Source organism: Neovison vison, chromosome 4, assembly GCF_020171115.1.
Source record: "Neovison vison isolate M4711 chromosome 4, ASM_NN_V1, whole genome shotgun sequence".
In the NCBI taxonomy this organism is placed as follows: domain Eukaryota; kingdom Metazoa; phylum Chordata; class Mammalia; order Carnivora; family Mustelidae; genus Neogale; species Neogale vison.
This window is the reverse complement of record NC_058094.1, coordinates 13,592,530-13,664,618: the sequence shown is the minus strand read 5'-3', so window position 1 is coordinate 13,664,618 and position 72,089 is coordinate 13,592,530. Positions and strand designations below refer to the sequence as shown.

The 72,089-nt window shown below is 41.3% G+C and overlaps 1 non-coding gene across 1 annotated transcript; it reads right to left on the bottom strand.

The window, feature by feature from the left end:
• Window positions 1-34,405: 34,405 nt before the first annotated feature.
• LOC122905734 lies at window positions 34,406-34,515 on the bottom strand. Its single transcript, XR_006384423.1, has one exon. It is a non-coding gene; the product is annotated as a U6 spliceosomal RNA (small nuclear RNA).
• Window positions 34,516-72,089: the final 37,574 nt, after the last annotated feature.

Sequence of the window (72,089 nt, the reverse complement as noted above, 5' to 3'; positions counted from 1 at the left end):
CATCTCTCCTTTTATAAAGAAGGAGAAATATGTCCTGGCTATTCAGAACACTTGCCCTTAATATTTCATTGCAAAGAACTGGGGCACATGGATGCCCAGCTGCAAATAAGCTGAGAGGCCATGAATCCGACTCTGTTCTTGCAGCCCATATAGCTAGAGGCAGGTATGGGGAAACCATCCTTGGGGTGGGTTTTGGTAGCTAGTCAAAAAACATCTGCCACGCCCAAAGTGTTTAAGTTTGTTCAACGGGCAACTTATCTTCCCTGGGAATGCTAAATAGCTCTACTTGCCTAGTCAACATCCAGGAGTTTGCAAATCTCGGCTCCTCTGGCACAAGGACACTTCCCAAAACCAAGTTAAAAGGGGGAAGCAAGAGTTTGGTCGGATTTCAGGGACACCTGCCATTCTACCACACATCACCCTCTTTCAGACCTCCACCTCCACACCTGGGGCCTCAGTGGGCGATAATAATGGAACTCTGTGATTCACTAAGCCATGGAATTCTGCCATTTATGAGGGCTCAGAAGTCTACCACCCACTGATGCTGAAATTCTACTTCAAGGAGATCTCCCTTTCGGCCATCAGCCAGGCCCTCAGAATCTTGGCATCCCCATAACTGCAGTCCACAGCACTTTATTTCTGAGAACTTGAGAGTAGGAAGAGAATTTCAAACCCCAAATTAAGAATGGCCAACTTGACACATCAATCTAGTGAATTCCAAGTAAATTGTCAGTTGCCAAACAGCCTCTCAGGATGGCTGTAATTAAAAAACTAAATTCTCAAAGCCAACTTTGGGTCCACCCATCAGTGACTATGTCCCCTCCTCCCTTGTGGAATATTCTGAGTCTGTGCTGTGCTGGGAAGCTTTTCTTCCCCTAAATGAGTAGTAACTCCTGCAAGGGGCGTGTCGGAGATGTCCTGACAGGAGATCCTGGCTTCCTGCCAGAGGAACCTCTCACTATTTTCCTCTTGCTCGCCCCCTCTCTTCCCTTTTCCTCCTAAAGGGAAAATCTGAGGGTAGTTGTTCAGTTTAGTCACCCAGGGTGAGCCGCTTTGACTTGTTGGCAGTAAATACTGCTCCCTCACGGCACGACTGACGTACAAACGTGTTGTTTCAACATTCCCCTCTGAAGCTTTCCTCCAGAAACCTCAAGGCAGTAGAGCATATTTTGGTGTTCCTATCAGCTTGGACAGGCCATTCTGGGGCAGCGAAAGTTGGTGACTCTGGAGTCATTCAAACAGAGTTAGACCTTCCACTTTCCAGCTCTGGGTGTTGGCCAAGCTCTTCAAGGAGCTCTCCATTCTCTGCGAAATGGGCATAACGATGCCTCCTTTAGCAAATCGTCCAGAGGATTAAAAAAAAAAAAAAACAGGTAAAGGACTGACACCTCTAATGATCCCTGGAACACAGTAAGGTATTTTCAAAGACAGCTCACATAGAAATGTGTGTGGGGCACATATGTGTGCATGTCTGTGCACACACATGCCTGTTCACTCATTCATTCACATGTCCATTGTCAAGTATCTCCTGCCTTCTAAATACCCAGACTTCGTACAGGTGCCAGATATATAAATACTGAACAAAACTGATCAAGTTCCACCTCCTATGTTGTAGAGTGGGGGTAGAAGATGAACAAATAAACATATTTGATGACAGGGGTCCATATGAACTATGAAGAAAAATAGGTGTGGTGAGGGATAGGCATGCTAGAGGGGCCACAGTGCTAATTTAGAGAAACTGATCACAGTAAGTCTTTTTAAGAAGGGGGCATTTGAATGCACCTCAAGGAAAGGAGGGAGGAAACCACCCAGATGTATGGGGAGGAGTCTTCCAGACAGAGGGGTAGCTGATAACTGATGCTGAGGGAAGGGAGCTACCTGGCTGCCTTCCTGTCCTCAGGCCAAAGCATCTGACAGATGCTCAGAGAGCTCCCTGAGGGTAGCTCACAATTGGACTTTTTAGGCCAGTTCAAAGGATTTGAGTTTTCTTCTTAGGAAGACGGGAAGCCACAGGTGATGTGTGGGCAGAGGCTTGTCATGCTCTGAATTAGGTTTTTGAGGAAGAGATTGGGAAACCAAGGGCAGAAGCCAGGGGACAAAGTAAGCAACAATGGCAGCTGAGGAATCATGGTTGCTTGCACTAGAGCAGCAGTAAAAGAAGTCTTGAGAGGGAGGCATTGATTTATGATAACTGCTTAAGTTAGAGCTGACAGACGTGCTGTTGGAACAGGTGTGACTCTATGCAAGAGAGAAGCCAAGGGTGACTGCTACAATGAAGTTCTCCTTCCTTGAGATTAGAAAGATGACAGGTGGAGTCTGGGGAGAAATCAAGAGTTCATTTAGCCAGTCTGTCTGTAATGGAAACTCTCTCTGTGCTAGAGATCATGCTAAGCCTGGAACGCCAGAATGATGGGACAAAACAGGTTTTTCACACATGAAACTCAGGTTGCAAAAGGAGACGTTTACTGAGTCCTCACCAGGAGTTAGTTATCATGCTAAGTATTCTTCATTTAATGACCCTTACTCTCTGGTGGGGGAGATGGCCATTAAACAAATAATTACTGCACTATTTATTTAATTATTAGTGGAAAATTATGGGGCATCTCCCTGGATATAATCTGGGAGAACTTCTCCCCAGGTTTCTTAGGAACAGTTATAATGGATGAAAGTATAGGGGAGATATTTTCGAGGGTCTGGCCATCATGGAAAGACTTCCTGTCATACTCAGATTTGAGACCACCCATTATTCTGCAGACACATTAACTACCTACTTACCCTGGGAGAGCAGAGGACTCCTCTCCCTGAGCCCAGGCATTACCTGCTCAGTCCCACTCTCACACACTTGTTGTTCCCAGAGGATAGACCATCCTTTCTCCTCTCTGCTTCTCTATCCCAATGGAACCAATCTAACAGGAAACATCTTGATGCCAGACAGTAATAAACTCTCCCTCTGACTACCACACCTCTGTAAGAACATTATTCTCAGTATGGGCTGTTTACTTCTCCAACCGCATTTGCTTGTATTCTGCTCAGCATTCAATCATGCGTTGTATAATTCTGAAATGTATGTTATTAGTGCTTGTTGCTGAGTTAATGCTTATTAGCCCAGATTTTTCCAGCAAAATTTCTTGAAGAGAAGGACAGTGCCTTGTTCTGGCCTCCAACAAGACACATCACAATGCAAGCCGCTCAGCGTTGAGGTCATTCGAGAAACTGTGAACTGAACACCTTGATATTGAAAGAAGAATGTTTAGAAAGAAAGTCGCCTTATGAATTCTCAGAGTTCAGCCTGATTCAGGCTAAACAATGTGTCCATGAGATCTAGAAGCTTACCAGAAAATCAGATTATTAATATCCAAAGGGAAAAAGAAATAGACCAAAATATTCAAGTTGGCCTGGTCTGAGTTGGTATGATTCCTTCCTTGAAGCCAAGTCACAGAAGAGCAAAGTCATGATTGGAAAGTATTTTATCTTCTTTTATTTCTATGAGAAGTCATTTCTGCAGCAACCAGAAAATAACTGAGCTCCTTACAACACAGTATAGTTTCTGTAAGAGGAATCGTGGCCAATAAATTACCATTTATAACTAATGGAGTTATTTCTCCAACCTGGGTAACCCTTTGATATTTTCCATGTATTTAATTGAGCCCAGATCTCTGCCTAGCTGGAATTGTTATACCATCCACTAGAGCTTATCAGATTAGCCTCTTCAGGCTGAAAGATGCTCCATAAGTGATGCTGAGCAGACAATGGGGCTCCCGTCGCCCTGGGCATAGCCCAAGGGGGCTAATTTAGGTTTCTCTTTTCTTCTAGGTATATTTTAGGAGAAAATCTACCACGGTGTTGAATTCTGACTCAAAAAGGAAAAAAATATTGAGGACCTGAGTGTTCTAGAAACCATCTTTGTCTAGAGATAACTATGTTTCAGACAGTTTCAGAAACTAGTGGAAATACCTTATTATCAGCATCATCAAGAAACATTAGAAGCATTTAGAAACCATGATGCTTTCAAATATGGCCACAAGAAAGCAAAGATTCAACTTGAAAAGTATGCATGGAGCACCTAGGCTGTTCAGAGTGGATCACTGTTGATTTGGCTCACGATTTTAATGTTAACACCTGTGCTCTTGCCATGACCCCATGCACTATGTGCTTCAAGCGACGGATGAAGAAACCAACGTTCAGTGAGGTTGGGTGAGTTGCCTACTGTCAGCAAGATCTAAAGGGCAGAGCCATCAAAGTGGAGCCTCCACAGCCCCCTCAGCACTGTTCTGCATCACTCGGTAAAAAATGCCGCTCGGAGATCTGGGTCTAGCTAAGCTGGTGTGGTTTCCAAACTGGCTGTGCATTAAAATCACCTGAAAACCTCTCAGATACAGATTTCCAAGCCTCACCTCACAGGCTTTGATTGCATGGGTGTGTCTCTGGCCCCAGAGGTATGTATTTTGCATCTAGCTTAGACCAGCCCCAGAGCATATCAGATTGCTGTGGATATTCCAGGTGTGTGCATTCATACAAAGTACCGTGAGATAACAGGTATGAAGTACTCTCCTTCTTGGTTCTAGTCATTGCAAATTTGGTCCAATTCAAGACAGTAGCACTTTGGGTGTTTAGCATAAGCCTGCCCCATTTGATAGTAATCCATGAAGTTGGTGGTGAGGTAGAGCCATGAAAAGCTCATTGATTCTTCATGCACCCGGCATGGACCTACGGACCTCACCTCTCTGAGATTCACTGTCTGCATCAGTAAAAGTAGGACTTAGAGTAACCACCCTCTAGGGGTATGATGAGATTCGAATGAAACCATGTAGTAATATTAATAGCCGACATTTATCAGACCCCAAGGTCTAGAGCACAGACTTGTCTATAGCCAGACACACCGGATTCGTCCCCAAACACCCTCTCACTGGCTGTCAATGAAGGGGAGATACTTACATCGCTGTGCCATACTGTCATTATCTGTAAAATAGGAAATATTATTACTAGCACCAACACAGAGGCTTTGGGAGAACCAAATGAATTAACCTATACGATGTTTAATTCAGACCCTAGTTTAATATCAATAAGGACTTAATAAATGTTAACTAGTAGGTATGCAGAGCATATACATTCCCATTTAATATTTGCCAACACTTTTGAGATAGTGACTGTTAGTCTCCCCATTTTACAGATGACAAAACTGAATCCTAGTACCTCGATCCAGACCTTGGAAAAGCTACGCAAGCTTGCCTCCCAAGACAGCCCAACTCTTGTTGTAATAGTAACTCTTAACGCACTCACAGTCCTACCTCTCCTCTTGGCTGTAGGCTTCTGAAAGGGTGGAAACAAGTCACATTGTACCCGCTGCCATTTGGGCAGAATCCAGAAAGAGCTAGAAAGATAGGGAGGAGGAATAACTCCTGCATTTGGGCAGACATTTTTGAATTTTTGGAAACCCAAAAGAGCGCTTGAGCAGTCTTGGGGCTGCCCATGCGCATTTCCTTGACGACGTTTTTCTTCTGCAGTCAGAGCTTAACTATGTTTCCACAGAGCTCTGGTAAGCAGTATTTTGCTGCGGTTTACACTCTGCTGCTAAAGCCTAGTAATAAACGCTACTGTCTCTGACAGCAAGATCTTAATCCACATGAGTGGGTCTCCAGTGCCGGAATGGTGACAAATTGGTACATCTGTGCGGGTTTTCATAGGCATGAAACATGTTCTATGCAGGAGGGAACTTTCAGCTTTTTTAGAGTCCAACCTGCTGCCGGGAAAGCAGACCTCCAGGAGATCTCAAGATGGTCCCCCAGTCAGCCAAACACTTGTACTTGTCTTTGGCTTTATGTTTCCAGGCTGCAGAATCTCAGGGAGGGTTGTTTCTCATGCTGCTTTTTCAAACCATAGCACCTTTGTTGGCTCCACCTAAAACTGGCCCTCCCACCGTCGACTTTTTAGATCCTGATGTCCCCAGTTCAGAGAGATTTCCTGGAAACAGACCCAGCCCTTCCAGTAAACGTGTATAACAGAGCAGTGATTGCAGAGACTGGGGCCTGGTGGAAACAAAACCCAGACATGTAAAATTTGACACCTGAGCCGACATGAGTGCCCATGCTCCCTCCCAATTCCCACTCCCTGCTTCACTCCCACCTTCAGTGTAGCCATAATTTTATTTGGGGGAAAACCACAACCAGCACTTAACACCAGGAGCCAAATTCCCTGGCAGCAACCATGCTTTTAAAAAGGAGAGATGAAAAAAATTGTCAAGACCTATGGGGATTTCTAACACATTAGGAGGGCCCCCAAAGACTGTGTTACACCAAGCATAATATTTTATTTTTCTTTAAGAGCTTTCTTAATTGGTTCCACGCAAAAGGCTTGCAGGTAATGAGTTTTAAATAAATAATAATTATGTTCCACCATCCTGTCTGGCCAAAAAAAAGTAAATGTCTTTTGCACGGAGTTAGTAAGTGTGGGGATAGGAAAGAGGTCTGTGTGACAAATGTGGACCTCCCTGCAAAGGCGGGACCTTGATTCTCGGGCCCAGACATAATCAACTCTGACTTACACACTAGGTTCTTTTTGTATAATTTTGTGCCAAACATAGTGCTAGGTCTTGGTGAGATGAAAACGATGGCCTGCATATCTGGATGCTGAGAATCATTAAAATATGAAATCTACGTGGGCTTCAACCCATCCGAAACAATGCAGTCCCAAGGGAGAAGTGTTCCAGGCCCTCAGACTTTCCACACACATACGCATCTCTGGTCTGAAATCCCCTCCTTCTCTTCCTACCAGGGGGATGATCCTGAGAGCTCTTTACCAGTTTTTGGATTCCTTTCCTTGTAGGCACATGGTAACATTGGACCTCTTCATCCCCTTGACCATGGAATTGCAAACATGGAACTTGATTTGGTCAATGAAATATAAGTGAGTGCAATGCTTGTCCCTTTAAGAAGCAGCTAGGAAAACCAGTGCTTACTCCTATCTTGCTCTCTCTCTTCCTCTTGCCACTTCCTGGAAGGTCAAGCTCCATCAGCCTGGGTTCTGGAGTACAGAGACACAAAGTGAAGCCTCAACTGACCAAGGACAGACACAGCATGTGAAAGAAATAAATCTTAATCTATAGTTAATTTACCTTAAATCTTCCAGGATCTAGAAGTTATTTATTACGCAGCACAGCCTAGGTGCTCCCTCTACCATTCCCATGTACCTGGCTAATTCCAGTCATCCTTTAGATCTTCGCTTTATGGTTACTCTGTGGGAGAACACTTGACTGGCCACCTCATGTCCTGGTTTTATCTAGTACTAATAAGCTATTTCCCATAATTTCCAAAGCACCCCAGCATGAGTGTTAGCATATTATCACTTTAACAAGATTGTTGTTCATTTATCCACAGCCCCCAGAAATGCTATGAACTCCTACAGAAGAGGCTATACCTCATACACCATTTGATCCCCAGGATCTAGTATGATAAGAGGTACTTATATTTACATGTTCATATATAACTATGTCCATACTACTTGCTGAATTCATTCTCTAACTACTTCTGTCAAGTCACCATGATAATACTTCTCAATTAACACTTATCAGAAGCTCTAACACACACACATTCATGCGTACATAAAATATATGCAATAGTAATGGGTTTATGCAATAGTAATGCAACTATGCAATAGTAATGATTTCAGAACAAGAAAAGAATGGTGGCTGGCCTTAAGAAAAGCATCCCCTACTCTTGGTCTTCATTTTATTTATAAATTTTGCTTCTGGAAAAGAAGATCATGGGCTTTGGAGTCAAAAGAGCCTGTGTTCAAATCCTTGTTCTGCCACTTCTCAGGTGTACACCTTGATTGCTTCAGGATTTTGCTCCCTTATCTACAAAAGAGGAAATTATACCTACCTCTTATAGCTATTCACATAGGTCAAACAAGATAATGTGTATGACGTGTGACGTGTGTATCATCTGGAACAGGGGAGACAATCAATGAAAGATAGGAATTAATAACATTGTTAACATGATGATAATTATCTGTTTAGAGATTTCACTCTTTTGTTGCTAGATGAGAGGTCCCTGAGGGCATGGAGCTGGTCTTACTTATCTGTGTTCTCAGTTTCTAGGCAGTGATGTTAAATGAATAGATAAATGAATGATATGAGACTTGGAGGAAAAATAAATGTATTTGTCCTAGATACCCTTGATTTTTCCAAGACTACAATGGAATGAATAAATAAGATTTATACTCTTCAGGCATGACTCATGAGGTATTTATTCCCTACTATAGTCATTTACCTATTTATAAAAGGGTTCAATGTGCAATGCTTAATAACCAAAGCTGTGATTATGACTGGTGAAATTAGAAATACAAATGAAGAGATATCACAATGAGCATATCATCCTGCATGCAGTAAGTACTCTGTAAGCACAAGTCAAATTAAACTAGATTAGACTGCATAAAGATAATTGGGACTGAATTGAATTGAGCTGAATTGAATTATAATAATTTCATAAATCTGATAGAATGAGGCTTTTTTTTTTAAAGGAGAGGTTTTATCTGTTTTGTTTTCTCCTATTTCCTTAGTGCCTAGCACAGAGTAGGGACCTAATGAACATTAGTGAATAATTAAATAAATTGTTTGCTGGATAATAGCCACCATATCAACATGACAGTCCAGATGCCCTGTGGAAATCAAGGGATTCAGAAAGCCTCCCAAGAAAATGATGGATTCTGTTCAATGCTTGTGCATTGATGAACATGAAAAGAAAGTCAAGAGCAAATGAAGAAATAAGGACAGTTTACTGTTCCATGATCATTGACTTCTTTGTAACAAAAAGTTGATGAGCTCTTCAAGCTATATAATTGCATATAACAAATAGTTTTATTTCTTTGAATAGTATAAAACTCCAGATTGCACAACATCTAAATGCTTTGCCAAAGGAAGAAATTAAACTCCAAGGGAATCCCAACACCTGTCACCTTGATGAGTTCTGCAGGGCCTGCTTACCTTGTATGTCCTTTCAAGGGTCTCCAGGTGGGAGGTGGCATTGCTGCTCTATACTTCACGTCATTGAACACCAATGCCAATGGCCGGTCAGTGGCTGGGATTGGTAAGGCACTCTCAAAGAAAAGAGGAAAATGCTGATTCTCACTTCAACCAAGACAGGCAGTCTCTAACCAAACCACACTGTTGGGGGAGAGCTTAAAAACAATTTCATTTCCAGCCCATCTGGAACCCCAACACCATCATGGATGAGTTATGGACTCACAGAATTTCAGGCTCAAAGGGAGCATCAGGCATAATCTAACCAAGGTCCTTCATTGTGGGGATATGGGATCTGATCTGAACCCCAACACCATCATGGATGAGTTATGGACTCACAGAATTTCAGGCTCAAAGGGAGCATCAGGCATAATCTAACCAAGGTCCTTCATTGTGGGGATATGGGAGATAAGGCTCAGCATGGTAAAGAAATGGGCTGAAGACCACGTATCTAATAAACAGCATCAGAGACGGGCCTCGTATCTCTCAACCATCAAGGCAGTGGGATATCCAGGTCTTTCCTGCCTGAGAGCCTCATAACCATTCTCAAAGTTATCCTTAAAAAGAGGGCAAATATCTGGGCAACTTGATGAGGAATTAGTTTAGTGGAGGAGAAGCAAATGCTCATAAAAATGGAAAACATAGACTTAAGTCATGTTAACATTTGATCCAGAGAAATTCCTTCGTTGTGGCTGCACTATGAGAAATTACCTCCCTAATATCGGCATTGGAAACATAATTTGGACCAAAACACAATTCTGTGAATAGATGTAAGACAGAATCAAGTATCAGAAAAAGTGTAAAGTTAGAATGTGACATCTCTGGTGTTCCAAATCAGGATCGCCTTTTATCTACCTGCCCCTATTTCTCTCTCCTGGCTCTGTCTTGACCAGATCCTGGTCTCCGACTCCTCATTCATACTAAACTATAAGTGATTGACAGCAAAGTGGCCACTTAGAGAGGCATTCAGTGTCAAAGAGACAAAACTGTGATTTTTTTGTTGAAGTATAGGTAACATAATGTGTTATATTTATTTCAGGTGATTCAACAATTTTATACATTTCTCCGTGCTCATCAAGATAACTGTCCTCTTAATTCCTTTTATCTATTTCACCCATCCTTCCATCCAACTTTCCTCTGGTAACCACCAGTTTTTCCCTTTATGTTTAAGAGTTTGTTTGTTTGGGGTTGTTTTTGTTTGTTTGTTTGTTTGTTTGTTTTGTTTTTGTTTTTTCTCTTTGTTCATTTGCCTTGTTTCTACATATGAGAGAAATCATGGCATTTGCCTTTCTCTGAATGATGTACTTCACTTAGCATAATAGTGTCTAGTCCACCCGTGTTGTTTTAAATGGCAAGATTTCAGCTTTTTTATGGCTGAGTAATATTCCTCTGTGTGTGTGTGTGTGTGTGTCTGTGCGCACGTGCGCTGTGCATGTATGCATACATATCTCACATCTTTTTTTTTAAGATTTTATTTATTTATTTGACAGACAGAGATCACAAGTAGATAGAGAGGCAGGCAGAGAGAGAGAGGAGGAAGCAGGCTCCCTGCTCAGCAAAGAGCCCGATGCAGGGCTCGATCCCAGGACCCTGAGATCATGACCCGAGCTGAAGGCAGAGGCTTTAACCCACTGAGCCACCCAGGTGTCCCTCACATCTTTTTTTATCCATTCGTCTATGGATGAAAATTGGGTTTCTTCTATATCTTGGTTATTATAAATAATGCTGCAATAAACATGGGGTGCATATATCTTTCCAAACTGGTGTGCTCATTTTGGGGGGGTAAAGGAATTACTGGGTCAAACAGCAATTCTATTTTTTGAGGAGCCTGTATATTGTTTTCTAGTGAGCTACACCAATATGCATTCTCACCAACAACACACAAGTGTTCACTTTTCTCTATATTTTCGCCAACACTTTTAATTTCTCTTGTTTTTTATTTTAGCCATTCTACCAGGTGTAAAGTGGTAGCTCATTGTGGTTTTCATTTCCCAGATAATTAGTAATGTTCAACATATTTTCATGTGTCTGAGGGGCCTCTGCATGTGTCTTCCTTGGAAAAAGATCTTTTCATGTCCCCTGCCCACTTTTTAAGATTTTATTTATTTATTTATTTGAGAAAAAGAGAGAGAGAGAGAGGGAGAGAGAGAGAATGCAAGCACAGCAGGAAGAGCAGCAGAGGAAGACAGAGAAGCAGGCTCCCTGCAGGACTCAATCTCAGGACACTGGGACATGATCTGAGCTTAAGGCAGATGTTTCACCAACTGAGCCACCCAGGTGCCCTCCTACCCTGCCCATTTTTTAATTGGAATATTCAGTTTTTAGGTGTTGAGTTGTGTAAATTCTTCATATATTTTGGATATTAAACCGCTAATCCATGAATCCATTTTAGTCCATTTTGATTTTGTGTGAATGGTGTAAGTGGTCTAGTTTCATTTTTTGCATGTAGCTGTCCAGTTATCCTGGCATGATTTGTTAAAGAAACTGTCTTAGCCCATTGTATATTCTTGCCTTTTATGTTGTAAACTAATTGACCATATAAGTATGGGTTTATTCCTAGACTCTCTATTCTGTCCCATTGATTTATGTGTCTATTTTTGTGCCAGTACCATACTGTTTTGATTACTACACCTTTGCAGCATATCTTGAAATCTGGGATGTCAATACCTCCAACTTTGTTCTTCTTTTTCAAAAATGCCTTGGCTGCTCAGGGTCTTTTGTAGTTCCATACAAATTTGAGGATTATTTGATTGAGTTCTGTGGAAAAAAAGGTTGTTGGTATTTTAATAGGGATTACATGAAATCTGTAGGTGGTTTTGGGTAGTATGGACATTTAATAAGATCAGTTCTTCTAAAGCTGTGAATATTGACCTATCACACTAAGGACAACAAGGCCAGAGAGAGACATGGAGTCAGAGATAAAGAACACCCCCCCCAAACAATTATCCAACCCAAACTATCAGTAGTGCTGAGGTTGAGAAACTCCCTCTCTGGATTTTGACAAATTCCATAAACTCCCAGCATAAATCATCAGGTGAGCAACTGACAGGAATCTGCCATCTCCATAGCTTTGCTTCTCAGCCTTTCTCCAGAAAGGAAGCATACAACCCCCTGCCTACTAAACTCACCTGCGCCATTCGTATGATAGCTTCTAGCATTTGCACAGTGCCTACTGTGACAGCTACATGCTTTCATCAAATATCTCTCATCCTCAAGATAATCCTGGGGTGGAGGCACTATTATTACTCATATTCCACAGACCAGGAAACCAGAGAGGAAAGTAATCCAGCAAGATCATTCAGAGAGAGAGGTTGAGTCAGAATTCCCACCCAGATCTGCCCCAACTCCAGAAACCAAGTTCTAGCCCTACTTCACACTGTAGACAAGAGTGCTGGCTCCAAGAGTTGGAAATTTTAAAGAAATATTCAGGGGCAGAGCAATAGTCCAAGTGCCACCCAAGGCTATTTGTGAAGACTATGAGTCCTTAGGTCACATTTCAGGACCTAAACATTTCTACCTAGGCTAGGCTAGGTGTGGTAGGTAGAATAATGTCTCCTCCAAGGTGGAGGAGACATTGACGTCTTAATTCCCAAACTTCTGAATCTGTTACCTTAGATGGCAAAGGAGACTTTACAGGTGTGATTAAGGACCTTGGGGAGACGTAGCCCGATTAACCAGGAATGCTCAATATAATCACTATATCAATTTTAAGTGTCCTTATAAGAAGGAACCAGGAAGGTCAGAGTTAGAGATGTGATGACAGATTCAAAGGTCATAGGCATGTTGGTCAAGAGCCAAGAGATGCAGGTGGCCTCTGGAAGCTCTCAAGGACAAGGGAACAAATTCTGTCTTAGATCCTCCATGGAGAATGCAATCTTGCAGACACTTTGATTTTAGCACAGTGAAACTGATTTCTGACATCAGACCTCTAGACTATAGAGATAGTAAATTCGTGTTGTTTTAAGCTAACAAGTTTGTGGTAGTTTGTGGTAGCAATAGGAGAGAAATAGACTAGAGATGCCATGTGAATACCATTCACCCAGTTAATTTTGAATTTTAGAAACATAGCAAGTGATTTATTTAGTATAAACATGTCCCATGCAGTATTTGTTTGTCCTGTACCTTTATTTGCTAAATCTGGGAACTCTGATCCACTCTGATCCTCCCTCCCACCTGATCTCTGAGTCCCCACTATCTTCCTTCTTACCCATCTGCTCAGTCACCATAATATTGTTATAACTGCCACTCCAGGGTTAGTCTATGACTCAACAGAGTGAAATTATTAAGACCTCAGACAAATAGCTCTGAGGCAAAGTTATTATTCTATATCATTGCCTATCAATTATTTATAGTTTATAATGCAGTACCATTTGTAATGGGTAATGTGTTTTCCTATTGTGTTGTAATATCATCCAACTCATCAGAACAACCATGGGGGAGATGGATTGGACTGGTGAAAACAGCAGTGCCTTTTTTTTTTTTTTAACCATCTGCATGCATTTTTGAACCTGAGAATCATGGCTATTTTAGATAAAAGAAAATTATCCTTTGAATTCAAAGGGAAAGATAGAATCCATCTTTTCTGACAAATTGATTTCCTAAGAAACAGCATAAGAACTAGGATAAGGCAAATATGGTGACTTGGGCACAAAGTTTAAGGAGGTCCTTACTTCTAGATGACAATCCTGCACTTGCACAACCTTGAGAATAAGTGCTTTTTAAAATATGACATCCTATGAGACTCCCCTCCGTCTCTCTACCCTGTCCCTGCTAAGACATCTCTCCTGGAGACATCAATAGAAGCCAGAACTGGTCTGACTTCTTCACACGGCCTATGGGAAACTGAGGCCAAGAAAGATGTAGCTAATCCAAGATCCACTAAACTGAGTGACTACAGTGGGCCTTGCTACGCCTGGATTTTCTTCACCTGTCCCTTACTGGTCTACAGCTAGAAGGTGAAATCTGTACCTCACTTTTTTTTCCAAAGATTTTACTTACTTATTTCACAGAGAGAGAAAGAGGGAGAGAGAGAGAGACCAAGAGAGGGAACACAAGCAGGGGTAGTGGGAGAGGGAGAACCAGAGGGAGGAGCCCGAGGCGGGACTTTATCCCAGGACACTGGGATCATGACCTGAGCCAAAGGCAGATGCTTAACAACTGAGCCACCCAGGTACCCCATCTGTACCTCACGTCTAGCTTCAGGAACAAGCCCTATCCTGACTAATTCAGCAAATCAGCATAATTCCATATGTCTGGCCTCAGTGATCAGGCACTTAACTTGGGCCTAAGCCAATCAACAGATGGTGTCTCCTATGGAGTATTATGCCTCCATCAGAAAGGATGAATAGGGGCGCCTGGGTGGCTCAGTGGGTTAAGCCGCTGCCTTCGGCTCAGGTCATGATCTCAGGGTCCTGGGATCGAGTCCCGCATCGGGCTCTCTACTCAGCAGGGAGCCTGCTTCCTCCTCTCTCTCTCTCTGCTTGCCTCTATGCCTACTTGTGATTTCTCTCTGTCAAATAAATAAATAAATAAATAAATAATCTTTAAAAAAAAAAAAAGAAAGGATGAATACCCAACTTTTGTAGCAACATGGACTGGACTGGAAGAGATTATGCTGAGTGAAATAAGTCAAGCAGAGAGAGTCAAGTATCATATGGTTTCACTTATTTGTGGAGCATAACAAATAGCATGGAGGACAAGGGGAGTTAGAGAGGATAAAGGAGTTGGGGGAAATTGGAAGGGGAGGTGAATCACGAGAGACTATGGACTCTGAAAAACAATCTGAGGAGTTTGAAGTGGTGGGGGGGGGTGGGAGGTTGGGGTACCAGGTGGTGGGTATTATAGAGGGCACGGCTTGCATGGAGCACTGGGTGTGGTGAAAAAATAATGAATACTGTTTTTCTGAAAATAAATTAATTGAAAAAATTAAAAAAAAAAACAGATGGTGTCTCCTCAGTCACATTGGTTAGTGCCAGCTCCAGCATGCATGCATAGGGCAGAGTGAAACCCATGCCACCCATGGATAGAGAAAAAGATTTCTCTTTCTTGATTGTATGGAATATAAATGAAAAAGCTGGAACTATTGCAGCCACTTTATTACCATGAGGAAAACCAGCATGAGAATAAAGCTGTCATGTAGGGAAGAGAATGGTCAGAGAATTATAGAAAGAAGCCAGCATCTTTATCAAATCTTACCTGAAGGATCAATTACCTCTGGACTGCTCTGTTATGTGCACCAATGAATTCTGATTGGTATTTAATCCATTTTGAGTTAGAATACTCTGTTAATTTCGAGAGTTTTTAAAATGGACAATACCTTGGAAAAACCAAACTCTATAGCAGCACTGTCCAAAAGAACTTTCTGCAATGATAGAAAAGAAATATTCTATATTGGTCTCAACTAAATGACCACTGAACACTTGAAATATGGCTAATGTGACTGAGGACCTGAATTTTAAATTTTACTCATTTTAATTAATTTACATTTAAATAGCCACATGTGACTAGTAGCTATCATAAGGAACAGCACAGCTCTAGAAGCTTTCTTTCCTTCATTTCAGTTGTTGCCTCCTCCAGAAAGCCTCTCCTGATCCTTCCTTTCCTCAAGAGCTGAGTTAGGCTCACCTCTTCTGTGATTCCACACCAATTGGGCATGCCTCTGTCATTGCAATTACCTATCTTAGAATAATAATTTCTTACTGTGCTTACTTTCCTCCTGCATTTGAGACTGCGATGGCAAGTCTATTCCTATGCGGTAATACCTAGCAGAGGCATAAGAATTATAACTGTAACTGTTGTAACCGTTGTTGTATTCTAACTATGGAATTGCATGAGTTCATTTGCAATTCAGTTATGTATCAGACAGTGAAAGGCTTTGTATCTTGTAAGACTTTAAGGCAACACAAAAGTGTTTGCCATCTTGATGCAGCTTGAATTGAGAGATATTTCTGGCTTAAAAAGGTAGGTAGAGAATTACACAAGAATCAAAATTTCAAAGATTCTTAAAGAGTGAGAGGAATCAAACAAATAATCCAATCAAGAAATGGGCAGAGGACATGAACAGACATTTCTGCAAAGAAGACATCCAGATGGCCAACAGACACATGAAAAAGTGCTCCATATCACTTGGCATCAGGGATATACAAATCAAAACCACAATGAGATATCACCTCACACCAGTCAGAATGGCTAAAATCAACAAGTCAGGAAATGACAGATGCTGGCGAGGATGCAGAGAAAGGGGAACCCTCCTACATTGTTGGTGGGAATGCAAGCTGGTGCAACCACTCTGTAAAACAGCATGGAGGTTCCTCAAAATGTTGAAAATAGAACTGCCCTATGACCCAGCAATTGCACTACTGGGTATTTACCCTAAAGATACAAACGTAGTGATCCAAAGTGGCACGTGCACCCGAATGTTTATAGCAGCAATGTCCACAATAGCCAAACTATGGAAAGAACCTAGATGTCCATCAACAGATGAATGGATCAAGAAGATGTGGTATACATACACAATGGAATACTATGCAGCCATCAAAAGAAATGAAATCTTGCCATTTGCGACAACATGGATGGAACTAGAGCGTATCATGCTTAGCAAAATAAGTCAAGCGGAGAAAGACAACTATCATATGATCTCCCTGATATGAGGAAGTGGTGATGCAACATGGGGGCTTAAGTGGGTAGGAGAAGAATCAATGAAACAAGATGGGATTGGGAGGGAGACAAACCATAAGTGACTCTTAATCTCACAAAACAAACTGAGGGTTGCTGGGGGGAGGGGGGTTGAAAGAAGGGGGGTGGGGTTATGGACATTGGGGAAGGTAGGTGCTGTGAAGTGTGTAAACCTGGCGATTCACAGACCTGTACCCCTGGGGATAAAAATATATGTTTATAAAAAATTAAAAAAAATTTTAAAAAATCACAAAAATAAAAAAAAAAGAGTGAGAGGAATCTATTTCAAGATGAGCTTATATTCTAGAATGAATACAATGTATTTCAGAAAGACTTGATGCAGAAAAGATCATAAATGAGCAAATGGACCCAGAAGGAAGATGCAGGAAACAACTTCACCCTAGTCTTTCAGGTTGGGATCTAGGAATAGGGACACAGGTGCATAGCAGACTGCCCTGAGGTCATCAGCCTGGCTGCTCATTAGGACAGGGGAGATTCTCAATGAAGATGGAGGAGAAAGAGGAAATTACTTCTGAATGTGCCTCAGGACAGGGCAGTGCACACAGTAATAACAGAGACAAAAGGCTTCTGCAAACCTCCCACAGATTATCCTATAAAACCTCCCCACTACCCACCAGGGTGAAGGTAGCAGCCTCTTCAGAGTTGAGAAAACAGGTTAAGTGACCAGACCCAGACACCAGTATCAGAACTGATGAGAGCCGCATTGTCTTATTTTTTTCCATCCAAGCCTGTCTAATTCTCTTTCAATAATAAAATCCTGCTTTCTGATTGGAAGCATTCCAAGTTCAAAGTCCCCTATAGTCCATTTGTATCCATAATAAGAATAACATTTTCTATAAGTGGAGACCGTTTCATACCTGACACACACTTCTACTCTTACTTTTCCATTTGATTCTTCCAGAAAACCTATGGGGGTAAATATTCACACCCCCCCCTATTTTTTTTTTCTTTAAGATTTTATTTATTTATTTGAGAGAGACAAAGAGACAAAGCAGGGTGGAGGGTCAGAGGAAAAAAGAGACTCTGAAGCAGACTCTGCTGAATGAGGAGCCTGATGTGGGGCTTGATCCTATGACCCCAAGATCATGATCTGAGCCAAAGCCAAGAGTTGGCTGCTTACCTGACTGAGCCATCTATGTGCCCCTATCCCCTCTCTATGAATAACAAATTAAGGCTTACCTTCCAAGCACCATGTCAGATAATCCAGCACACACATCTCTAGAGCTGCTCTGGGGTCAAACAAACTTAAACTCAAGTCTGAAGTCTGTCAATTCCCAAAGTTGTGACCTCATTTATTTACTGTGCATCTCTCTCCCCATCATAAGGAGGACCCCATGAGAAGAGGGACCTACCTTCTCTGATATGTCCACAGCTGACTCCCAGCTCCTTGAATAGGGCCTGGCACATAGTACCCTTTCAATAAATGAATGAATAAATGAAGAACAAAAAAGCTCCAAAATGTGATTTATTAAAGCTCTTGACCAATGGGCAAGCACCTGTTCTCATGATTCATCCCATCTGCCTGCTTGAGACATCTACATTTTGAAGGCTCCCAAGGTTGTTTGTTTCCTTCACAGATCACCCCTTAATTTTATTTCCCTACTTGAGCTTCCTGCAGATTTCAGCTGAATTTCAGGGTGGCAAAAACCCACATCCTCTTCCTTCTGGTTTCCCCTCTCTCTTATCCCCCTTCGAAACCTACCAACCAGTTTCAACACATCTCCCATTTTAAGCAAAGAGTATTTAAAAGATTGTAAAGTTTATTGAACTCTTACAACACCACGTTTATATTTGTTAAGTGCCCGTGACTCAAAAACAGATTAGTCTCTGCTGAAATTCATGTGGTTTTACAAATTAGGGAGAAAGTTCTAGGCTCAAAGTATATTGCCAAGTTATAAAAACTTGTTACACACCTTTTGCAAAGCTATGTTTTCTTCCTTGCTACTATCATTTAGTCTGTAGCTTGAAGCAAAGGAGTGAACTATATCTCTGTATTCCCACTAAAAGTTATTTTTAAAAATTATCCTTGTTTTTATCCCTTTTAAAATTTTTTACCCTTTTTAAGAGCACCTCCAAGGGGTTGGGGGAAACTTGAGGAATTTGTGTTCATTCTTGAATGTCAATTATAAATGAAGCCATATACCAGTTAAATAGCAAAATATCTGCAACATCTCTAGCAAATCACAGAGACCATCAACAGGGGTCGGCAAAGCAAAATCTTCCCTCTGCCGTTCTTAAGATTTGTGCCTATAACAAAATACACATAATTCAGTCAAGAATATTTAACATGTAGTATTTAATGTTAACATAAAATTGGATCTGGTCAAAATGCCCCCCCAAAAAACTTTTGTTTAAGCACATTACAGTATACTTATGTGATAGAATACTATGAATCCAATAAAAACGTTATTCTCAAAAACTAAGGAAAGTGATCCTGATACCTTTGTAAATGGGATTCATTCAAACTAGAGCATAAAAACTAAGGCTCATTGTTATGCATGGACTTGTTTGAAGATGAAATTTGTCTTCTCTGCTTCTCTCCTTTCTATCCCCAGTCCCTGGAGCCTCCATATAGTACAAGGCACAGAAGGATTTGACTCTGCTCTCATTTGATTAAATGGTCATGGTTGGAGTTGGGAACCCAGATGCCCAGGGACAATTTCCTGCTGAAGGTATGTTCCTGTGGCCCCTGCCCAGGGAGGCGCATAGTACCGTGAGAATAGCATAGAACAGCTTGGGAATGAGGTAAACCTGGATTCAAATCTCAGTTCTACTGCTTATTGACTGTGTAACCTTAAACTCCTTTTTGTTTGTCTACTTCTCCATCAATAATCTAGGGTTAATTAAACCCATCCTACCTAGCTGATATGCACAGTAATGGAGAAATTAGATTATTTCTTAAAACACCCAGCAGAACTCTGAGAAGTAAGAAGTGCTAGATAATGTTATTTGCTTGCCATCCCTATGGATAGTGCCTGTCCCCCACATCTCTCTTGTGCCTACCCCAATGCTCCCAAAGCACTAGGAGTCGAGGGAGGCCAGGGAAACTGACTGAAATAATGACTTTCTCATGGAGGAACTTACCCACCCAGTTCCTTACTTAGCCCTGGATTTATCTTTCCTTCTACGCATAGAGAGATAAAAGAAAAAGGAAGACTCCTGAAAATGAACTCTATTAATATATTTATCATTTTCCGAATTTAGAGATTTTTTAAAGTAAGTTGTCCAGTGTCATATTATGCTGGTTCTCACAACAAGAGCTCCTCATCCCAGGAAGAATTCCAAAGCACTGGTATGTTTTAGGATAAAACTTCTGTCAAACAATCACGGAATAATAATAAGCAGACTGATAGGATCTTAATGAAGGAGTAAGAACCCTTACTTGCTTTTACGTATAGTGACTCCCCGTGATTCTATAAAGAAGGTATCATGGCCATCCTCATTTTGCATAGGAGGAAATTGAGGCACAGAAAAGCTAAATAACCCAGTGAAGGTTATCCATCCACCCACTATCAGGGTAGATATTAGCTTAAATAACCTCTGGTAGAGCAGAGTCAGCCAACTACAAACAGGTCTGTGAGCCAAATCAAACCTTCCAGATTTTGTATGGCTCACAAGTTAAAAATATTTTTTAACAGATTTAAATGAATATATGTTAAATAGTGATATAAATCTTTATGTACAGCTCTTAGCATTGCCTCTTGGCCCTCAAAACCTAAAATGTGTACTACTTGGCCCTTGTTAGAAAGAATTTGACTTCCCTGCTCTACAGTGTCTTAGGCATTGTGAAATAGGCCCTCTCTAATGTTGAAGTCTTCACATGGAGTCGCAAACACAGTCTGTAACCCACAGTAATGAGATTTTTACTAGAAGGACACCACTGTCATCAAACACTTTCACCATTGCACTAGGTTCTAAGGAAACATGTGGGGTAATGTGTGTTATGATGTGCACAGGTACAGTCCCCCAGGCAGGGCCATGAATGTCCTGGGTGCTCATATGGCCCAACAACTGAGACAGTTGCTGAGGTAAATATAAGGGTAGGAGACACCATCTTCACCCTGAAGATTTGCTATCACAGTTTCCTGGAGTGCTGCATCAAGAACTCTCCAAGACTGTAGATGGCCCGAGTCCTCAACAAAAATACTCCTTGGTAGATTATAAAGGCCACTAAACAAAGTAAGACAGACACTTAATCCCTGTGTAACTCTGGAGAAATTTTCACTTAACTCCGTGCCTCCTTTTCTTCCTTTGCTCAATGGTCTGGTGATACTACCAATCCCATAGGGTCATCATGGGGTTTGACAGGGAAAATACATGTATAGTTAGGACCTCACCTCACTTGCGCTACAATAAGTGGTTAAATTAGTATTATTATGATTACCCCAGATTTTTTTAATGTTGGAACAGAGGAAGCTCCCTACAGTTGGGCTTCAACAAGTTCATGGACATCCAAACTTGCATGCCAATTTTGTACTTCAGATGCATTTTTTGGAGAGTTTCCTTATTTCAGATTCTCTAAAGGATCTGGGACTCAAAAATGTTAAGAAGGAGAGCTCAAAGCGATACCAACTGTGACAAGTTCCTGAAGTATCTCAATAAAAAGGTATGTGCAACCCAAGGGTTCCCAGAGCACCACAGGAACACCTCATCTGGTTCTGCTCTGTCCTCCTCACCCTCCACACACACACACACATCCTATTCCTACTCTCAAGAATTCAGAGAAGGAGAAAGAGGCAAAAGTTGAAAGTTACATCCTGAGGTCACTGCTCTCATGGTACCTCCTCAGAGAAGCTTTCTCCAACCAGCCTTCCTTCCTCAATACCCACTCATCATCACTTTACCCCTGTAGATTTATTCTAGTGCTCATTTCAGACTTACCTGAATGTATTCTATTAATATATTTGCTTGCTAATTCTCTCTGTATACCACCTGAATGCAGGTTCTACGAGGAGAGGGTCTTGGTCTGTCTTGCTCATGGTTGAATCCTCAACATTTGATTCAATAAATATATAGTCAACAAATAAAGAGACACAGGGGTCCTCAGAACATTTCAATTGAGCTTGAACATAAATATTAAAAAGCAAATAGGGGTTCTTGATTGTACTAGGGCTGCCAAGCACCCTCCTTGACCAAGGTTGCCTAAATTCAGCTGAAGCATGCATCAGGATGCATAGGATGCATATTTTGCAGGGAAACAGGAAGAGTGAGGGTATGCCCATTGTTCAACCACTTGTGAATACCAAGTGTGTAACATCCAGGATGTTTTGACACCTGGGCTTCCTATATCTGGCTGCTGCTACATTTGGGCCAGTACACACCTCAGTGATAGAGTGACTATACTTTTTGAACCAAACTCTAGTCTAATAAAAAGACAGAATATCTTTTTTTTGTTCCCATTTTTTTTCATTTATTTATTTTCAGCATAACAGTATCATTATAAAAGACAGAATATCTAAATTGAGCTTGTTCTTTTCCAAAACAACAACAACAACAAAAACTTGGATTTTAATTTCTCATTCATTCAACAAATATGTATTGAGCACTACTATGCACTAGGCACTGGGAACTGAGTTGTGAACAAAACAAACAAAACCTTACACTTGTGATGTTTATATTCAAGTAATGGGCTTCTGAGAACTCCTCCTGCCTCAGTTCTATTCACTATAGCCTCTCATACCTCGTTTACTCAAGTTTCCCCAAAATACGTTCAGCATAAGGTAACGCACACATACATACACACACCACACGATGCACCAAACATATCACTATCTACAGCAGTGGTTCTCAACCAGGTGAGATTTTTCTGCCCGGGGGACACTTGGTAGTGTCCAGAGACATTTTTGTTGTCACAACAGGGAGCAGTGCTACTGGCATCTAGGGGGTGGAAGCCAGGAATGCTGTTGAACAGTCTGCAGTGGACAGGACAGCTCTTCACAATGATGGATCATCTTGTCCCAAATTTCAAGACTACTGAAATTGAGAAACCCTGGTTCATATTCTAGGTCTAATAGCAGAACCAAACAGCAGTTACACCTTTCCCAGATTTTCCTTAATATTATCCAGCATTGAAAACTATAGTCACATTTGGAGTTTCCCATAATTGAGAAGTTTTCCATGTCCTTCCCACTGTCCCTTGCAATGCTCAACCTTAGCCCCACCAATCACATGCTCCTGTGAGAATTTCACTGAGAAGTCATCAAGATGAAAAAGGAGATGCTGGGTGGAAGTTGTTTTTTAGCTAGAGAAGGTAGTCATGGCTGGCTTTGAGAAATAGCAGAAGTGAGATATCTGACATCCTGGGTCCAGAGTATGAGCTGTGGTGTCTGTCCTCAATGGCAGTGATGATGCACTGCTGGTGCATTCTTATGATAATAGTTTAGATGTGGTCCTTGTCCATAGAGCTGCCAAGCTTGACTCTTTAGTGTCTCAGAGATCCAAAGAACTAACTCATATACTTTAATAAGTTCTCCTCCCACCCAAGCCCACTAAAATGGTTCTGTTGTCTGTTTGCACCATCTGATAATACTGAGCAGGAAAATGTTCATGGCCAATCTGTGATATGAAAGGGATGTATTTATATTCACTTGGACCTCTCCTGGCTCATACCAATCATTTTATTTTGAGGTGAAGAGCACCTTGGCTGCTAACATCATAAAACACCTTATTGTGCATTGTATGGGGGGAAATGCCACAGAAATTTAATAACTTCATCAACAGCAAAAGAAGAAACCTTGTTCTCAGGCCTATAAAGTAGCTGATGTCTCCATCCACCAGGAAACTTTCCTGGCTATAAATACAACCTACATGCTTATGTCTCTATTTTGCAAGCACACATGCACAAAAAGGAATCATAAGCCATCTATGCAACCTTTCATATCAAATTAAAAGGAAGGGAGGGGAAGAGAATGAGAGAGTGAGTGGGGGAAAAAAGAAGAAGAAGAAGAAAAAAAAAAAAAAACTTCCATAAAGATTTCAAGGCCAGACTGCCTTTGAGCTTCCTTGAAGGTTAGTGCAAGTGGGTTGTAACATCCAGCTTGCAGAGGCTCTGCCCTACCACAGGGAAGGAAAAGAGCCAACCCATGGAAGATGCACCACTTTCATCTTGTCTTTGCTATGTTGGGGAAGTGCAGACACATCGACTTCCTCTGCTCACCAGTTCACCTTTTGCCAGGAGAGAGTGGGAGTAGCATTCTGCTCACTGTCCATGAAGAACTAGGAAAATCACAGAGGCTGTGGATCTGCAGTTAGTCAGAGCAACAATGCAATTGCCCAGGAAATAAGAGCTAAAGTCAAGCTCATGCTCAAATCGATGGTAAGCATTTCTTATGTCTTCCATGTTTCTAGTACCTTCCTTACATTATCTCTAATCTCCATGGCAATCCTATAAAGTAGAGTAGCACCATTTGATAGATGAGGAAGCTGGGGCTCAGGGAGGATATAGGATTTGCCTAAGATCCCAGAGCAAAGTCATAGTGGAATCTGTCTGAATTCAAAGCCAGTTCTTTTTATCATGTCAGGATTCATTTGTACTCCTCTCTAACTTCATCCTCCAAGCCATTTCCTTGTCCACTGCAATGTGAAATAACAACACCAACTTTCCGATAGAAGGATTTAGACAGCCTACATTTCTCAATCATCCCAGCAGCAACTATAATGCTTTAAATACAGTGGAAGACTAGTAAGGGCTTGCTTGTCAATGAAGATTAGTTTTCTTATCCTGTCCCTTGCACCAAATGAAAAACCAAGTGAACGTGTATTTTGCAAACTCACTTCACCCTCTTAGGTCTTCATATGCTCAAATACAAACACACACACACACACTCACACACACACACACACACACACACACTGTATATATACACTATATACACACAGTGTATATAGTGTGTGTGTATATATATATATATATATATATATAATTATAGTTATAACACAAGTGTATTGGAAAAAAGTCTTGAAGGACCCTTTTAAATAGTTTATTTAAGGTTTATTTGCCTGATAAAATGTTTTTTGCTAATGTTGTTGATAAACTCCCCAAACACACACTCAAAGAAACACACATGTGACTACATGTAAGCTTTACCTAATGATTTTAACCATTAGCTCATTCTATAAAATCTCCTTGTGGAGAATCGGTACCAATATTCTGTCTGTAGAAAACTACTCATCATCTTATTAAAACCTTATTTAATATATATATTGTCGATTCATTAATATTGCATTCAATATTAATGATATTGAATGCCAAGAGCAGGATAATTCGTGCCTGAATAAAGCTTATCTACACATGTATTTTCTCGAGAATACACATCACAGCCCACTTGTACTCAGGAACTCTAGATAGCCTTTCAGCAACTACACTTGGGGACTATTTTAAACTACTAACTCACCAACAATGAGCATAAAAATGTGAAAAACTTAGCACTAAATAGACTGCAGAAAGGATACTTGTTTACAGTGTGAGAGCTAAAACAAGAAGGCAGACAGTCTCTCTGTTCAGCCTCAGCTGGGAATATATGTGTTGAGTGACTCAAAGTTTTGCCATCCTATGCTCTTGTTCATCAATGTTCATCAATGACTGTGAGAGCATAGCCAGTCTCAACTGAGGGGGTCACAAGTCAATCTTAGCAAGTGGGCAAGTTTATAAAAACAGAATCCACAATAACAAAGATCCACTATACTGTCATGTACTACATCACCTAATTCTTTTTTTTTGTAATTAATTTATTTATTTGACACAGAGTGAGAGATCACAAGTAGGCAGAGAGGCAGGCAGAGAGAGAGGAGGAAGCAGGCTCCCCACTGAGCAGAGAGCCCAATGCTGGGCTTGATCCCAGGATCCTGGGATCATGACCTGAGCTGAAGGCAAAGGCTTTAACCCACTGAGCCACCCAGGTGCCTCTACATCATCTAATTCTTATAACAATCCCATAAGGTGAGTATTTTATTGCCATTTTATAGAAAATAAAAATTGACATTTGAAAAGTGTAATAACCTGCCCAAAGACATAACTAATTAGTGGAAATGCCATGGGGTCAACCTCATTCTGAGCCATACTGTTGCTCTTGCTGGGTCCCCATATTGCCTCCCAGAAGAGGGGAAGCCTATATGATACCAATTCTCAACCTCTCTGCCTGTATTTCAAGGCCCTGCACAATCGGATTGCTCATGGCCCCTCCTACCCTGATTCCTCTAATACTCCCTGACAACCTCCTTTTCAGTGAGGAATCTCTCCTGCCTGTGTTCTGCCACCATTTTTAATTCTACTTCCACACCTACCTACTATGCTCTTCTGACAGGCATCTGGTCCACTTGCTTAAGGCTGGTGAGGAAATGGAAGATTAACCAGTCCAGCCTCATTGTTTTTGGATCAGATCCAGAGATGATCACTGATTTGCCCAGTGCTAGTGAGAGTCAGAGTCAGGACTTGAACCCTGATGTCCTGACCATGGGGCAATTATCTCTGGGATTGCTTCACTTTTCCTCCCACCCCAAAAACAATTACCTCCAACGTCAGAGAGCAGTGAAGTAGGGGAGGAGCAGAAGCAGAGGCAAAGTCAGACAACATCATTCAAGGACGCTTTCAAATTATTTCAAAGGGTTGTTAGCAAAGACAGGGCTAAGAACTGTGTCTTCAGGTCAGGAAGTCTCCTGTTTAAAAAGAAAAAAAAAATCCAAGAAGTCTTTGGATAGTAATATCATAAAGCATCTGGGCTTTGAATTTATACAGCACTTTTCATCTCTAAAGCTCACATCTCCTTCCAGACATTATCTCATTCCTTCTTCCCAGAACACCAGCAGAATATGGCTGCAAGTATCCTACCCATTTTGCTGACAGAAAAATTAAACCTCAAGGGCTGTAAGAGATTTTCTCAGAGCTAGACCAAGTAAGAATCTCATTCTGTAGAACCAGAGCTAAAGCTCAGAATCAGAACCAAAACTTAGTCCTTTTGAATCTCATTCAAGGCACAAAAACAAGTGTCTAGAAACAAGACAGGATGAGTATTTGCTAAAGACTTGCTATATGAGAAGTATCTCATGCAAATAATGACATTGATACTTGGCATCCAATCTGGGGAATAGGAAATGTTATTCTTATTCTACATATAGGGAATCTGAGTCTAAGAAAGTTTAAGTAAGAGGGTGTTCAACGTGGAATTTAGTAATCTGATCATAGCTCTCTGTGACCCCAAAGTCAGCATCACTTCTTTTATTTTTTAATTTAATTTTATTTTTTCAGAGTTCCAAGATTCATTGTTTATGTACCACACCCAGTGCTCCATGCAATACGTGCTCTCCTTAATACCCACCTACCAGGCTCAACCATCCCCCCACCCCTCTCCCTTCTAAAACTCTCAGTTTGTTTCTCAGAGTCCACACTCTCTCGTGGTTCATCTCCCCGCCCAATTTCCCCCAATTCACTTTCCCTTTCTTTCTCCTAATGTCCTCCATGTTATTCCTTACACTCCACAAGTAAGTAAAATCCTAGGATAATTGACTTTCTCTGCTTGACTTATTTCACTCAGCATAATCTCCTCCAGTTTTGTCCATGTTGATACAAAAGTTGAATATTCATCTTTTCTGATGAAGGCATAATATTCCATTGTATGTATGGACCATATCTTCTTTATCCATTTGTCTGTTGAAGAGCATCTTGGCTCTTTCCACAGTTTGGCCAGCATCACTTCCAGAGATGCACAATGCCTGGTATTTGCAAAGTGTCGTGCTAGGCTCAGTGGATATACAATGAATCATGAGATGGACATCTAGCAAGGACTTATTACATGTCAGGCATTAGAGACCCAAACATAACTAGGACACACTATCCAGGACTTTACACTCTATGAAGAGAGAAGAGAAACATGCAAAGAATAATTCAGAAAACACTCCTTCACTTATTCAGCAAACTTTTCTTTCTTTTTTTTTTTAATTTTAAATTTAATTTTATTTTTTCAGTGTTCCAAAATCCATTGTTAATGCACCACACCCAGTGCCCCATGCAATACATGCCCTCCACAATACCCAGTCTCACCCAGCCCTCCACTCTCCTCCCCTCCAAAACCCTCAGTTTGTTTCTCAGAGTCCACAGTCTCTCACGGGTTGTTTCCCCCCCAATTTCCCCCAATTCACATCTCCTCTCCATCTCTCAATATCCTCCATGTTATCCTCCTTATGCTCCAAAAGTAAGTGAAACCCTATGATACTTGACTCTCTCTGCTTGACTTATTTCACTCAGCAGAATCTCTTCCAGTCCCGTCCATGTTGATACAAAAGTTGGGTATTCATCCTTTCTGATGGAGGCATAATACTCCATTGTATATATTGACCATATCTTCTTTATCCATTCATCCATTGAAGTGCATCTTGGTTCTTTCCACAGTTTGGCAATTGTGGCCATTGCTGCTATGAACACTGGGGAACAGATGGCCCTTCTTTTCACTACATCTATATCTTTGGGGTAAATACCCAGTAGTGCAATTGCAGGGTCATAAGCTATCTCTATTTTTAATTTCTTAAGGAATCTCCACACTGTTTTCCAAAGTGGCTGTACCAACTTGCATTCCCACCAATAGTGTAAAAGGGTTCCCCTTTCTCCACAACCGCTCCAACACATGTTGTTTACTGGCTTGTTGATTTTGGCCATTCTAAGTGGTGTAAGGTGGTATCTCAATGTGGTTTTAATTTGAGTCTCCCTGATGGCTAATGATGATGAACATTTTTCCATGTGGCTGTTAGCCACTTGTATGTCTTCTTTGGAGAAGTGTCTGCTCATGTCTTCTGCCTTTTTTGACATGTTATGTTTTGTGTGTATTGAGTTTAAAGAGCTCTTTCTAGATATTGGATATCAGCCCTTTATCTGTAGTGTCATTTGCTAGTATCTTCTGCCATTTCATAGGTTGCCTCAAGTGCCTGTGAGCCAGTCATTGTGCATGATGCTACGGATTCATCAGGGAGAAAAACACAGTTCTTGCCTTCACTAGCTGGCCACAAATAATTGCCAGAATAATCCAAGGAACCCTGTGTATTTGGGAGGTCACAAGAGAGAGACGAGGGCTTTGATTCAATGTTTGTTTTAATCTCAAAGCCATGCAGATTTAATGTCCTAATTTATAACCTATCAAGGTTCATTTTAAGGTTACTATGTATTTTGTTATAAATCCAATAGGTAAGTTCCCTGCCTTTCTTTCACTGATGTTTTCAGAAGAGTTGAGGCTTCAGGATGTTGTTCATGTTGACTCTGGAGCATAAAAAATATCTCTTAGGACATAAACTATACCACTGGATGCATTCGCTGATTTAAAGTGCCTAGCCCATACTTCAGTTTCCTCAAAAGGCCGTTTTGAATATCTTCAGTGTCTGTTACATGCTAAGCACTGTTCTAAGTGCAAGAGGAAAAAAGAAATGGTTAGCAGATAAGACAAACTCAAATGACTTCTATCCAGTGAGGTAAGAGATGTATGTACCCAAAGTTTCCACTGGGGGCAAAGGGGAGAAAAAGAGTAACACCCAGCCCACATTGATAAGCTCCAGGTGCCCTTCATATTTGTACACTATAAGCACACAGTAGATGTTTTTGGCTGATGGAGTCACGTCAGTTTTGCCATAAGCTTGCACAATATTTGTCCCTTGAAAGTACATAATTACAGCTGACATTGGCAGCTCCATGTGAGGATACAGACATGGAGATCTGTTCTCTGGACCCTGATGTTTGATTAATCATTTCTCTGCCATGCATCCTTCTCCCTAGCCCCACATCCTGGACCTGCCCTTCAGTAGCACCTACAGGAGTGGTCAGTCTCTCATTCCCCAAGCAAAGAGAGATTCTCACACTGATTACAGTATGAATTTCTCAGCTCTTGACATTTCTGGGGGTTAATCCTATTACTTTCTGGGTTGAACTGACAACTGCCCAAGAAGTATTTCCTCATGCCCCCCAGAAGATGGATTTCTCTTTGCTGCCACAGCCCAAGCAATTTAAAACACAGCAGATGAATCATCAACTTCTACCTATATCTAAATGCTTTAGTTTTCATGCTTGGTTATAAGCTGTCCCAGAAACCTTGGTCTCCCTGCTGTTTTTTCTCTCATGTATGTTCAAATTCAACTATCATTAACTGAAAACTTACTATGGGTTTCTTCTGCTACTCAGTTACATCTCCTGAGAGCCCTGAGAGATGAATTATTGTTTACAGTTTACAGATGGGGTCCCCAAGGCTTAAAGAAAATAAGCTACTGTCCCAGTTACTAATCAGTAATGAACCCCAAATTCCAACCAATGTCTCCAAATTGCACTGGTGGTGCTCTTGTCTCTCAATAACACTGCCCAAACTTTGGGATGACTGGGAAGATGGATGGATAGATGGATGGATGGACAGGTAGATGATAGATAGATAGATAGATAGATAGATAGACAGATAGATACAGAGATACAGAAATGCAGAGATACATTTTTTTTTTCATTCCAGGGTCCACCCCGAAACTACTGATTCAGAATGTCTAGAGATTCTTAGGCAACTAGCCCAGCTGTTTCTGCCACTGGAATTTATGAGCTACTGCAGGACACCACATGCAGTTTCCTCTGGAGCAAATTCTTCCTTTTAAGTACACAGAATGGGCAGTGACATGAAGAGTGCACAGAGTGTCTTTTCCAAACACTTTCTCTTCCCCTCATCTCCGCAAGTATCCCTTGCAAAAGCAGTACAGAGAATGCCAGAACACTGCCAATCATACAGTTTATTGAGCAAACGTTCATTTATTCAGGGGTATGCTGGACCCTGCTTTAAATGATGAGGCCACTAGAGAAAAGTGTTCAGTGCTGCCTTCATGTAGGAAAAATAATAATGATGGTCTATAGTTAAGGAACCATAACTGGGGAAATGTAAAAAGTGCTGTGGGAGAAGAGGGCCCTTGGCAAAAAGAAAACTTTGGGGAATTTCTGTCTGTGTTCTTCAGAATGTGGCATGCATCAGAGAAAGAGAACCTGAGATGGAAAGAAACTCAAGCAAAGGACAGAGATTTTACAAAATTCTTTGCATTGACTTTTCTTCATGCCACTTCCCCTGGCACAAGTCCTAACTGGATGGAAGAGATTTCACAAAGGTGATAATAAATAAAGACATGTTTGTTCTGTTTTTACACATGGAATTTTGAGTGATTTGCTGTTCACCTCTTCCCTTTTCCATCCAAAGTCATTTTGAATCTCAAACTCAGCCTTAGGTGAACTGGCTGACTTTTCCTCCAACATCATAGTTATCCCACTACAAAGAATGGGACTGATGCCAATAAACCTACCACTTCTTCTCAGAGATCTAGGGGGAATTCCTGAGGAGGGGGAATGTTAGGGTTGGCACCTCACGGAACCGGACCATCGGTCCTGTTGGTCACAGTTAGGACCTGAAGGACTATCACAGTGAAGTCTGTGTCCTCTCCACTCTCAGGCTCCTTCTTCTCCCATTCAATAGCTCATTGCCTCTTCCCAGCCTCCAGCTAAGTGGCTGGGGCACTCTCCTTCACTCTTGCCTATAGGGATAACTCTGCATCCAGAAACATCTTTTCACCTCACCATCTGAATCTGTAGTTAACCTTGCCTCCTCCCAGAAACCCTCCACCATCTCCACTATCATTTTTCTAAAAGGGTCATCTCATTCCCTTCCAGCCCTCCTGCCACCAGAGGCATCCTTCGGAAACACGAATCTCCCTGTTTACCATCTTCCATCTGCTCCTTTTCCTGGCATGTTATGTCAGCCTCAAATTCAAAGGACATTTGGGCTGTGCACATCCCTGCCATTCCCTTTGGGTTGCCTGTGAAAGACCACGTTTGTTTGAAAGTTCTCTGTGCTGTTTGTCCTGCCATTGTCTCTGCCTCCAGTGGCATGTTCCCCATCAACACCATGGAACCCAGGGCTCCATGACTGAGTCTTATTCTAGCTCTACATCTAGAAAATTAGAAGGTATTCAAGAATATATATGAAATAAGTGAGTGAGCAAGTGAGAGAGCAAGAGAGGAGGAAGAAATCTTTGATGAGCCAGTGCTCATGATGAAGCATCTCTCAGATGTCCAAAGACAGTGTCACCATCTTTTCTCTGTGCTCCTAGAACATGTGACCCTTACCACTGTGTCACACTGACCACTCCTATGGCACTGGGCACCAGCTTCCCCTGTTGGGCACAATTTTTGCCATATTCAGTGGCACATAACTGAATAATAATCAAATAATAACAACTTAATTTTAGGGACTCATTTGATCATATATTTTCCTCATACCCTCACCTCTTTCTACAGCCTTGCTGGACTTCCCATTTTTCACTTTATCCTTCTTGTCTTCAGAAAATTTCAGACCTCCTCCCTTTACCCCAGTATTACTGGATGACATGCCTTCCCCTGAGCATTTTCCTCTGCTTGCTTAAATCCTCTACTCCTCACAACTAATAGATACTATCCCCCTGACCCTCCCCACCCTACAGAAACATTCCTCTTGTGACTCTCAGGTCACTTCCAGGTCTCTTTAATAATGATAATGATAATCATCAAGGCTACCACTTTTTCGAGTGCCAGAGTAAATAATGTACAGTGAATTATGTACTATATAGATATACTATATCTATATAGTACATAAATATCGATATTTCTGTAATCTTCCACACACCACTCTTGAAGATGAGAAACTGAGGCACAACTAAGTTAAATACCTTCCTGAGAGTCAGGCAGCTGATCAATGACAGGGCGTTTAAACCTGGCCATTATCCATTCCTTCATTCATCCATTCATTTCTTCATTGAACAGATAGCTACTGAGTGCCTGTGGGGTATTATTTCCAGACTCGGACACACCTGGAGTGGCAAATATAACCAGTTCTGCTGTTTAGACAAAGTGAAGGGAGGCAAAGGAGGGGAGCCAGAAAGAACTACAGACTGACTTAAACTTAAGCAAGGTAGGCAAAGGGGAAGAGCGTGGAGAGGAGTTTCAGTTTCAGTCGAGAGCCCTGAAAGGAGAGCAGTTCGTAGGGAGTAGCTTCCCTCCTCCAGGGCTCCTGGTTGAATGAACTCCCTGAATGAGGAAAAAACGTTGAGACTTGTTTTATTGGTATTTACAGAAGTAGGTTTTAAAGGATCAGCGACTTGCAGATTCCACTCGGATGCGTCACACCCATCTTTCATTCATCACACCAAAAAGAGCAGGGAAGGGGAAGGTACTGGCTTTGAAAGCCTGCGTATTTTAAAAGGGACAGCCTGCGATTCCATGAATGATTTTTGCAGCAAGAAGGCAACTGCAGTGCCCTGGACAGATGTTCATCTCTCTCCCATCTTCCAGGCAGTGAGGTGCTGGTCGGTTTACCCTTTCAGACTCTACTCAATCAGGGTTGGTGCTTAGCAAAGATCAACTGTATTTGGAATTACCTTTTTACCTATATATAGGTCCTCTTCTTCAGTAGATTGCCAACTCGTCAAAGACAGGACTGTTCTATTCGTTCTGTTCTGCTTTGGTGCCCCATGTGGCACCTAGAACCAGGCTAATAAGAGCTTATAGGAAATGGGAGAGGGAGAGAGGGAGAGAGAAAAAGGAAGGAAGGAGAAACAGAAGCAGCAAAGGATGCCTATTAGATATTTTATAAAATAGTACTAATGGAATGCACTTGCAAGCCAGAGTTCTGTGTTCGAACTCTGATGCTGACAGTGTCTGTACATCAATGAACAAGTCATGCAGACTCTCAGAGCTGAACTAATAGCATCATCATCAGACTGTTCAGGAAATTAAATAAGGTAATGCACTGGGCAACACTTTGTAAATTTGTCCAGTTATATATGTTAAAATGGTTATTGAAAGACAGTTTGACAAGAATTAATGCTCTTTAAGATTTCAATGAACTGTTATTGGAAGTTGAAGCTAGTGGTTTTTACCAGGATGTTGCTGGCTTATGGGGACCATAATCCTTTTCAGTATGACTAGGGTGACCAGCAAACACATTTTCCATAAGTTTTGATATTGGAAGAAGAAATACTTGGAGTGTGAATTAAAGAGAAAAGATTCCAACTTGCCATTGCCAACAGCAACACGGGTTGTTTGATAGTGAGTGAATTCTTTCACTTCTACCAGCATTTATTGAACTCTTACTATATACATGACATTCTGAAGCATACTGACGGGAACAGAGAGCAAAGGTCATGAAGATTCACTTCATCTCCCATGATATTCAGCCTACTTTCTTCCCTACAACTGGTTTCTCCATGTGCCCAACAAGAGGCTAGGAAGAGCTATTTCAGACTTTCTACCATGACCTTTTGTAATTCTATAATGCTTGAATGCCAGGGTTTAAAGAGTAATTGTGATTATCATCTTCTTGATTCTTCTGGGATAAAGCTGTTTGCTAGGAATCCCAAATTGATGTCTGCTCCAAACAATGGCTTGCATGTATTTCACAAAGCACTCTCTAATACATTTGCTTGCTGGATCCTCACTCCAACCCTGAAGTGGATTATTCTTAGACACCTTTACAAAGAAATACCTGGGTCTTAAAAGGACTAGATTATTTTTTAAAAATTAAAGAATAAAAATAAAAATAAAAAAAGGACTGAATTATTTGTCCAGGTCACTGAGAAAGAAATTAGTTGGTTAGGGCATAAAACCAGATTTTCTATTTCTTGCTTGCTTGCTTGCTTTCCTTTATTTTGTTTTTGTTTTAATTCCACATAAGAAATATGTAATGCCTCACAAATTTTGTGTCATCCTTGAGTAGAGGCCATGCTAATTTACTCTGCATCATTTCAATTTTTAGTATATGTGCTGCCAGAGAAGCCAGCACCAGATTTTCTATTCCTAAACAAGACTTTTTCTATCCCCTTTTCTCTGCAAGAGCTTTTCTGACCAGATGATTGAGGAACATGGGCTTAAGGAAGCTGAATTTAGCCAGAGGCCTATGGGACCCTTCCAAAAACTTGCTGTCCCCCCTCAAGCACTTGAGAGCCCAGAGTGGGTTAAGTCTTCCCTGGCTCAGTCCCAACAGACATTAAATTCACCTGTGCTTGCTCTGAAATAAATCAGTGTCCTTTTCTGCTGCTGCTGTTGTCTGGAAATAATGCAAATGCAATGGGCCTGCACTGACATTGTGCTTCCCTGGAAGGATACACATAATAAATTGTCCCTTAATACTGTTAAAGAGACATTTTCCTCTTACTCAGGAGCTTTTGAGGTTAGTAATGCGCAACTCACCCAGTGAGAAGGAAGACATGGTGCCTTGTCACTGGGCCCAGTTCTTCAGATGACCTCTCCGTGCTCTTTGGCTTACTGCATTGCTAAGTTTAAGGATGCATTTCCCAGCCCCCAAGTCAAGTCATAGGACTTGCTGGTGACCTAGACTGGTTTCCTTGTTTGTGATTTGAATTTATTTTATTTTATTGTATGTATTTAAGTGTTTGCTTATTTGAATGCCTGAAAGCTGAGGGAAACTGGAGCTCCTGGTCCATGCCATTCATCTTTTGGAGGAATGCCAAAGCTGTTTCCGCAGAGGACAGAAGGCATTGGTCTCCCCTGCAGGAAGCCACTGCTGCTCCTTAATTGTTTGCTAGAGGAAGAATCAAGGGTAAAATTTAAAGTAAATGGCTGGCCGGGTTGCACTAATTCATCAAAGCGTGTTTCAAGTCAGCAGTCAGAGCATGCATCAGCCCCTGGCACCACCACCTTCTATGAAAGTGGAAAACCCAGCAGACCTCCCAGCAGATGAAATCATTAGGAGGCATTCAGCAATGCTTGAAAAGCAGAGAGAGAGGAGGCAGGGATTTCTATGCATGCTCCACTTTGCCACATGGGGAAACACCAGTTGTCTGTGACCTAGTTATGTGGGAGAGATACCCACAAAACTGTTCACTGCACAGGAACCCCAACCTCCTATGCACCCTGTGTGCTCAGAAAACAATGAGAGCCTCCTCCTTTGATTCTATTCCTTTTGCTTAGAGTTTTTTTAGTTGCAGTAAAGACCAATCCACTTAAGGCAGCTTAAGAAAAGGATAATTTTATTGGGATAGACTATGGACAGAAAATAAAACCTAGGTTCATTAGGAATTAAAAGTAGAAACTGACAACTTCTCTGAAAACCTGGCAGCATTTCTCTCTCTCTCTCTCTCTCTCTCTCTCTATATATATATATATAGTCCCTTGTCTGTGCAATGATTCATTCTCCTGCTTCTCTATGAAGTCTCCTTGCTTTTAAGCATGCAGTCATTGACTCATTCAGTAAATATTGAATCCTACCATGTGGCTGGCATTGTTCAGGATTCTGGGGATATAGCAATGAACAAAATAGACAAAAACCTATGCCCTTGTGGAATATGCACTGCGGTGGGGAGACAGACTCTAACTGATGTAAATAAGTACAATGTGTTAGACAGTAGAAACAATCAGGACAGGAAGTGAAATGTTGGGACACCAGTTAAAATCTTGCCTAGGATGGTCATAAAACTCCCCACTGGGAAAGCTGTTTTTAAGTAAGGACCTTAAGAAAGAAAGAGAAATAGCCCTACAATGACAGACAGAGCACGCTGGGCAGACGGTACAACAGGTACAAAGGACCCATGATGCTTCAAGGAGTGACAAGAGGTCAGTGGGGTAGGGAGTAAAGGACTACTGAGAAATGAAGTCTGTATTCTGGGGAGACAAATCACAGATGGGGGTTTTGGCTTTTGCTCTGAGTGAGATGGGAAAATCCAGAAGGACTACCTCAAGCTGAGTAACCACATTGCCTACCCATTCCAGTGGTTGTTTCTTGCTGTTAACTTATTATTGAATTGAAATCTCTTTATCTCCAAAAAAGATAATCCAAGGGACATAGATCCATGCCAAGTCTACCTTTGCATTCATCCTGAGTTCTCAGGGTTTACCCACATATCAGTCCAGCTACCTAGGCTAAAGCCCCACCTAGGGATAACCAGTGACTGCCAGTGTCTGTATATGTGGGTGCCATTTCTATTTCTGCCTATTTCTCTCAAGAATGCAGAGCAGTGGGGCCAGCTAGTCAACTGCAGGGATATGGAGACCCAGGTATATTTCCTACTCAATCTTTCTCTCTCCCTTCTCCCTCCCTTCAATCTCCTCAAAATAGATGAGGAACATTGGAGGGCCTCACAGAATCTTGGCTGAGTGATTGTGTTGGCAAGTGTTAATAAGAATATCAGCACCTTAGGAAATAGAGATCCTTTTTAAAAAATTCTGATTCCCAGAAAGATTTTCACATCAGATCTTCAACAAAGACAAAATAAAAATATGTACGGTCTCGGCAATTTCCTAATCCAAAGAGTCCTCAGATGTGGCAGAAAGATCCACAAGAGTTGTCATGAGCATTTGTGAGGGGGTGCCAGTCATGTTACTATTAATAGACACCATACTCAAGTTGGACATGTTTTTGAATAAATTAGAATGAATTAAATATTAACTTCAAAGTATCATCATTCTCACTGCTAGCAACCAATGTGACTTCTGAGTCAGAGAGAAAGAAGGGAGCTCTGGGTAGAATACCAGAGCCACACATAACCCTGGATGTGCCCCCCACACAAACATCTTCCCTTTCATGACTCTTGATGGAAAAACAGTATGAGAACAACTTCCATGGGGAGGAAGACTGGTGCAGAAGGGTACTTATCTGTGGGACAACTGCCATTTCTTTCTCAAGTGACTGCCACGAGGACAGGCATGTTCTAGAACTTTCTTCTCCCCAACTCTAAGAGCACTGAACTCATGGAATGGCCAAATAGATGATGATCTTTTTCTAAGAACAACTCCAGAATGGTTTACTGTGTCATTCTCGTAATTATATGCAAGAAAGTTACCATCTGTAGCTCAGCCGTGGCTCTTCACATGGAAGAGGAAATGACTAAATATATATTTACATAGCTCTCATGAATATGCATTTTGTAAATGCACAAATATGTACAATTACTTGATAGACTGTTTTGGTTCCTATCTTTCGAATATTTAATACAACCATAAATGTTTAATTCATATTTACTGGGTTGATTGAACAGTTTCAAAATTATGCCAAGTCTTGCTAGAAATGAGATTGAATGTCTCTAGCATATTTGTGCAGCAGGATTTGGCCAGCAGAGGCCACAATGACTGGGTAAGTGATGGTTTTCTTGTAAAGAATATTGAATAAAGCTGCTCATGAAAATCGACTTGGTTGTAGCTGGGAGGAATGGCACTGCATTTACATCCTACAGTAGCCTACAGAGCCCTTCATCATTTGGCCTCCCCGCCACACCTTTACAACTCTTTCCACTCTGTCCCTCATCACTCATCCACAAACAACTCATGTTCCACCTTAAGTCCCCTACGCCAGCCGTGTCCTGTGCCCATAATGCTGTCCACACAGACATCAAGACTGTCAGGGGCTCACCGAAGTTTATCATGACCAACTCCTTTAAAATAACAGGGCCCAACAGGGTCCTTCTGTTCCTTGATTTTTCCCCCATTGTACTCACCTCTCACATCAAACATCATTTACTAATGTGCAATGTTTAAGATTAATGTTCTGTCTCTCTCTCCCCTGACTAGAATGTAAACAGCACAAGAGGAGAAATCTGTTTTATGCACTGAAGGACCCCCCCCACACACAAAGTCCAGAATGGAGCTGGCACTTCAGGCAACTACGGTGGAGAGAGGAAAAAATGGAAACCAAGAGTTTTGGGTTCAAATACAGCACGGGAATGAAGCAAGGCCAGAACAGAGGAACCGCAGTGATCTCTCCTGGGTACAGGTGAAGCCTAACTTGTCAAATCTCCACAGAGTTGGGTCACACATTGTTTAGAGGATCACCTTTGGGGTAGCACTCATATGGAAAGGCCTTGTAGTCCTACTAGATGCATACAAAACAGGGATGTCAGCATCACCTTCAGAGAGAAATCTGAAAATTCAATGACATAGGGTAAGTAAAAACATACCTACCTACAAGGGAAGGAAAGGAAGTAAAAAGGGAGTAGACGTCTCATTAAGTAGGGGATTTATTTTCTTAGGGTAATGCTTACCCAAAAACTGTTTTCATTCAGCCAAATGCCAGGAGAGGCTATAAGACACAGGTCATCACTGCAGTGCAGACACAAAACACTCCAAAATGTAGCCACTGCAGCAGATTCATTTCGCAATCAAAGTATTAGGGGAGGTCACACCTCCCTGGGCTGAAGTATTGCACATACCCCAAATCAGCAAATATGGAAAGGTATCCCTGCAACTAGAGAAAAAGAGGGGACAAAGACACTAGATCCTACAGTGTGTATTTTTTGTGTGTGGTTTGTGACAGATTCAACCACATTTATGATATAAAATTCATCTAGTATACCAGCCCAAACCAAAATCAAGGGATCATTAAAATGTAAACTAGAAAGGGATATGCAGTTGAATGGGACAAGAAGACAATGTGAGAATAACAGAGAAACAGAGGACAATAAAGATAAAAAGGCGGGGCTCATCCTAGAACCAGGATAGAGACACCTCCCTAATTCTCCTGTCTACAAATGTCACCAATATTCTGGCAAAGAAAATTGGTGGTAATTACCAAAACCACACACTTTAGCTACAAATGAATAGTATTTATAGCTTGTCATACATGTGTGGGAATGTTTAAGGAGATGTTTAGTGAACTGTAAATAGCGTGGGTTCAGTTCTGCCCAGTTAATCCTATATGCCGTAATTATAAAGCTTCAAGTAAATATAAACCCTTCAATTATCAAGAAGAGATATCTGAACCAAAGAGAACAAACTGACAATAGCAGTCAAACTCCCGTTGCCCACAAGGGTGTGGAGAAAGAAGTACTCCCAGACCATCTTAGGGTATTATAAACCGGTTTCAAGAAAGTACGTATCTGGGAACTAATTTTGTAATCATTTTCCAAAGGCTATAAAAATGTTCATAATATTTATCCCCTACTCCTCTCTAGCCACCCTTGCAACAACATCTGGGAATAGAGTCCACAGAAATAATACAAAGTGAAGTGATTTGCTCACAGGTGTTTGTGACCACACTGTTTTGGATAGTAAGAATTGAAAAAGAACACAAACATTCAATTATTCTATATATGGTTAAGTACATGATGATGTTTTTGTTTTTATTACCCTGAGTTTATGGAGGTAGTTTTATGAGTTCTGAAAAATGTATACAGTTGTGTAATCAACACCACTATCCAGATACAGAACACTCCCATCACCCCTAAAATTTCCCTCGAGTAGCCAGTTCCACCCCAGGAAATCCGCTGCTAAGATTTTTTTCCCCTATGGTTTGGCTTTCTCCAGATCATTACATGAATGGAATCACAGAGTACATAAACTTTTGCACGCCTTTCTTCATTCAGCATAACCCATTAAAGATTCATCCAAGCTGATGCTGGATGGAATTTTAATATGGATGCATCGATATTTGTTTATTCATTCACTATCCCCTTCACTTTTTAAAACTTTCTATTTTGAAAAAATTATAGACTAATGATTTGTAATTATTAACTCTCTAAATTAGAGATTTGAGATAGGGCAAAGAGGTATTGTGTACCATTCACCCAGTTTTCCCTAATGCCTCATATTATGCCTCATATTATGTAACTATGTCAAACTCTAGCAAAACCAGGAAATGGCCAGAAGTACATTATGTGTATGCAGTTCTACACTTTGTTATCACATGCCTAGAATCCCGTAAGCACCGTTGCAGTCACAGAACTCTTCACTCACTATGGAGATCTCCCTTATATTTCCCCCTCCTACTCACATGCCTCTATTTTCTTTTTAAAGATTTTATTTTTGGGAATGTAGGTTGGTGCAGCCTCTTTGGAGAACAGTGTGGAGATTCCTTAAGAAATTAAAAATACAACTTCCCTATAACCCTGCAATTGCACTCCTGGGTATTTACCCCAAAGATACAGATGTCGTGAAAAGAAGGGCCATCTGTACCCCAATGTTTATAGCAGCAATGGCCACGGTCGCCAAACTATGGAAAGAACTAAGATGCCCTTCAACGGATGAATGGATAAGGAAGATGTGGCCCATATACACTATGGAGTATTATGCCTCCATCAGAAAGGACGAATACCCAACTTTTGTAGCAACATGGACGGGACTGGAAGAGATTATGCTGAGTGAAATAAGTCAAGCAGAGAGAGTCAATTATCATATGGTTTCACTTATTTGTGGAGCATAACAAATAGCATGGAGGACATGGGGAGTTAGAGAGGAGAAGGGAGTTGGGGGAAATTGGAAGGGGAGGTGAACCATGAGAGACTATGAACTCTGAAAAACAATCTGAGGGGTTTGAAGTGGCAGGGGGGGTGAGAGGTTGGGGTACCAGGTGGTGGGTATAATAGAGGGCATGGATTGCATGGAGCACTGGGTGTGGTGAAAAAATAATGAATACAGTTATGCGGAAAATAAATAAATTTAATTAAAAAAAATAAATTCACAGTTCAAAAACAAACAAAAAAAATTTTATTTATTCATTTGACAGACAGAGATCACAAGTAGGCAGAGAGTCAGGCAGAGAGATAGAAAGGGAAGCAGGCTCCCTGCTGAGCAGAGAGCCCGACACAGGGCTCGATCCCAGGACCCTGAGATCATGACCTGAGCCAAAGGCAGAGGCTTTAACCCACTGAGCCACCCAGGAGCCCCTTTTACTCCTTTTCACCCTCTGCTGTCAATAAAACAGTAGCTTTAAACACTCTCTACTTTGATAGCCTTCAAGAACCACATCAGACAGTGTTCTCATTTTGGCTTCAACCATTAAACATAACTGAAATCTCTCAGGGGGAGAAAGAAAGCCCATCGTGTTAACACACGTTCTTGCCTTTACCATTTACTTTCTGTGGAGCAGCATTCCTTTAGAGAATTTGCTTTGCTAATGACAAATTCTCTAAATTGTCTTTCACCTTAGCATATCTTTATTTCCCTTCTGGTCTGCTATACTCGGGGTATAGCATCCTGGGTTAAGAGTTCCTGTCCTTCAGTGCTTAGACACAAGACGCCACTTCCTTCTGACCATGGAGATGGTTTCTGATGAGAAATGTTTTGTCATTCACATCATTTCCCCCTAGAAGTAACTGTCAGATCTCTCTCGCTGAATTCAAGATTCTATGTTTCCAGAAGTGTTTTTTTTTTTTAATAAATACTTTTTTAAAGATTTTATTTATTTATTTATTTGAGAGAGAGAGAGAACACAAGGTGGGGGCAAAGGGAGCGGGAGAAAGAGAAGCAGACTCCCCAGTGAGCAGGTAGCCTGACGCAGGACTCTATCCCAGAACCTGAGATCATGACCCAAGCCGAAACCAGACACCCAAATGACTGAGCCAACCAGGGACCCCAGCTTCCAGAAGTTTTATTATGATACATCTTGAGATACGTGTCTTTGTGTTCATCCTGTTCAAGTTGACTCGGCATCCTGAATCCATAGGTTTATCTTTTATCTAATCTGGGAAATTTAGCCATCATTTCTTCAGATAGTTTCTCAGTTCCCCCTCCTCTCTCCTCTCTTTCTGAGATGCCAATGTTATGGATGTCAGATCTTTTACTTTAGTCCCACACATCCCTGAGTCTCAGCTTTTCTTTTTTCTTTTAATTCTATTTTCTTTCTGTTTAGACTAGGTAATTTCTGTTGTTCTATCTTAAGGTTTTACTATTTAGTTTGCCAATCCCTTCATTTTACTGTTGAGTTCTTTGTTTTTTTGTTTTTGTTTTCGTTTTTGTTTTTGTTTGGTTTGGTTGTGGCTTTTTGTTTTTTGTTTTTGAGATACTTTATTTTTCTGTTCTAACATTTCCATTTGATTATTCTACACCGACACTTTCCGTTTTTTTTTTTTTTAAGATTTTATTTATTTATTTGAGAGAGAGACAGTGAGAGAGAGCATGAGCGAGGAGAAGGTCAGAGGGAGAAGCAGACTCCCTGTGGAGCTGGGAGCCTGATGCGGGACTCGATCCCAGGACTCCAGGATCATGACCTGAGCTGAAGGCAGTCGTCCAACCAACTGAGCCACCCAGGTGTCCCTTTCCGGTTTTTATTTTACTTTTTTAATCACGTTTTTCATTGTTCGTGAAAGCACTTTCATGACTGCTTTAAAATTCTTGCCAGATAATTCTAACATCTTAGTCATCTAGGTATTGATATCTCATGACTGTTTTTTTCTCATTCAATAATTTCCTCGTTCTTTTAAGTGATTTTTTTTTTCTTACTGAATCCTGGATATTTTGGATTATAAGACTCCTTGTCTTATTTAAATCTTCTGCTTTAGCAGGCTTCTTCTGATACCAAGCCAGAGGGAAAAGGGAGATACCACGTCATCTGCTGGATGGAAGTAGAAGTCCTGGTCTACCCCCTTGTCCTCTATTGACACCCAGGTAGAGGGAAGGAGACTTCCTTCCTTCTGGGTGGACATGACACTTCGGCCTCTGACCACTCTGGCAGGCAATGAGCAGTACAAGGTGTGTGGGGTTGCTCAACATTGCCCAGCAACTGTAGAAGTGCCAGATCCCTACATAGCCTTCTCTGACACCACCCCACCTAGGTGAGGGTGGTAGTCAAAACCTCCCACACAACCTCGGTTAATAAGATGGCATGAAGCTAATATTTTCTTGTGGTATTTGGTAACCAGTGTTTAAAAGTTTTCTTTATTTCTAGGCTATCCTTTCTTAGAGAAAGCAGTCTGTGCTTGGGGACTTTCTATCTGATTACACTGGAATTTCAGTATGAGGTTCTCCAGCACCCAGTCTAGGAGACACAAGGCAAAAAAGAAAATCCAGAGAACTGATTGCCATGACATTCCCTGAGTCTTGAGGTTCTTAACCCATTCTGCCTACTTTTCTCTACCTCCCAGAACCCCCTTACATTTGGTTGATGTGTAAGTCCAGAGTTTTAAGCCATATTTATCTAGAGATATAGGAAAAAGTACCTATCCATTTCTTTTCTAAAGGTTTTATTATTATAAGACTATGTTGGAGTACAAAAATAAAGATATAGCAATAAGAAAAACAAAAGATTATCAAATCTTCTGCCTAATGTGGTTACTGACAATTTTTTTTAAGATAAAAAGTGTGCAAGAAAAAAGACTGGAAGGAAATATACCAAATGCTAATGGCCACTGAGTTAATAAAACAGAAAAAAGGGCAAAGCTTTTCTCTTCTACTTTCCAGTGTTCTTTATGATAGCAATCTTACATTAAACAGAGGCACCTGGGTGGCTCAGTCAGTCAAGCATCTGCCTTCAACTCAGGTCATGATCCCAGGGTCCTGGGATCAAGTCCTGCATCAGGCTCCCTGCTCAGCGAGAAGTCGGCTCCTACCTCTTACTCACGCTCTTTCTCTCTCTCTTTCAAATAAGTCAATAAAATATTTTTTTGAAATATTACATTAGACATACACATCAAAGTAATGGTTGGTTCAGTCACTCAGATATGTAAAGAAAAGACTGTGAGAAATGGGACCTGCAAAGAGCCTCATTCCAGGGTGGCTAAGTTACACATCCATAAAACTGCACTGCAAACCTTACCATTTATGAAATGTATAAAGGAGAGGTAGGTTGTTGCTTTATGTTCAGCAAATCCAACAGATATTTGAATGAGTAGAGTAATGTGATCGGTGGAAAACAGTTTTATGGAATCAACAGAGAAAGAAGTGATGTTTTCTATCGAAGCACATATTCTCTGGCACAAGCCCACAATAAATTGAAATCCACACCAACAGTTGGCTCAAAATTAATCAACTACAAATATGCTCTACATATAAGCATTCTCGTGGACAGAACCACAAGGCGTGCTCTGCATTGTTCCTAACAGCTCTTTAGAAGTCACCAGATGCAGCTCTAGCTAAAATAACCCAGTGAGGTACAAGTTAATTACATAGTTACCAGCAAAATCACACACATTTTTTGCAGTAATAATGTGGTAAATAAATACACGCTCACTCCATGGGAAATGGTGGCAATTATCAGGAGCACATGTTCACACCATCATATTGCTTACTGATAATTGTACGATTAACCCATGGCAGCATGCTAAAATGGATATTTATGCTTCTCTGAGCTTCGCATGCTATGTGGGATGCATGCGAAAAGCACAGATGGGGAGTTTCAAGGGTGAACCTCAAGCGTGTGAGCATTTTTTGTGGTCACATCTTGGTCCCATCCCTCCCCAGAAGGGGGCTTCTAGGTTTTATGTGTTTTTTTTTTAATAATGCATAAGTCTATTTTTAGGCAATTTCTTCACATACAATTAATGCTCATAAACTCTTTGTTAAGTAAATTAATAAAAGGTAATAAAAGATTTGTGTGACGTGAGTAATCCGAAAGGAACAAATAAAGAAGAATGCCTCATGTTTAAGTTGGGGATTCAGAAAGAAGCATTGGGTTTGAAATCAAAATTTCCTAAACCAAACACCAGGTCTTCTGATACCTAATTAAGGAATTTCAAACAAATGACTTCCAGACTTTGAATTTCAGTTTTCTCAACTATAAAAAGGGAGGTTAAGAGATTTGTTACATGGCTCAAATGAGATAATGTATCTGCAAACACTTGTAAACCAAATAAAAGTATATGCATAGGAAATAGTCTTGCTAAGCACCTTGCTAAGGTGCTACTATTTCAAAAGCAGCAAATCCAGACCTTCCTTCAAAGAAGTATATACTATCTAAGGACCCCTCACTGGTGGCAAGAAAGAGGGGGGGAGAGGGTCAGCACAATTATTAGTCAGGAGGGAAAGGGGTAGCATAACAGAATTTCATAACGGTGATCAACAGAGTGAGTGATCCATACAAAAAAAAAAAAAAAATTGGACATACTAGGTCCATTCCAGAATCAAGCCTATGACAGTAAAAGTTCCTAAAAGTACAAAAGCCATAAGAGTTTTGTGACTTCTACACTTCTAGGACATACATCAGCTCAAATAATCTATTTTTCTCACTTCAAACCCATGTGGGAGAAACAATATACTTTCTAAGTAATGAGGGTAGAGGATTTGTTTTAAAACACAGAAATTTATTTCTTACAAACCAATAATTCCCATATGTCTATAAACTTCTGCTTCATGCCATCAAGAAAAACACACTGATCCTGAGGTTAATTGCAGTCAGAGAAAATGCACCACATCCAGAAGAGTTTTTGTAAGTCAGAAAGAACTCAACAACTAAGTTTTTCTTATTTATTGCAATTTACCAACACAACAGAACCTTTTATTCAATATGAATGGGTCCCAAAGTTGGCTAGTTAATTGAAAAAAATTGTTAAAATGGGTACACATCTTTTGCATGTTTTATTTTCATTGAAAATATATAAGTGTTCATTTAGTCACCAACTTTTTAATGTAAGGTCAATGGTTTTTTATTTATGGGTCAGGGATTGGAGACCAAATCATGTGTCTTCTGTAAACATACCCATTACACATGGTCTACAAGCCCTGATCTTTCCTTGGAGTGGAGAGACTTCAAACACTTGGGGAGAAATAGTACAGATCCCTTGTAGATTCCTATGAATGTTTTCTGCCATGATTTATAGTTGTCTCAATCATGCCTAACTCAGCAACAATTTTGTGAAAATGTTGCCTTTATCAAGTCTTTCCAGAGTATTTAGTTTCAATTTCAAAGACATATCAATTCTTATTTTGTATTCATATATCATCAGTTTATATAATAATGAAGTGACATAATTACAAGTAGTTTAGCTGATATAAGCAAATTTTTTTCATTTTATTTTATTTTATTTTATTTCTTTTCAGTGTTCCAGCATTCATTGTTCATGCACCACACCCAGTACTCCTTGCAGGATGTGCCCTCCATAATACCCATCACCAGGCTCACCCAACTGATATAAACAAAGTTATGCATAAACTCAACTCAAGTGCTGAATCAGTCTTGGGTCTCCACTTTGCCTTCTCTTACAAGTACAGAGGTACAGAACAAGAAGAGACCATTTCTTAAACTATCGTAAATTAAACTGAATTTTTTTTTCAGTTCTTTCCATTTCCACCACCCTGTACAAATATATGTTCTGTTTCTGTATATTTATTGCCACCATTAAGGATGGAGTCTCTCTCTTCCTTTCCCTTACGAAGTAAGTAACTTTATCATCTTTCTGTGACAGCTGTGGGATGTGCATCGACTTGCTGTAATAAGACACATTTTCCAACTAGTCACTATTTTTAAAGTAAATTTTCATTTTAGGATAGTTTTATATTTACAGAAAAATCACAACGGTAGCCCAGAGCTCTCATATACCCCACACAAGCTTTCCCCTCATTAACCATTGCTGGCTTTTTAGGGAAACTTGAAACATTTTATTTGGAACCAAAGACTCTCCCACTTTAAAGAAGTCATCAAAATGTGCAGCACTTTTTGATATGTTATTTAGCCTTTTTTGTATGCCACATCACAGCAACCAAAGGTGTGTTCACATTTATTGCTCTGATTGCCCAGCACTGTTTCCGTCTACAAAGGAATAAACACCTGACTTCCATTATGAGGAACCACCACACCCCCACTCACAGCTTCTGTCATTCAGGTGGGTTGATTCTAGGGGTGGACAGGTGACCAGGCCTGCCTAAGCAGAGCACCTCTCCCTGTGGCCACAACAACCAAGATACTGTTAGGGCAGATTATAGTCACCTTGTGGGAGCAGCCTAACTGAAAATATGGTCTAAGAGAAAAGCAAAAAGAGAGGGAGAGAGAGGGTAAAAGAGTAATCCAAAGACATACTTCTCCAATCACTGGGACTATCTCCGTTTTTACCTATGGTTCTGCTATAATAATTAAAGGAAATATTCTTTCACCCTCAAAAGTAGTGAATAATAAAGTCAACCTAATGAGAGACCTGGATTTACCTATTCATGAAGTCAGCTGCCTCCCTAGTTACATGAACCAAGAAATAGTTTTAGGAAGGAGAGAAAAAAGACTGCCTTAAAATCATTTGTTAAACAGAGTGCCACTTGCCCTGTACCTCACCACACAGCCATGACTGAAACCAAAAAGTCTAGATGAGGGGTGCCTGGGTGGCTCAGTCATTAAGCATCTGGCTTTGGCTCAGGTCATAATGCGAGGGCCCTGGGACTGAGACCCACATGAGGCTCCCTGCTCATCCGGAAGCCTGTTTTCCTTCTCTCTCTCCTCCTACTTGTGTTCCGCTCTCACTCTCACTCTCTCTGTCAAATAGATAAATAAAATCTTTCCCAAAAATTATTTTTAAAAAATGTCTAGTTGACCATTTAAAGTCCATCCATGTATAACTTGCATAGACTTGAACATTTCCTTAGAAGAGGTACATACAACACCTAGACACAAGAGAAGAAACAGTGTGCTTCAAGAACAAAAGGGATTATGGACATTGGGGAGGGTATGTGCTTTTGGGTAAACTGGAAGGGGAGGTGAACCATGAGAGACTATGGACTCTGAAAAACAATCTGAGGGGTTTGAAGTGGCGGGGGGGTGGGCGGTTGGGGTACCAGGTGGTGGGTATTATAGAGGACACGGCTTGCATGGAGCACTGGGTGTGGTGAAAAAATAATGAATACTGTTTTTCTGAAAATAAATAAATTGGGAAAAAAAAAAAAAAAGAACAAAAGGGATATCAGCAAGGCCAAAGTGGAAAGAGAAGTGGGAAGGGAGGGAGGAGAAGCAGGGGGCTGGCCCACAGTTTTTTATGGGAGCTTGGGCTCTGTTCTAGGTCAACAAGAAACTGGCAAATCTTTCAGTCCAGACAGAGAGTCCTGGGTCATCACTTTTTCATTTCGCAAAAAACACTCCACACACAAAGGAAGAATGTAAAACAGGAAGCTGACTCAGGAAGCAATGATATCTTAAACTGGGGCCTGGGTAGTGGTGATGGAAGAAATGGATATATTGGAGATATATCTAGGTAGCTCCCACATGTCAAACTTGGAGTCCTGTTCGGACCTGGTCCCCTTTCCTTATTCAGACCAAATCACTAGGGTCTGCAATCCAGCCTTGCACAAATCCATATTTACTCAATTAGTGAACCTCAAAGTTCAGAAGAATTGGAGAAAATAAGACACCTCAAAATTCTCTAATAAAAATATCATCTCTATTCCCAGGGTTTACATACTCACAGAAGAAGTAATCGGGCATTGTAGACATCACTTTGGCCACCTCAGTTTTCCTGGGCAAAACCAGAAGTCATACTTTAAGATTTCCAACTATTTTATTAAGGCTAAGTATTCATATTCCCTTGCCCTTCAAACAACACAGAATCAGTATTTTCTTGGTTCTGTTGATACTAGATAGAGCTATTGACTCTCCTCTTTTATGGCACTATAAAACATGTTGTACTGAAATAAAAGTTTACCTTGCAACTAAGAATTCATGGGCGAGACTTCCTGCTGACACTTCAGAAGCCTGGTCACGTGTGTTGCTGCTTTTGTTGATGGTGTTGTTTTTAGAACCAATTAACTCTCCTTTCCAGAGGATTCTTTGGATCTTTGGATTCTTTCCGTGTGTGTGTGTGTGTGTGTGTGTGTGTGTTTGCTTGCCATGCACACATACATACTTGTGTGCTGGAGAAGAGAGAGAAAGTATATGTGTACATGAGTAGTTACTTTTCTCCTAAATTAAAACTTTGCCAGAGTGACAGCCTTACTTACACAAGCTGTGTCCATTCTGCTAACTTCTACTCAAAGTGGCCACTGACCCTAAAACCTTCCAGCTTTCTTGTTCCACAGAGGTTCGAGTTGTTGTGTTTTCCTGATGGGGAAAGGAACCCTTGTCAAATTTTCCCTCTGCTTGAAAACAACAAACAGAAGATAGAAAGTGCCCCCCACCAAAATATATTTGGCCAAGGCACTTAACTCAAGACATTGACTTCACGGTTCTTTATTCCTCAGATTAACAGTAGAACATTTAGGTTTTGGTGTCGTGAGACTGTGAAGCAGAAAGGGGCCTTTGTGCCCAGCTAGGCAGAGAGGCATCATGGGAAAAAAAAATGGGCTCTGGAGTCCGAAATCCCAGGTTTGTTCCATCAGGATCACTTCTTGGATGCATGGCTTTGGGTAAGATGTCCTATCTCTTTTGCTCCTCATTCTCCACATCTGTGAACTGGGAACAACAAATGTTGAGGGTAACGATATCTTCCTTGCTGAACTGTAGTAAAGATCACATGGTCTGGTGATATCAAAATCTCTGAACTATAAAGAACTAGAAAGATAGATCTTACTTTGCTCCCCAGTTTTGCCCCTTTTTTCCCAAAAAGGAAACTGAGACCCAGAGAAGGAAAGGACTTTTCAAGGTCAGCAGCCTGACTACTCTCTGGAGATCACGGAAGTTTCACACCCACGGAGGATCTCCCAATTATTCAGACTCCCTCCAGCTGGATTAGGCTCATCAACCATGGTGTCCCATTCAAGCCCGGGCAGTCTCTCGGCTCACTAACCTAATAGTCAACATTTAGAGGAGGAAACTTGGAGCACCCAGGCTTACCATTTCTGATTTTAAACCCAATTACCTGACCAAAGATTCAAGACATCTCTTTTCCCCAGCCATTCCATCCTCAGAATAATCATGGATATCACCTTTGTGACTGAGGTAGTTTCAGCTTGTCCAAGATTGCCATCGTCAGCACTGAAAGTGCCTCCACCTCAGGGACCTCCTCAGCACCAGGAAAACAGAGACAATCACCCTTAGATCACCTTCAGTTTCTACATTTCACTAAAGTCTACATTGTGCAGACACTTCCCTGGGTTCTCACTATTCTACGTGTTCCTTCCGCCCAGGCTGTGCAGTGGGCATGGTCACTTCCACTTCACAAGATGAGGAACCCCAGTTTCAGGGATCCAGTAACTTGCTCTGGGGCACACAGACCACATGTGTTGGAGCTGGAGCCCCGCCCCCGGCTCAGGGCCCTCTGAAGCCAGAGTCTGTGTTCTTTCTAGCAACTGACACTGGCTCCCAACACACCCTGAATGTTCCCTAGAAGAGGAGGGGCAGGTGAATTTTACACTGCCTTATCATATCAGTTTTGGACTGACTGGAAAGCACTTCTAGTGTTTCAACGTCAGTGTTTTAGTGAAAAGACCAGTGAAGGAACTTAGAGATCTCCATTTGAGTTTCTATCACCCTGCTCCCCGACGTTACCTCTTATCATGTGAAATCGAGAGAATAAGACCTGCATCTGAATAACACCCTAAGACAATAGTAATGTAAGCATTATGGGAACGTTGTGTAATGTGAAAAGCTAACACATTAGTAAAAAGGGGGTTAATTTATTCATAGTAGTTTAAATATGTCACTGAGGACTTACATGGTGAACACTCTTGCCAACTAAACAACACAAAAGAACAAAGAAAAAAGACAAACGCAGCACCTGAGTGGCTCAGTCGGTTGAGCATCCAACTCCTGAATTCAGCTCAGGTTATGATCTCAGTCAGGGTCATGAGATCAAGCCCTGCATGGGCTCCATGCTTACTGGGGAGTCTGCTTGAGATACTCTGTCTCCCTCTCCCTTTTCCCCTCCCCCTGTTTGTGTTCTCTTCCCCCCCCTCTAAGATAAATTAGTAAAATCTTTTTTAAAAAGAGAGACACAAACAAACAAATAAAACAGACTCTTAAATACAGAGAACAAACTGGTTGCCAGAGGAGAGGTAGGCAGGGGGATGAAGGAAATAGGTGAAGGGAATTAAAATAATGCTTATCATGTGAGCACTGAGAAATGTATAGAATTGTGGAGTCGTTACATTGAACACCTGAAACTAATGTAACATAGTATGTTAATTATACGTCTTTAGAAAATAAATAAATACTCTCTCAGCCACTATTTTTTATTTCTAAAATGCACTTCAGCTCTGGAATCTTCCAGATACCATTAGCAGGCACCTGCGATTGCCTATACAGCAAGCCTTATTTCCTTTTTCTAACAGGATCCTGATTTCCAAGTGGGACCACCACTCTTCCCCATTTTGAATCATGGACTTTCAATAATGAGTGCATGAATCCATCAGTCAGTAAGACATCTACTAGAGATTCTGGGAAACAGAAGTACCCTTCATCTTTCCTGAAAATTTTCTCTCTTCCCCACTGGATATGAACAAAGACAGCCATAGCCTCCAGCTACAGAGGTATCCGTGGGACAGAAAAGCAGAGCCTAACTACTGTGGAAACAGAAACAAAAGAATGGAGAGAGAAAGAGGACATTGGTCACATCCACTTATCCTTAAATCAAATCACATGCAAATTCCAGGTCTTCCTGTTAATGGCTGAGTGACCTCAGAAACTGTCTATTAATTTCTCTGGGCTCTTGTTTCCTCGCTTGTGTAACAGCGATAATTGTACACTCCTCATGGTGTTGTGTGAATGTTGCATTATATGACAATCATATATTTTCCAGGAAAATATTAAGTGCTCAGCCAATGAAGGCTTTCTTTCATGGCCCTGCCCCTAAGGAGAGGACTAGACCAGCATGATATAAGGAAAGACTTGAAAATAAGATTCTTGTTTGGAGTTTGATAAGACTCAAAGCCCTTCTTTCATGCTACTTTGTGTGATACATCACCTCTGCAAAGGGTGGGGGTGGGGCATGATCTGCTAAATTATTTCTTACTGTCTTATTTTCATATCTGTTTGCATAATTCAATTTGAATTCTCATTTGCATATTAATATCTTTTCCAAGAACAACCCGGGACCAATATGCAATATCATGTGTGTGTGTGTGTGTGTGTGTGTGTGATATAAAGTATGCATTTATGGAGTGGACAGTCAGGAGTCTGATAAACAGCCAGCTAGAAACACAATTTCCACAGTTACAGCCATCCCAAACCTCCTCATTTCCGATCTCTTTGACCATATACTAAGGCCCTGGTCCCACTCAGTGTAAAATTGCCTAATTTTAATGTAAACCTGAAAAAGAAGAGAGAGACAGGAAAAAAAAAAAAAAAAGAAGAAGAAGAAAGAAAGGGGAGGGTCTTTATTATTAGAGGAGACCCGGTCTTCTCTTGCTGTTCACATTTATCTGGGAAATTCAAGGGCCCAGCTGGCTCCTTCACAACAACAGCAGTAGATAAGGAAGTAACATGTCTGACCTATTTGAACATCATCCAAAAGGAAATCCTCTCCCCACCTGCAGGAAACTCCAAGACTACATCTGGCAAAAGAACACAGCAACAGGAGGCAGCTACATTTGAGGGCGGGACTATAAACTGGCAATTTGTAGCCAGCTCTGTTCTTACTGCATATTTCCCCTTCCCCAGCCCTAGGGTACCCATCTGTAAAATGGGCTGTTAGAAATAATGGGGAGTGAGAACTGATGTCAGCTCCAGGTTCGCTGCTTCCAGCACAATCCCGTAAGCATCTGTACCAGACCCCACTGCTATAGGAGGTGTGAAACTAGCAGGAGTACCATAAACACCCAGTACTTCTTCCAAAACTCCTCCTGTTTCACGGGATCGTTTTTTTCTTTTCCCCAGCAAAATCCTCTTCATCTCTCAACTTGCATGTCGTCTCTCTTGAGATGTCTTCACAGCATTCATTACCCAAGCAACCCCAGGCATTCTTTCCTACCAGTCCCATACTGCTCTGAAAGTCCACAAGTCCCTGAAAGATCCCGGTGTATGCCTGCTTTCAATGCCTGTGACCCCTGCCAGAATGTGAGTCTTCAGCTGAATGTTGCACAGCCTTTTCTCAAGCCACTGGAGGATGGAAGCTGAATGAGATGGAGAACTGCACTGGAGAAGCTCACAGTCTAAGGTCAGATACAGAGGGAAAATAAAATGACCAAAGAGATCAGAACAGATATAAAGAACAGAAGTAGCACAGAGATGGAAGGGTAAGCTCTGTTGGGAAGGGGTGAGAGACACAAGGAGGCCTCCCAAGAAAGGACACCTCAAGGGCTAGGATCTACTACAGCATCTCACACAACGGCTCCCCCAACATGCTTGCAGAATGAAAAACTGATATCAACACCCAGTTTTTTTGATTCTCTGAATATTCTGGACCTCAGGGACATCTTAGAAAGTCACTCCCAGTCCCATTCAGTTGTTCTAGTAATAAAAATCAACTTGGAACTCTGAAAATCTATTCTGGCATTTAACATTTTAGGTTCAAATGGAGGGTGCCAGCCATGTGGCTGAGATCAGATCTAATTCAGTGTTCAGCCCAGAGACTCATTCATTATTAAAGAATGATTTTGCTTTGCCCTCTGTGAGAGTTGGAACTGGCATCATCTACTCAAAAACCAGTGCTCAGCTCGGCCCAGCATTATTTGATTTAGTAGTTCAACAAGGATGACGATCCTCTCTTTCACTGTCCACATGTTGCAGAAATCCCAGTTTGTCAGTCCCAGTATTGACTGAAAGCTCCTGTAGTTCTCCGCGCACACAAAGCAGAGCATTTCTGTTGTCCTTTCTGCTCTCTACCTTAATGCCAGTCTCTCTTCTCCCTCAAATTTCATCTTTCTTTCTTGAGACTCCTCTGTGTTTCCTTGAGATTAAAACAGAAACTCCATTAAAACAAAGAACCTTGTCTGATTTCTTTGCTGTTCTGCATCTCCAGCACCTAGCCCCAGCCCAGACATAATGTGAGGATTCAATAAATATTTGTTGACTGACTATATGGAAGTCATGATGGATGATAAGATGAAGGCATCTCCTCCTCCAAGAAGCCCTCTCTGATTCCAATGCTGGGTTTATTTATTTTTTTAATTATGGTCAATTAGCCAGCATATAGTACACCATTAGTTTTTAATGTAGTGCTCAGTGATTCCTCAGTTGCATGCACAATCCAGTACTTATTACAACACATGCCCTTCTTAATCCCCATCACCCAGCTACCTCAGCCCTCAACCCCTCCCTTCTGAAACCCTCAGTTTGTTTCCCAGAGTCCAAAGTCCCTCATGGTTTGTCTCTCTCTCTGATTCCTTCCTATTCAGTTTTCCCTCTCTTCCCCAATGGTCCTTCATGCTATTCCTTATATTCCACATATGAGTGAAACTAGATAATTGTCTTTCTCTGCTTTACTTATTGCACTCTGCATAATACCCTCCAGTTTCATCCATGTCAAAGTAATTATAAGTATTCATTCTTTCTGATGGCTGAGTAACGTTCCATTGTATATATGGTCCACATCTTCTTTATCCATTCATCTCTTGAAGGACATCTCAGCTCCTTCTACAGTTTGCTTATTGTCGATATTGCTACTATGAACTTTGGGTTGCATGTGCCCCTTCTTTCTACTGCATCTGTATCTTTGGGATAAATGCCTAGTAGTACAATTGCTTGGTCATAGGGTAGCTCTATTTTTAACATTTTGAGGAACCTCCATACTGTTTTTCAAAGTGGCTGTACCAGCTTGCATTCTCACCAACAGTGTAAGAGGGTTCCCCTTTCCCCACATCCTCGCCAACACTTTTTGTTTCCCACCTTGTTAATCTTTGCCATTCTAACTGGTGTAAGGTGATATCTCAATGTGGTTTTGATTTTAAATTCCCTGATGGCTAGTGATGTTGAATATCTTTTCATATTCTATTTCTATTAACCTAACATATTCTATTTCTATTAACCATTTGTATGTCTTCTTTGGAGAAGTGCTGTTCATGTCTTTTCCCCATTTTTAAAAGATTTTATTTATTTATTTGACAGAGTGAGAGAGATCACAAGCAGGCAGAGAGTCAGGCAGAGAGAAAGGGGGGGAAGCAGGCTCCCCACCATGCAGAAAGCCCAATGCAGGGCTTGATCCCAGGACCCTGAAACCACGACCCAAGCCAAAGGCAGCAGCCCAATCCACCAAGCCACCCAAGTGCCCTTCTCCTCATTTTTTGACTCGATTATTTATTTGGGGGGCATTGAGTTTGAGAAGTGCAGTATAGATCTTCCTCTCTTGGCTGCCCCCACAGCCACTCTGCCAGGTACAGCAAGACATACTCTCTTTCTCTATTTGTTTCTGTCTCCACTGTTGGGCTGTGAGCCCCACTAGAAGAAAGGACATGAGTGTTTCATCCGTAATTCCCTGGCTCCAGCTGACAGACAAGCCCAAGGACGTTCTCAGACAGTAAATGATGGTTAAACTCAATGGAAACCCTTAACTCCTAGGTAGCTCATTGCAGACTGGCCCTGGAGCAGTTCCCAAGGACTCATTCTACCACGTGAAAACTTCCCTGGTACTGAAGAGATTCTTAAAGAAAAAAAGCATCAGGAGGGAAGAAATTGGGAAGTATGTTGCCATAACTGTCAGGGGCCAAAAGCCCAGTTATAACTGTGTTCATGGGGAAAAGAATGAATTATGAAAGTGTTATTATTGATTGCCATTAACACTAAAAATTATGGGGACACCAGGGTGACTCAGATGGTTAAGCATCCAATTCTTGATTTTGGCTAAGGTCATGATCTCAGAGTTGTGAGATCAAGCTGTGGGTCAGGCTCCACACCAAGCATGGAACCTGCTTAAGAGTCTCTCTCTTGGAGCATTGGCTGTTATAGGCAACTGATAAATCGTTGAACACTACATCAAAAACTAATGATGTACTATATGATGGCTAATTGAAATAAATAAATAATAAATAGATAGATAGATAGATAAAATGCACAAAAAGTAAAGGCAAACAATAAAAAATAGATTCCTTCCTTCCTTCTCCCTTTGCTCCTCCCCCTCCCCCTGACTTGCTCACACACGCACATTCTTTTTCTTACAAATATATATATATATGTGTGTGTGTTTGTGTGTGTGTGTGTGTATGCATACAGACATTTATGTTCTGACTGTATGCATTAGAATCTTGTGCATTCTCCAGAAGCCAACTGACATGGGTTTGGTGATAGGAAACACAGTATAGCCAACCACCACTATAGTAATAATGCACAAATGCTATTCTGTTTATCCCAGGGAGGCATTCGGTTGACTCTTCCTCCTTCTGGTTTCCTGCCAGGGATGGCAGAGGCCAATTCAAGGTAGCACCACTTGCTGCTTGGGATAGCACTATGGTAAGAATCATCATCAGTAGAGAGTGCTGTGCCCAGGCTGCTCTGTTGTGATGGCAAACTTTGGTCTGGGGGACAAAAGGCAGATTTTGCCATGGATCGATTTTACTTCCTCCCTATAATTTTGTCCCCATCCACATCCCTCAATAACCACCAAGGGGTACAACCCCAGCAGCTATTAGCCTGTTGACACATCCTCAAGTTATTCATGTAAAATATATTGTAAATGCATTGCCAAACTCTCAGTGTGACTGTGGGGTCAGCTCCACCAAAGCAAGACATCATCCGTCTGTCCCTCTCGCTAAAACCTGGCTTCATGGAGAACACATATGGCTACACCGACCTTTCTAGCAGCAACTCCTTACTCTGCTGGAGCCAGTGATTCCTGGAGGGAACATCTGGCAAACCACGGGATCTTTCTCTCCTTTGCAAAATCACCCAGAATTGCATGTATTGTGGAAGAGCGTTATTTCTACTTGCCACTCTGGGAGATCATTTCCTAAATGATATTATGTCTAAAACAGACCTGGTTTCAATTGCAGCTAATTGCTTGATTTCTCTGTTTCTCACTTTTCCCCTATATTAAAAAGAAGAATACCCACCTACTTCCAAGGCCATAACAAAAAAGGGCAGCTCTGTTTGAACACATGATATCTCAATGGTGTCAGTCACTAAGTGGAGATTGTTAAACTTGCCCATGATAAGAATAATAAGGGTTACCTCATGTATTTTTGAGTGTTTAATCATGCGCTGGGAAGTATGCTAAGTACTTACATGTATTATTACACTTAATTTTCATGACAAAGCTATGAAGGAGCTTTCATCATGATCTCTGTTTTAGAGAGAGGGACACAGGCTCAAAGAGATTGAGTGATGTGCCCAAATCCCCATGGCTAATTATGGAGAGGAATGATGCAGGCTATTTGAATCCAAGTAGCCTGACTTCAAAGCCCAGATTCTTAATCTAGGTTGGGGTAAGAAGAAAATTGGTGGGTGTATATATCAGAGAATAGGCCAGGTTTAAAAAAGCTTGAAGAGTTTCTCCTTCCGACTGCCTCGACTTTGCACAGGGATGGGAAAGTTTTCAAAATTGGAAGCTCCTTGAAGCTTCAGCTGTTGTCAGCCAGTACCTTGACAGGAGTGAGTTTACCCACGTTGTCTGCAGTTCCAGTAGCTAAGAACATAGGCTAGTAACCGATTCGGCACATGGTAGTCACTCAAGTAATATTAATCTAAAGGAAGAATGGCACCTTAACTTAGACCAAGAAGGTCTAGATCTATATCCATACTTCACAATTAAGCATGATACCTTCTCTATGGCCATTTTTTTGTCTGTAAAAGAAACACAGTGATTTTTTTTGGGGGGGGACGGGTGTTGATCAGCCATAAGGTGACAAAACTGGTTAAATAAAAGGGCTAAGATGGCTTCCAATTATGTATTTTTATATAGATCTGAGTTTTCCGATGGCTGGGAAAGAAAACCTTCATAAAGATAAAAGAAAAACAATGAAGAAAGAATAAATGAACATGTTCATATTGTTGTCAAGCTGAAGGTTCCCTGAGGATTGAGACCACATTTGCCTTAACCACCAGCACATCTTCAATGCTGCGATGGGCTTGATGAAGTATATACATTTGGAGACTAATGGAATGTGTCACCAAGAATGTTTAATATGACAGAAAGAGATTTCTGAGATAAAGGTAGTTGAGAAAATGAGGGATAAAAAAAATTGCACATATAACATAAACTCAACTTCATTTTTTTTTAAAGTGCATGGGAAAAATTTTAAACCCAGAAGGAAACATGCAAAATACAAAGTGGTTTGGCTCTTGGTAACAAGCTAATGAGAAATCATTTTTATTGCCCTCACTGAATTTTTTCTGAATTCTCCAGTTTTTCTGCAATGATCAACTGCTAACTGATAATCAGTAAATAAATAAAAAATAAAACTGTACCCAGTGCCCAGCTTCTGGCATAATGAGGAGGAAACTCTGAGTCTCAGCTGTGAACTACAACACTTTACATCTGAGTAGATGGTTAGCCCTGGGACCTATTTCCCAGCCACATTATGAACATGTGCTTGCCTTCTACAAACCACAAAAGCTGCACAACACACTTGGTGAAAGCCCCATGCCCCTCTTTGGTGCAAGCTAGAGGGAGGGCATTGTCAGGAGAATCTCAAGACAGACAGAGACCTGTAGATGCGTCCCCACGCAAGCGCACATCCATGACTACTCACCAGGTGAAGCCAGAATATCAAGACCAGACATAGTAGCACCTCATGCAGTCACTTCTTCTGTGTCTCCTTTTCCAGCTTCCTCATTATTCTGCAACCTAATAATAAACATATTTCTGAAATCCCCGACACATTTCCAGTAGGACCAGAGAGGATAAGGAGACTGGGCCCAGTGCCAATAAATGAGAAGGGAGATGGAAAACTGTAGATATACCTGGGGAAGCTAGTTCATGACAACGTGCAGCAATTTTACAGAGTGATGGAATATTGTGGGGCCCACCAGTGCCTGGGGTGATGCTCATTTTTGAAGTGATGGTCTGGAACAGGCCACTTTCATCCCTTCCATGAACCTGCTCTGGTTTATGGCTCTGTCTCTGATTGTCTATTAACATGAGTTAATGCCAGTATAGTCAGAACCTTTGCAACAAAAAACAGCCACTCTTGAGGCTGGATGGCTACACACAGGAGTGACAATGTACAGGAAAGGAACATGACTTCTCTCTATGATCCCTTTCACCACCTTGCCCTGATGGAAAACTCTAAGTCTTGTAATGACAGTGCTTCCTTTCAGTGAGCTCTGGACCCTAAGCCTTTAAGATATAGTTCTGCTCTCTCCTTCTCCATCCTTACCATTCAAGTGAGAGCTTCCAGCATTCCTCATCTATCCTGCACCACATGCTTCCACCCTTGCTCACTATGGTCCATCCTCCACCTGCAGCTAAAGTGAGTTATCAGAAACATGAGTAAGATAATCACATTGCTTCTTTGCTTAAAATATCCCGATGGCTTCCCATCAGGCTAAGAACAAAACCAAAACTCTCTATGTTGGCCTGCAAAGGACTACATGACTTGATATTCCTCCCTGACATCCTCTGGACTTGCCTTCTTGGCTGTGTTTCAACCATGTTGTCTACAAATGTACTCAGCTGTTTCCTACCTCAGGACCTTTGCACTGAAGACTCCTTCTGCCAAAAAGCCTCCGCACCCTACCTCCCACCCCTCCATCTTCTCTTAGTTGGCTCCTACTAGGCTTTCAACACTTTGCCACAAATAGGGTTCTCTGGACCAGCCAATCACTCTCTATCTCATCACACAGTTCAATTGTCCATATGTTTATTACCAGCTTTTATATGTATTGTCTTGTATTGTCTATCTCCCTCCATAAAAAAACAAAGCCCATGAAAGTCCAAGGACCTTGACAACTGAATTTAAAACTGTGCTTCCAGAACCTAGGATAATGCCTGGCCATGTCAATCAAAAATTTTTAATGCAATCCTGAGTGAAAGAATGAGTGGACAAGACTCAAGCTTAAATGTAATCCCAAACCCCAGAACTGCTGTTCTTTAATCGGTGACTGTGCGCAAATGCCTCCTCTCATCCCAAATTTTCAAAGATGAAGAAAAACCTCTTGAAGAGAGTAAGTGATTCTGAATCCTAGTTTTACCACTGACTGTATGATCCTGGACAAGTTCTCTCAAGTTCTATTTCCCTCAGTCGGAAAAGCAGAGAAATAGAGGCACCCACGTCATAGGGTCATGGTGCTGATTAAGTGAGTAGACATGGATCAAGTGCTTTGTACAGCACTTGGCACACGGAAGTCCTGAACAGGTGGCTCATGTTACCTGCACCACAATTCTATTGTAGCCACGGTGGCTGCATTGTGTAAGAGAGAAAGAGCCCTTAGTTCTGTCACTGGAAATAGAAAGTAGTCTGTGCTCCAGATGCAGGTTTAGATGCAGGTAGACAGCAAAGAGACTAGTCACTCCCAAAGCTGAGTGGCCATAAGGCTGGGCCAAGGGAGGGACATGCAAATAGACTTGATTTAATGGATGAACGTGGCAATGCAGATGTGGAGTTAAACCTTGAAGCCACAGCTTGAAATCCACCATCTGCAACTAGGGGGAAAAAAAAAAAAAGGGCGGGGGGGCCTTTACCAGAACCCAGACATGGTGGAAACCTAGTCTTGAACCTCTGGGCTTGGAACTATGTGAAATAAATTTCTTCTGTTAATAAGCTACCCATGTTGGGTATTCTGTTACAGGAGCCTGAATGGACTAAGACAAGGAACCCACCTCTTTCCTTCATGGGATTTTATTCTAAATGTGTTCAAAGACAAGCAGCAGAAAGGACAGTGGTAAAGAAGACACACACCTAACATAAGGTTAGCACTTTCTCTTTCCATTCCCTCATTCTCCCCATGGCTTTCCAATCCCTCACCTCTAAAGAAATACCACTAACACTTCACTAGCTCCTGCTCTGAGGTGGCTGCTCTGAGGTGGTGCCCAGCATCTCACACAGCTTTCCCTCTGACCAGTCACCCAGACAGACCCTGTATGTTTCCCTGGACCCAGAAATTCTTCCTTTTTCTATAATATTTGGGATATACTAAATAACAGTGTTCAGCATTCTTTATCTCAAAAAAAAATTCTTTATAACATTCCCTTCTAATGTCATAAAGAAAAGGAGATAACCTAAAGGACAATCTGTCCCCCTCTTCACCTTTCCATAGGCCCACCAATTGTCAGGCAATTAATGAGAAAAAAACATACCCGAGAAACACAGGGGATGATAAGCATGGATCCTTAAGGATTGGTTAAAGCCTAAGATGCAACAAGAAGTGAACCAGATACCTTAAAAGCTGCATTTCCTCTCTAGATTCCCAAGGGACTTCAACACTATTTCCATATGAGGATGTTCCGAAGTCAAGTGTTTGTAACTCTGAGGTCTCCTGTGAGTAACTGGACTGAATTGAGCTCTTCTGAAGTTAAACCCAAAAGTTTATTTTCGCTTTTGTTTCCTTTGCCTTTGGAGACATACCTTGAAAGAAGTTGCTGTGGCTGATATCGAAGAGATTACTGCCTATGTTCTCCTCTAAGATTCTGATAGATTCCTGTCTCACGTTGAGGTCTTTTATCCATTTTGAGTTGATCTTTGTGTACGGTGTAAGAGAATGGTCGAGTTTCATTCTTCTGCATATAGCTGTCCAGTTTTCCCAGCACCATTTATTGAAGAGACTATCTTTTTTCCACTGTATATTTTTTCCTGTTTTGTCGAAGATTAATTGACCATAGAGTTGAGGGTCCATATCTGGGCTCTCTACTCTGTTCCACTGGTCTATGTGTCTGTTTTTATGCCAGTACCATGCTGTCTTGGTGATCACAGCTTTGTAATAAAGCTTGAAATCAGGTAAGGTGATGCCGCCAGCTTTATTTTTGTTTTTCAACATTTCCTTAGCGATTCGGGGTCTCTTCTGATTCCATACAAATTTTAGGATTATTTGCTCCAGCTCTTTGAAGAATGCCGGTGGAATTTTGATCGGAATGGCATTAAAAGTATAGATTGCTCTAGGCAATACAGACATTTTAACAATGTTTATTCTTCTGATCCAAGAGCATGGAATGGTCTTCCATCTATTTGTGTCTTCGTCAATTTCTTTCATGAGTGTTCTGTAGTTCCTCGAGTACAGATCCTTTACCTCTTTGGTTAGGCTTATTCCCAGGTATCTTATGGTTCTTGGTGTTATAGTAAAACCCAAAGAAAGTCAAAGAAAGATGAGTTCCATAGAGAACTTCAGGAGGGAGGCGGACCCTGAGCCTATATCTGGACATACACATATTGGGAAATCACCTTTCAGAGAGTCAAATGTTTGACTGAAGGTCAAATGTTATTTTGACAAAGGAGAGTTTGCTTCCCTTGAGTAAGTTATTGTTCATTTGGGGAATGAAAGTCTACCCAGGGGAACAAATTCAGATGCCTTTACGGACTAGCAGATCCAATAATATATAACATGACCAGGGAGTTTGGGGAATGAAAACCAGAAAATGCAGCCCCCTTTCAAAGGTCCTCAATTTCAGAAACATTTTCAATTCCATGACTGACAAATAAAGACCCTTTGAGCAGTGGCTCTTCATGTCCTCACACAGGAATCAGAGCAGAATCCATATTACTGACATTTGCATCCAGATAATTCTTTGTTGTGAGGGGGTCCTCTGCTCAGTGTAGGATGACTAGACTCTACACACTAGATGCCAAAGGCACTCCCAGAGTTGTGTGATCAAAAATGTCCCCAGGGGCACCCGGGTGGTTCAGTGGGTTAAAGCCTCTGCTTTCGGCTCAGGTCATGATATCGGAGTCCTGGGATCGAGCCCCACATCAGGCTCTCTGTTTGGCGGGGAGCCTGCTTCCCCCTCTTCTCTCTGCCTGCCTCTCTGCCTACTTGTGATCTCTGTCTGTCAAATAAATAAATAAAATATTTAAAAAAAAATGTCCCCAAACATCACCAGATGTACCCTGGGGAACAAAATTGCTGCCTCCTCTCACCACTTGAGAAGAAAGTATAGAATGTCACCACAGCAAAGAGCAGTTCAAGAGGACAACCCCGTGCTGGAAACAGCTTTATAAACCATCACGTTTCATCTCCACAGCAGTCTGGTGAGGAAGGAATCATTACCCTAGACGAACAGATGAAAGAACAGAAGCAAAGCCAAGTTACACTTGGATGTGGCAGAGGTACTACTCAAATCAAGCCCTTCAGACGCAAAGCTGCATTTTTCAGCAGACTGACTGCCTCAGTAGGGGATGTTTCAAAGGATGGGACATCTATGCTGACAGTGAGAGAGCTGGCCTTAACTTCTGTGTTTGGAATATGTCTCAGCTATTTTCCTATCCACAGTACAGAAGATGAGCTGGAGAGAGGCCACCACAGTTCGGGGGAGGCTGTGGCCATATTGATGATAAATGACAAGGCTGTGCGCGCGAGCAGTGGGAATAGGGATATAGAAGAAGATATGAAAAATATTTGGAAGACAAAAGAGCAGGATTGGTGATTAATTGCACTAAGATTAAAAAAAGAAACAATGGCAAATTCTAGAATGATTCAGCATTAGTGACGATAATTAACACCAGCTGCTTTAATAAACAATACAAATATCTCAGCTGCTTAACAAAGTAAAGGTTGTTTCTCACACACATCATAGTCTCTTTGCATGTATGGCTGGAAGAATTTAATGTGGTGATTCAGAGGTCTTGTGTCCTCTGTTGCCGCCATCCGCTAGGTCAAAGTTCAGCAAACTACAGCCCACGGGCCAAATCCAACCACTGCCTGTTTTGTAAATAAAGGTTTATTAGAATATAGTACTGCCTCTTTGTTTACGTATTGTCTACTGCTGATTTCGCACCATGCTGGTCATGTTAAATAATTGCAGCAGAGACCATATGGCCAGCAAAGCCTAAAATATTTGCTAACTGTCCCTTTTTAGAAAAAAAGTTTCTCTGGAATTCTCCTACTGAATCCCCTTCAATCAACCAATGGCTAAATAAAGGAAGTAAGAGAGATCACACAGGAGGTTTTACAGCCAACCACGGGTGCTGTGCAGACCATTTCTGGGGCCATAATCCTCCTGTGGGCCAGAACTCAGGCAAGTGCCTGCCCCCACTGCAAGTGAACCTATGGCTAAGCGTGCCCCACCATGGACTCCTCCACATTTTCCAGGCTCACTAGCCACATATCCATGGCTCTGGACAAACTTCCCTTGGCTTGACTCTCATACTGTGGTTTCCTTACAATGGAAGATCCACATCATCTTGGAAAGTACTCTAAACAACCATATCTCACTGAAACGCGTTAATGACCAACATAAACCTCTGAGTCCTGAGTTTGAGCAAATTTGTTACGTTGGTTGATAATAGTAGAATAAACATGACCCCACTTAATGAATTTTCTCAGAATTTTCTCAGAGCTGTATAGTCTTTATTAGCTCAAGTAGGGATCTCCATGGAAATTCGGTTTAACTCAATAATACAAAGTGTCTACTTTATGCTCGGTGCTGTGCCAAGCAGAAAGAAAAATAAAGACATCCCGGATACCTGCCGGGGACCTCATCCTATGCGTGAAATGCATAAATATAGAAATAACAAAGGAAGTATTATGGCTAAGTTCAAAAAAGGTGGAGGTTTATCTTTTCATCAGCTCAGAGAAAGAATAGACCATGAGGACTAGGGTAGCTGAGATTTACTTCCTGGAGAGAAAGAATAAAACCCATTGTGATTTATACCTGCTTTCAATAAAAATTAAAATAAGAGTGAAGGTTGACAAAATCTGAAAAGTGCTTTATTACTTAGAGGGTATTCTCACTAGGTAATATACTTTAATATTCAGCAAAATCTTATGAAATTGGCATCATCAGGACTAACTCATTGCCACTGAGAACCAGTCCTCAGTTGTGACTTGCCCTGGGAAAAACAGCTGGTGAGAGGATGGTAGGGTTAAATTTTTCTTTTTTCCTTTTCTCTTTTTTTCCTTCACCCGATTTCTAATCCAGGGCTCTTTCAACTCTACCACATTGCCATTAAAAATAAAATAAGTGTTCTTTGACAGACTTACATTGCGACAACTGCAGAGAGCTCATGATGTGTTCCAAAGCAAACAGAGGCCAAGAAAAACCTTCCTGCACAGACAGTGAGATTTCTATTGGCTTCGAAGATGACCCAGCCAGGGGCGAGGGAAACAAAGCCACAGGTGGCAAGCTTTCTCCAAAGATTGCTCCATCCAGTTCTCAGGTTGAAGGCAGCTTTGAAGTTAAAATGCAGCGTCCCAACAGGTAAAGGAAGTGGACCTGTGGGGGATATCCGTGCCATCAAGTTCAATCAGCGAATTAGACACAGACTAGTTGACCAAGATGGCTTCAAGGAATTCTGGCTCCTACTTAGGGTCATGTTCCCTAACCCCCCCCCCCCAAACTCCTTCTGTTTGTCATCTTGACTCACAGGCAACTAGGGTAGTAAGGTCCTGGATACCAGAAGAAATCTGAGTATGTAACATATATGCATACCCAGAGTTCCACCTACATCAGCACAAGGTTCTCCTAAGTCAGTGGAGCAGAGAAGTGCCATGCCATATAGGTCTGTTATGATTCATTTGAACCAACATTTCCATAGGGTAAACAATAGCAGTCACAAAGACCAGTTTAACCAGAGGATCTCTCTTTGGGGAAGCTCCCATGGAAGTGGGAAACAAAAAGAAGTCCAATTTGCTTTGGCATTAGTGAATAAAGTCTATGCCCCCAGCATGACATATAAGCTTTTGTCAGCACTGTCATTAGTTCTGTCCTGGTCCCTATGGACACTCAATAAATGTTTTTTGAATGGGTAAATCTCAGACAAAAATCTGGCCAGACAGGAAACTATGAGAAAGTGGAAAAATCCTAGCACTCAAGTTCAAAGTATCCTGGACCCACTGCTATCCACCCATGGGACGTCAGACCTATCAGCAAGCATTTAGAAAGTGGGAGCATTTTGTCTACCTCCTAGAAATAAAGTCAGGACTAAATAATAGAAATTTTGGGGAAAATCATCAGTTAATCATATCAAAGTGAATCAATAAGAGCATGAAAGGAATCTTCAATATGTACTTGTAGCTGTACAGATCCATCGCTAGTCAGGAGAAACAGAAGATGGTCTCAATCAATAGGATAAGAGGGGGTCTTCCAGTCAATGAGCTGGGCAAAAATTCAGATTTATATCCAAATGGTCATTTGGCCAGGAAGATGGAGATCAGAGAAACAAGAAGGCAGAGACCCCACCGATTGGGGTCTCTCATGACTCTCATTATGCCTCTAGATGCCATTATGCCTCTGGATGTTTCTTGGTGCTTGCATTTGTTTATCAACATTTGTGTTCACACAAAGACCCACACGGCTCACTCTCAGAGTTTGACGAGGTTTGTTCCACTGTAGATGGATTTTTCTCCTCCTCACCAGTATTATGGCCTTAGAGTAGAGAGTACTGCATCTGCCTTATTTAATAGTAGTACCAATGGTGGTGGAAAACAGAAGTAGCAAATGTTGTGCTAAGGATATTCCATTTATTGAAAGCTTGCTGACAGCCATGAACCAGGCAGTTATTCAACTCACACCTCAGTATGCCTTCAATTCCCACCTGCAAGTGACTTTCTCTTTTTTATTCAACATATGCAATAAGATCTTCTAGGCACTGAGAATCTAGCAGGGAACATACTAGGCAAAATGTCTGATCTCCTATCAATTGTTACCTGTTAGTGAGAAAGGAAAGACAATAGCCAAAAAACAAACAACAAAAAAACAGTAATCAGGTAAGATAATGAGTTTTCTAAGGAGTGGATGTGACAGAGGAACTGAAAGTGGCTTTATGTTAGATAGTAGGGATGTTATTATTAGTCTAATTTTACCAATTGGGAAACAGAGACTCAGAGAAGATAAACAACTTGTCTGAAGTCATACAGCCACACACTGACAGAGCAGGGTTGGAATTAGTGCAGAAATCTTTATGAGGGAGGAAAAACTAAAGCTGGTCTTCAAGTAGGTGAGGATGGAGAAGAAAAGAAGGGAGGGGAAGAGAAGGGAGGGGGAAAAGAAAGAGGAGGTGAGCAGGAAGAAATGGATAGTCGTTGAGAACTTACTGAGTTACAGGCACCAGACAAAATATTTTAGATCTCTCAGTTCAGTAAGTACTATTTTTTTAAAATAAACAAATGAAAAAGCAAATATTTAGTCATTCCACAGATAAAAAAAACTGAGATTCAGGATAATTAAGTGACCTTCCAAGGTCATACAGTTGGTGAGAGATGACACTGGCCATTAAGCCTATAGGGAGGAATTGTAGTGCTATGTGCAAGGAAGACTAAGAAAATGGGGTGCCTGAGGCAGAAGTCCACACTGGGGATTACTGAGAACTGTAACTCAATAGGTTAGCGAACCAGTGAGAGATTGCAGAGAATAGTTGAGGGGATGCAGTGAAAGTTGGAATTGGCAAAGTTGGAATTGGCATTAAAGCTCTCTCGGACTCTTCTCTCTATCCTTGAAGTCATCACTCTAAAGTCTGGCTCCCCAAAGATGTTCTCTTCTCACATTACCTTAGAGTTAGTTATACCTTCTCTCTGTTCACTGGGCTACTCAACAACACAGATATGTCATTCTAGCCTCGCCATTCTCTTGGCATTTGGGCACAGGGCCAGGCACAGAGTGTCCAATTCTGCCTGGCAAGGCTCATTACAATCAGGCAGACAAGCTGCCTAGCGGATGATGAAAAACATGGCGCCAAGGTGGGGAGCCCCAGTGACAGATCCAACCTGGAGGAGATTCACCCAAGGTGACCTGAGGCAGCACGGCCAGAGAATTAAAACCAAAGTTACTAAAAAAAGGCATTAGGATCATCCCTGTGAAAGGGACTGGGGGGCAAACAATCAATTCTAGGTATGAATGAGGCAAAACTGAAACAGGAAAATGAGCCATGAGTTGGAAGAAGAGTCAAGAACAAAACAGAATATAGTGTGTTATCATATGGTTTCACTTATTTGTGGAGCATAACAAATAGCATGGAGGACAAGGGGCGTTAGAGAGGAGTAGGGAATTTGGGTAAATTGGAAGGGGAGGTGAACCATGAGAGACTATGGACTCTGAAAAACAATCTGAGGGGTTTGAAGTGGCGGGGTGGGGTGGGAGGTTGGGGTACCAGGTGGTGGGTATTATAGAGAGCACGGCTTGCATGGAGCACTGGGTGTGGTGAAAAAATAATGAATAATGTTTTTCTGAAAATAAATAAATTGAAAACAAAACAAAACAAAACAGAATATTGTGTGAAGTGTGAGCTGGGCCAAGGGATCTGAAACTAAGACCATGAACAATGAGATTCCTTGCAGGAGTTCTGCTTTATGTATTGCCTAGAACCAGTAACAGAGCAAATGTGGTGATAAGGACAACCCACAGGATGGAACCCCATTAAACACACATTAAAAAAAAAAAGATGAAAGAAAGAAAGGAATGGAGATAGGAGTGAGAAAATAGAGGAGGGAAGGAAACCAACAAAAAGGAGAAAAGAAAATAATGTATGGCATGTTCAGGAAGGGTTTGTAACAGAGGTCAGCAAACTGTGGCCCTGAAGCCAAATCCAGCCCACTGACTGTTTTCAAAAAATTTTATTAAAACACAGCACACCCATTCATGTAAGTGATGTTCAGAGTAGAGTTGAACAGTAGCAGAGTTATTGCCACAAAGACCATCTAGCCCAAAAAAAAAAGCATAAAATAGTAACTATCTAGCCTTTCACAAAAATGGAGTTGGGGAAAATTGGAAGGGGAGGTGAACCACGAGAGACTATGGACTCTGAAAAACAATCAGGTTTTGAAGGGGCGGGGGGTGGGAGGTCGGGATACCAGGTGGTGGGTATTATAGAGGGCATGGATTGCATGGAGCACTGGGTGTGATGCAAAAATAATGAATACTGTTATGCTGAAAATAAAAAACAAATTTTAAAAAAATGAAGAAAAAAAAAAAAAAGGTTTGCCAACCTCTGTGATAGTAAGGGAGTATGACCTTTGGCCCAAGAGTGGCTAAAGATAAAACTGAAATTTGTGATTGGAGTCAGAACCCTCAATGCCTTGCCAAGGAGTTTGAACCTTTCTCTACAAGCAATGGGAATCCATCTCAGTAGCCTCAAGTACAAAACTTATATCTCCATAAGCATAATTCAAAGCCAAAGGCAGTTAAAGAGCTCAACTGTTTCAACCACATCTGAACAGTAACCACGTATTAATTGTCAGCATTCCATTCCAACTCAACTCACAAGGACTTAGAAATGATGCGCTGGTCACCAGTCTGCCATCTTTGAGCATCATATCACCTCTCTGGTCTTCAGTGTTCTCAAAAATGATTTGTTAAATGAATAAAATGCTTTGTAAATATCAGAGATTATTCATTTATTCACTCCAGCAAAAAGGTATTGAGTGTCTATTGCACAAAAGAAGATTCAGAAATGAGTGAGGTTAGGATCCCCAATCTAGAAGGAAAGGTGGGGAAACAACCCCATCAAAGCACTCCATGAGTTCACATATAATGCAAAGTAGGGAGAAACCAATTCTGCTTGTGAGGAAGTGGGGCCATTAAGAAAGGGTCATAAAAGGCATCTCTAACAAGGAGAAAAATTTCACCATGCCGAGGAAGGAGATAAACAGCATGTGCAAAGGCCCAGCATGACTCCATAGGAGTGGCTAGGAGACAAATGTGTATGCAAACAGAAATGAGACAGAAGAGTAAGGTAGGACACAAAAGGTTTTTATGTGTTATGGTAAAGAACTTGGACTTGCTCTGTAGGGAGTGGGGAACCATTGAACAGTTTGGCACCAAGGAAGAATTGGTCAGAGTTGGGGTATGAGTGGCTCAATTGATCAGGGTATGAGCTGGGTTTCCAACACTTCCTCCCTTGCATGAACAAGGGGACTGCACTACAGCCATGGCCAAGATTACCACTCATGGTCATTGTCCTTGCAGCCATTGGACAAAAGCCACAGGACCAGAGATAACAATGATAGCACATGAAAAGACACTGGACTAATCCCCCTAATGTGCCCCCTGGCTCTGGGACACCTGCCTATAGAGAACCCGTGCCAACATCTGTGCCATGTTTCACATTCCCCAAGCCGGGATCCTCTCCAAGTACAATCTGAGCAGCCAATATAGACCAAGCAGGAGAAGAGATAATCAAGTTATTCAGGAGTGGGCAGAAAGAGAAAGATAATTTCCTGATTTAGTCTTACATAGTGGGTTGGGGTTTTTGCTGTCCTTTCACTTCCCCAAATCTCAGTGGTATCTTCTCCACCTCTGGAAAGAAAAGGGATTAGGAAGTGATTAATACAGAAGGAATTGCTGTGGGAAGGATGCCTACATGAGCCCGTGCCAAAACTGTCTCCTCCTGATTGGCCTCTCTGCTGGTGGGGCCACTTAATCAAGGGGAACGGTTTCCTATTTTTGTTCCTGAAACCTCAGGGTGTCATGGAAGGGGGAACAGGATGAGGCTGCAGTCTGACATGAACAGAAGTCTGAAAAGGACTCACTGTCACTGAAAGGAAGTCTCACCTAATAGGAAGGTATGCATCATATAGGTATATAGATATGGGTCTAAAACCAGATCCCAAGCCCCACTTCCAGTGGGACTTTAAGGCACCTGCTAAAACTTTCTAAGTTTCACTTTCGTCATCTTTACAATGAGGATAATAATTCTTACTCTCCAGCAATGTTATGAAGTGAAATTAAGGAATATATTCTATATGCTAAGCATAGTATGTAGCATGTACCCAGCATACAGTATCTATTATTAAAATTATAGGGGCACCTGGGTGACTCGGTTGGTTAAGTGTCCAGCTCTTGATTTTGGTTCAGGATGTGATCATGGTGACCTAGGATGGAACCCTGCCTGGGGTTCCCGGCTCAGCAGGAGTCTGCTCAACTCCCTCTTCCTCTGCCCCTCCCTCACTTATGCCTGACTCTGCCTCTTTCTCTAAAATAAATAATCTTAAAAAAATAAAATAATAAAATAAAAAAGTAAACGTCCACCTGAGAGCTTCATGAATAAGATAAATTCCCAGGTTCATAATTTAACCAGGTCTGATATAATTTTAAAAATAAAAATAAAAACCCTGCAACGTGAAAAACTGAAAGGCGTGCTTGAAGAGATGATTATATTATTATAGTTGGAGATTTTTCACAGATTCCTTGATTGGCATATAGTAGATGCTCAGTAAATTTTATTGACTGGTAGTTAAATGAATTTAGAATGAATTTAGAGGATTTAGTTAATTAATACATGAGATAAGCAGACTTTAAGAATATAAACCTGCATAATTCTGTGCCACTGATTACTTCAAGAAGGATGTTACTATCATTTTGTAAATTTCCATAAAGTATCTTGCTGTGATTTTAATAGTCATTGTATTAAATCTATATATTAACCTTTAAAAAATATATAAACCTGCATACAACAAGTTTTAATATATAGAACGTTTATATATACTAGAAAGACTGCAAAAGTAAATTGCCAAAAGATTCAAAGAGCAACTCAGATAAGGGGAATTTGAAATCACACATTTCGCTCATAGGTGAAATTTAAGAAACAAAACAGATGAACATATAAAAGAGAGAGAGAGAGAGGCAAACCATAAAACAGACCCTTAACTATAGACAACAAAGTGAGGCTTGCTAGAGAGGAGGTGGGGGGATGGGCTAGATGGGGGATGGGGATTAAAGAGGGCACTTGTGTTTGTCTGTTTCGGCAGAAGATATGAACAGACACTTCTCCAATCAAGAAATACAAATGGCTATCAGACACATGAAAAAATGCTCATCATCATTAGCCCTCAGGGAGATTCAAATTAAAACCACATTGAGATATCACCTTACACCAGTTAGAATGGCCAAAATTAACAAA